Here is a 72,089-nt window from a genome sequence, read left to right on the forward strand (position 1 = left end):
CTTTCTTGATAAATTCCAAGAAACTGCGGGAGATGCCGCGACAGTAAATTTTAATGAAGTCATTAGCCAAATGTGCATTTCATTACAACAATTCCAGGGTTTTTAAAAAATCATTCAACTGGCTAAAGCACTTGACTGGACATTTCAGGGATCTGGGTTTGAATTGTACCTCAAGCCTATGTCCAATCAAATTCCTTCGTCTACTTTTAAAACTTCCATGCATAAGATTTTTCTTTTCACCCACACTTCTTCAAACACATCTATTTATTAATCTTGTCAAATCATTGCATTTCCATTTTTGTTCTTTAACGACAAATATCTTTCACTCCATTAGTTTTCATCTGCAGCCCATCCATGTCTTACTTAATTAATATCCATTGATGTGCATGCTTATAGGAATTGCTTCCTTAGAAAAAATGTCAGTATTTCTTGCCTTTAAAAAGTACTTCTTTTGATCCGCAGCCTTTATCACCATAAGGACAGATCTGAATGGGGTCTTGAAAGGAATGTGTGGTGGAAGTAACATGCATTGTCTTTAGACAAGAGTCCGAACTAAAATATAAGCCAGTATACATTCAATATCCTTCGTATTACATTCATAAAAAATGTATTTTAACACTTTGCCATACCATAGTGCATGTGTAGTGTTCTAAAAATTTTTCGTTATTATTTGAATTGTTTTAGCTCATTTATTGTTAGTTAAAATTTTTAGCAAAGCTTTTGTAATGGTTCATCCATCAATAAGTGAGTTAGTTACCAAATAAAGTGCTGACATCTATGAATCACACAAATACTACTACACTATATTCATTCATTCCACGGCAAGTAATTGATAATGCGATTTCAGATGCTTCCCAATATATTGTGTGCATTGTATCATCAATTCTGTAAAATGCCTTGCAAGTCATATGTCAATGTTGCCGTATCAGATTAAAATATTCAATTTTAAGTGTCATTTTTTCTAAATAAGTCAATAATTTATTAAGAAACGTACAAATTTCTTATGAAAATATCCTAGGCAATGCTATGATCAGCTAATTTAAATTTGCCGATGCAGTTTGTAAAATAATAGTTTTATAGTGATAGCTATTTTGATTTGTTATTTGGAGAACTGTGGATTTGTGATATCCTAAATGTCTTTAATTTCTAACTATTAAATTTCGCAGTTCATCCCAGTTAATTATGTCAACCTTGTATTGACTTGGTTTTTTACAGACATACTTACCTAGTTCCTGCATTTCATTGCCCATTCCTGCAGATAATTTTGAACATTGGTACTTAATTATTCCTAAAACTACTGTTTGTATTGTGGGTAAATCAATATATATATATATTTTATTTTATTTTTATTTTACACAATTACGTTGCAATTAGGCAAATTTCCTGGTGGCAAACATCATAACATCATTTAAGTCGCAAACATCTCTTACAAACTGCTATAAGCTGTCACAAGCATTTCATTCAGAACGCTTGAAATATCCACTGTTTTAAGTTCCGAATTAGCCCCCAGTGATTTTTAACCGTCCAGGCCCCAAAGAAAAATCAATTGGATGGCCAACATTTTGTAAATGATGGTGCAAAAGTCCGAGAGGTTACTCATAGCTGTGACAGTGCAACAGAATACTTCTTTGATGCCATCTATGAAGGTCTTGTAAAGAGATGGGATTAATGTTTGAATGTAGAGGCTCAATATACATTAAATTTAAATAAATTTCAGGAAGTTTTACTTTGATGTTTATTGCGTCTATCAAGTTTTGAGAGTTATTTATTGACCTACCCTCGTATAAATGTGAGGATGGAAGCATTGTGGTCATATTTAATATGATGATGAAACATTCCTCATAACAACTGTTTTCATAAATCTCTCTGCTCTACATTTCTAGACGAATTGAGGACCCAGAAAATATTTTACCACCTTGAATAGGATGGCTGGAAGTGTCACTTTGTGGAAACGATTCATATTGGAAAAGAAAACACTTGGTTCTTCCACATAAGTTTTATTTTGTAAGACCTAGGTTTATACTCATAGTTGCCTTCACCTGATGATGACTATGTTAGTCTAAACCTAGGTCGTACATAATAAAACATACATGGAAGGACAAAGTATATTCTTTTCCAGCATTTTACCACATTTACAAAAATGGATTCCAATGGTATTGTCTGGAGTTGAACATGGCTAATTAAACATCTCGCCTTCATACCCGAGATGCTGTGAGGAAGGCTGACAGAGAAATGTTTGGGTAAGTATTTTTGCTGGGAGCTGAAGTTATATAGATTTAAGCAAAAAGAGATCTGAGGCTAAAAAAATTTAAGAGCAATTTTTTAAAAATATTTCCTCTGCTGACATTCTTAAAACTTTTCTTTTAGGCACAAATACTCATGTTCATCAGTTTATATGATGCAGTCTTTCTTGTATGATATGTTATGTATATATGTTGATATGTTACAGTCTTTCTTGAATGCTGATGGAGGGTTGACGTGCTTGGAGGTCGCTTCGTCCCTCTTTTACTCCAAGACAATACTCACTGCTGCAATGCCTCCTAAGGTCAACCGTAGTGGGCAAAAGGACGATCATTTCCTATGACCATACAGAGTTGGTCAATGTTGGAAACAATAAATAAAACCGTGGCGAGTTTCCAAGAAGAGCTTGAAATGGCAAAGGAGGACAGCTCTGAAAAAAAGAAGTTGAAAATTACATCGCTCTAAGAAAGATTTGTCAAATTTCGAAATGGAATCAACGGAGACCTACAGAATCTCTCTGAATGATTGAAGGATATTGAAGAACGTGTCTCTAAGTTTGTTTATTGTCTCAATGACCTTGAACAGTGCTTGAGAAGAAATTATCTTCTCCTGCATGGGATCAAAGAAGAAAATAGTGAAAACTGCTTGCTTGTAGCTGCAGAGTTCTTAGTTACTGAATTAAAGGTAAGCATGAACCCCAAGTCCCTTGACCGAAGCCACAGAATAGGTCCATTTAAGGAATCCAACAAGCATCCTCGACCCATCAGTGTGAAGTTTATCTCATATCAAGATAGAGATCCAGTTTGGAGGGCAAAAAGAAACCTAAAGGTAAGTGGATTTCTCATTGCTGAGCCACTCACAGCTACTAGGAAGCGTCTGATACTTGCCGCCAAAGATCTTTCTGGGCCGAAGAATGTATGGACCCAAAGATGGGAAGATAACTATCTTAAAACCTGATGGCTCTAGAATATTTGTCTCACATGAGGGGGACATGCAGTTGGTGAGTGTTGATTGTAGCTCTCGCAATATTTCATCAAGGAGAGGACACCACTTACCCAGTGGCTGAATTGCCTTCCTTGCCTACCACGAGTATTTTTGACCAACTGCTTGCAGATAGCATTAAATAATTGGATATGTACAGTGATTTGTGACCTGCCAGTGCTCTCTTTACTTCCACAAAAACATTCCTCCCTCATAGTACCCAACCGCGCTGCACTTTTACTCATCTGTGCCTCTTGCTACTCGAAATTTCTCCCTTCCGTGCTTTGTGCAATTGCTCCTGATCTGCCTTCTTTGATTCTGTGCTCATGACTTCCCACCCTATCTTACTCCTGCATCTCTGACCATATATATCTACATCCTGCACTCCTGTTGCTCCTGGATCTAGCTCATCTGTTCCTGATCTACATTGTGAAGTCATCAAGTGAAAAGTGATTTATCGTCAGTGCCCAGTGCTTCTCCCGTGGTTGTCTTAAATAGTGCCTCCCCTGTAAATAGTGTTTACTGTTCTTTTCCCCATTTGTATGATCATCCCGTAGTGCTCTGTGTTTAAAAATGATTGAGTGAAAAGTGATTTAGTGTCAGTGCCCAGTGCTTTTCCCATATCTCACTATTAGTGTCTTCCTTTTCAATAGAGTTTACAAGATTATGTATTTGTTTCCTGCAATTGTCTAGTCTTATTGTAGTGCAGTGCTTAGCGTCTATCCCATCTATGCTAGTTAATAGTGCCTCTCAGTTCCTTAGTTTTTTATTGAAGGATCTTGTCGACTACCTTAACAATTATAGTGTATCACTATTAACTTACCAATGCTTTTAATCCTGTCAATATTTAGATCTGATGAAGTAATAATTTAAATTCTTTCCTGTTATGCTTCTGCTTATATTAACTTTGGAGCATAGCCATTTCCAGTATTATCTAAGAAGTATGATAAACTAATCTTTTGGTTCCCAGGCCCCTAAGAACACTACCTCCCAGTCATCACCCGTAAACAGTTATCCTTTCCCAAACTCATTATTGCATACCCATCTCACCCCCATGGTAGAACACCCAAAAAAATACTCCCCCCCCCCCAAGTAACACCCTTACCGCAGGACACCCTCCCACTCCTTCCCACTCAAAATACCTTGTCAATGCATAATTGTTACAGTGTATATATGTATCTTTCCTTTAATTAATAGGGTTTTCACAGGTTTTTCACACCCCCCTTCTCTTCGTGGGTGTTTTCCTGCGTGGGTTTTTACTAGGTGAGCAATACCACGCTCTCCCTAGCTTATCCCACAGACCTAATTCTTTGCTTAGACTTTCCTTATTTTATTGATCTCTTTAATCACTGTCATTTACATTGAATAAGTGTATGTGTATCCTTAATTTATATATGTATGTATATATGGATGAATATAAATATATTTTTTTATGTGCAAATCTGTGCTTAATGAATATATGGCTTGTGTATATGTATTTATGTGTATGCATTTAATTATAAATTTTATGAATAACATATATATATATATATATATATATATATATATATATATATATATATATATATATATATATATATATATATATATACATATATACGACCATGGATTCAATGAAAGAAGGTGCCATTTGGTCTCAATTACACCCAAATAAAGACCTCTTTCTATCTAAGATGATAGCAAGTCGAAAGTTCAAATGATAAAATTCATAACATTGGTAGAACAGTGTGTACGCAACTTTTTCTTTGAAATTAATTTAAGACTTTGGTCCATATGCATATTAGGTACAGAAACTACGCTTGATCTTGATAATCAGGAAATATATGAAACTTTAATTATTATGTAGGGTGAATATGAAATAAATAGATTTCAAAGAGTGCCCTAGCAATAGGTCCTGCAACAATCTATTCTCAAACTTCTTCATCCTAGATCATATGCTTCTAACTCGGGTTCACTCAACCATTTGCCACTTTCTCTTCCAGTGCTGCATTTCCCAAGTCATTCAATTCATTTCTCCTCAGGGCATTCCCATTCTCAAGTAATCCATTGTCTTGATTCTTCTCCCTCCTTATGCTTTTCTTCTCTTCTTAAGCGTGACCTCAGTAACAGTTCATTATCATACTGTTTCCTCATAGCACCAACCCTATCCATTCCACCTCACTCTTCCTCGTTGTGTCCTGGAATGTTCCCTTTTCCATTACTATTTTCCTTTCCTTACCCTAGCTCTGACTGATCTTCAGCATTCACCTCAGCATCCACTCATCAACAGCTTTGATCCTCCTCTCCTTGAGTGTTTCTAAGTCTTTCTCCCTGCACCCTGAGGGAATACAATTACCCAATGCGAAACACTTAACTGATCATATCATCAAATCCAGTTCTTCATTAAATAGTACCCTCGTGAGTGATAAAATGAACATCAGTTTCATTATCTCGAGGTTTTCTGTTCTTTATTTATATTTTTCAATTTTTAAATGACTTAAATCCAAGGCATGCCCTTGAAATTTCCTGCATGTTCAACTTCTAAATTTCACGCATACATTTCACAATTTCTTTCTTATGTCTATTGGCAGCCCTTGCCAAAATTCCTTGCTTCCTGCCAGTACATCGGTAAATTCAATCATTAACTGGGAAAGAATAGAACACCTTTTGAAATTGGATTCAAACCTTTATATTTAGCACAAATTCCATTTTTGTTACAAAAATTTCCTATTTGCTCCAATCATTTTAAACTTTGATGCAGCAAATGTGATTATTTCACCAATAATAATAATAACAACACATGTTTAAATGATTCACCCCAAATAATTGGAAAATTAACTTCCCAGTATTTATTGTAATTCTCTTACCGGGAGTATATTATGAATTAGTTCAAAAAACAGTTGAATGAAATTCGGACTGTAGTTAAGTAAAACATTTGATTGGCTACCAAGAAATATCAAGTTATCACCCTATCTTATATGAAAAGTAAAAGTTTGTAATCAGTTTCAACCAGGCCCTTCGTGTAAATATGTCTCCATTTAATTGATTGAAGCCGAATAGGACATCCATCGCAAGTCAAAAGACACTCCAATATTTTTCATTGAAGCAAAAGACAACTGAAATAACATCCATGGAAGTAGTTGAATATAAATGAAATGAGCTTAAAACTTGGGTACATAAATTACTCTATGCTTTTCTCCTACCTTGTGCAATGATAATTGCTACCCTCATCTCATTGTTTGTGCCAGTTATAATGATTGCCATTGTACTTCACCTACATACAGTTTCAAAAACTGGGAGGTTAACTTTAGTCTTGAAATATTTTTTTATTTCTTGCCTTTTTTTGTTCGACTTTTTTGTATCCTCTATGCGTATGGTTTGCTGAATAATCATATGCCTATGCGTTGTCTATGTAATTTTTCCAAATATTAAATAAATACATTTGTAAATGTAAGGTGTGCCTGTGAAGTTATGACACTTTTAAAAATTAAACCTTTATTATATCTGGAATTTTAATTTACATCAATTCTATAAATATAGTTTCATCAAAGAAATTATAACTCTAATCTCCACAGGCTTCACTTGGTGCATTGAATATGCTTTGAAAGAGGACTATGGTAATACTCTATACAAGATTTTTTAACGGTATGATGCATTTCACAGTTTCAAATCATTCTTGTGTGACATGATTCTGTAAAAATGTTGAAAGACATTTTGCATACAAATAAATGATATCTGTTGTCAAGGCATTCAAAATTAAATTACTTAAAACATAAGTCTTTGAGAAATTTTTGGTTGATGCTTAAAATTTGTTAGCTTTCATGGATATTGGAGGTATATGTATTATATGATTGTGTTTTACATCCAATGGCTGACTGCCTCACAAAAAGATGTATTTCCACTAACCCCCAGGACATATTAGTGGATTGGCCATTGAAGAAAGATGCTCGGAACATGCTTTGAGGATGCGGAGAAGGATGAATAAGGTAAATTGGATGGAAAGGGAAACAAATGAGGAAGTGCTAGGTATGATTAAGGAGTAGGAGAGGGGATTGTCGGGAGAAAAGACGAAAGGGAGCAGGGAAGATGAATAGAGAAGATTTTGATTGGTTGTGGAATATTTAAGATGAGGGGTTATGCTGGGTAGAACTTTGAATTTCCAAGTGCAGTAACCTTCTACCCCTAAGTTCCAAGTTTAATATGACATTAATAATGGTTCCATATACTGGCATCAAGTGAATGGAAAATTAATATAAAGACAAACCGAAAAGAAGTGTACATATTTCAATTTTATAAATTTTTTAGCAGGGTGGAAAAATGGTCATCAAAGCAGGATTATAAATTAGATTGGAGGATTTACAGAGATGTGGGTGTGGAGGAGGATTGGAGAAAGTGAAGTGGACAGAGTAAAACAAATGAGTGAGTGCTAGGTATGGTGGGCAAGGAGAGGGGATTGTTGGGAGAAATCAAAAAGAGGTGGGAATGATGTATTCAGGGCATTATGGATGAAGGGAATGTTGATCGGTAGTGGGATGTTGACGACTGTGATAGAGGTACAAGTTTCATCCTTGGGCTGATTCAGCCTTCTGAATAGTCTCAATATATTGAATTCCAATGAAACCTCTTCCTCAACAAGAATTTGCTGATTGGCACAGATTTCTGAAATTCATAGAAGTAATCTATAAATCTAATTCTTGTCATAAGTTCTTTTATATTACCAAAGTAAATAATAATGGAGAATGTGTTCTTTAAATATTTTGGAAATTTTGAGACTTCTTGGAGTTACTTTAAAGCAAGTACCAATGGCTTTTTTATTTATTATATTTTTCGGTCATTCAGGCAAGACAAAGAGTACAACCATAAAGATATTCAGAATAAGAAATCAGAACAATAAACTGAAATAAACACTTCAATGAAATGAATATTGAATTTTAGCAATATTATATTTTGAGTGATGGCATTGATCATGGACTTAGGAATTTTTAAGGTTGATGAAAACATTGATTGGTTAAATTGTAATAATTTCCCCATTTTTTAAAATAATTTTTCAAGTAATTTTAAACTAGTACCTTATCAAATTTTGACTATCTATATTTAGTTAGAATTATTTCTGTACCTCGCATAATCAACTTCATATCTTAATTTCAAATTGAGTTCGCTAATACTTTAGACTTTCTAATTTTTTTCAGGTATCATCATGTGACATCATTCAACAAGATACTATCATTGAGTTTTTTTGTACTCCCTTTTTTTATCTCCCAGAATTTGTTTTTGGCATGATTTAAGGATATAAGGATGCCTATTCAAGATATTTTCATAGAACAGCTAGGCCAATTGATTGATATACGAGTACTTATCAACCCTAGATATTTAAATGATAAAAATATTGGTACAATTATATCAGTGGAGCATGGTTCAGGTGCTCTCAATGCCAATCCAACCAAGTTAGTGCATTACCTAATCAAACATATACCTGAGGGGAGATACGAGGGAAAGAAGAGAAGAGGAAAGTTGTATTATTATTATTATTATTACTTTTTATTTGCCCAGAGATCACAATACAAAAATACCAGGTGGGTGAAGTATGTACATGATATAAGGCACGTCAATGAGGAGCAAAGACACAGGCTCAGTTAAGATACATAAAAGAATAGATGCTCATAGTTACATAAGTGTTTGGTACAAACCCATGAACATCGGCTGTAACATGCACATACAATATCAAATTCAGAAAAATCATTGATCACAAACATGAATCAGACCATTACCATTGCTAGAAACTAAAAGTATGAACTTACTGGTCGGGAATATTGTTGAGATATTCATCAACCGAGTAAAACATATTGCGTTGTAGATATCTTTTTAGTTTATGCCTGAATACGGCAGTTCCCTGTGTATCCTTGATACTTTTGGGTAGTTTGTTAAATAATCGTAATTAATAATTAATAGTAGCTTGCTCAAGTCAAATGTCATGTAAACTGAGTAAATCATTGGGTTGACCAAGTCAGAAGTTTAGAATATTGAGCATAATAGATTTTCTCCATCACCATGTGGCTTACCACATCCAGGGGACATATATAAAAATAAATTAAACCTTTAATATGTGGGGGTGCGGTAGTGTGTTGGAATACTGACCAGAAGCTACAGCAGGTAGAGCAATATCCAATATATGTCAGGATATGACACCCTCATTTCAGTAAGGGCACACAAGAATGTGTCAACAGTCCTCGTGAAAGCATGACCTCCCCCCCCCACCAATCAAGCTGGTTCTTTTTTGTTGCATACTGTTTTTTTATGATCAGTTGTGATAAAATTCATTACCCTGCGCATCTTTCAACATCGCAGAAGTTCATGTTCATGAAATACAATGTTCATTGCACAGAATAGCATTGAGCTCAATAATCAAAATCCCAGAAAATTATCAGAGTAGAAAGAAAAAGTATCAGGAAAAGTTTTGAAAAAATATATTTTAATTCAGATATTGCTACAGTGCCTGAAAATTTTTCATTGAACATTCCTTGACCATAGACAAACTTTTATCCTTGGCTTTTCCATGATTTGAAAGCTCCCTGGTAGGCATATTATGTAAGGTTGTTAAGGGTATGGGTGAAAGCTTCTTTTACATAACTTAGGGTCCCATGGTGGTGTCATTTAAGGGAGGATTTCAGTTTTTGGAATAGGATATAGTCTCTTCATGCCAAGTCGGGACTGTTAGGGGGTTGGGGAATGGTTGCAATGCCATTGTAGGTTATCTTAGCAAACATACAGTCGAAGCTGAAGTAGTCTGTCAAGTCCATCGGGATGAGTTGAACACAGATCTTTCATATTTTGCCTAATTTTTAGTGATATTGGTGTGCACTGTCACCTCACCAATGCCAATAAGATCTGCAATTATGTGCACATTTAACCAATAGTCTGAATTTAGTACTCCATGCACATTTAAGGAAAGAATTGTTAATGATATTTTTTATGCAAACCTTGTATATGTACTGTTGGACAGGATTTCTTTGTTTGCAGTTCATCATATCAAAATTTTACTGGTAAGAGTAGTAGCTGTACCTCTTATAAAATAAGCTATAAGCTGTTATTTTGTGTTTCTGAACTTTCGTGGAAGTAATATGTTACACAAAAGGAGCTGGTCCTGATTTCTGCATTTCGCATGGCCACAGTTTAGTTTCATTCCTACCAAGTAACCTACCACCACTTTAATGAGTTCTACTACTTTGGAGTCATGCCAGATTGGAGGATGTGGAGGAAAATGACAAACCAGTTTTCCTGTAGCAATTGATTGGAAGAAAGTCCAGGCACTTGACCATCTTGAAGACATTCTTTTGCCCATCGTTTACTATTGTATGCTTGTATCTGCATTTCTCTTAAGTGGAGACATTTTTATTTTCTCTACAATCTTTGTATTCAATTCTAAATAAATATTCTTTGAACTTAAAAATTTTATTTTCTGGTATTATTCAGTTTCCAGTTGTATTCATAGTCGACAGAGCGCAGATAAAACTATAAATTATGGAAAAATGACTTCATTCTGAGATTAGAAGCAGTAAAAACTCTAGATTAAGACAATTTAAAATTTCCAGCTAATGGAATTGCATATTTTAGTAGCATTAATTTGTCTTTTCTTCATTCAACTTTCATTCAGAAGGAATAAATACTTCACTTAGTATAATCACTTTGTGCAAAAGTATTCACTAAAATTAAAGTATATATGTACTGGAAGGGTCGTGGTAGTCCAGTGGGTAGAGCGTTGGACTGCTGACTGGAGGATCCTGGGTTCAATTCCCAGGCAAGGCACTCTGGGCACCTGCAGCTCCACCCAAGCTAAAGTGATTTTTCAGGTACCAGGTCTTCCTGGGGAACCATAACCGGCACAGGGAAAGGAACTGGCCCCCCTACCCTGATGTGTGAATTTTTATACGCAGTATAGGGCTTAGTACTGGGTGATCTCTATCATCACCTACTAAACCGACCTTCGGGTTGATTACTGTGTTTATGGTTTTATGTATTGGAAATTATAAAATATTCTAGTTCTGTGTAGTCTGGTGACTTCTGGAAAAATAATGTGTTAAGTATACAAAGAGAGAAGCACTGTCTGCAAAAGAAGCAAACTAACATTTGAATTGTAATAATAGTAAGGCAATAAATAATTACCAACAGTACACAAACCATTATTCAGATAATATACTGTTGCTCTACATTGTAATAATTCACTTGATGAACACAACTGACCTAATAGCACAATTGGAAAATTCTGTGCCTTAACTCAAATGTACAATAATAAAACAAAAGTCCCAAAGGAATGCTGAGTTAATATTCATGTATGTATACCTACCAATGAAGAGAAGAGAAGAATGGAGAAGGTGAAATGGACAGAGAAGAAAACAAACAAGGAAGTACTTGGTATGGTGGGCGAAGAGAGGGGTTTGTTGGGAGAAATCGTATGGAGGCAGGAAAAGTGGATGAAGGGGGTATTGACCGGCAGTGGGATGTTGAAGACTGTAATAGAGGGGAGGATGTTAGGCAAACGAGGAAAGGGAAGGAACAGGATCGGGATGTTGGACAGGATGAAGGGTGGACTGAAGTACTCAGAGATGAAGAGGGAACTGATGTAGAGTGGGACGTTGTGTTTTGCTGGGGGTCTCAAATTGTTGAATTAGTAATTTTGTCCATCCAAAAACCTACCTTAACCGGTAGATTACCTAAATAATATACCTACCAAAGAGAGAGAGGGGGAGAGGAAGCCAAAAATTATTCTAAGTCCACAAGGTCATTCGGTCATGTTACAAAGGGGTAACGCAAAACTCAACAATAACACCGATATGCCAGAATATTTTTAAAGTTCATTATTATGGATAGGAGGAAAATAATCATCCTTGTCCCTTAGCGATGTCTCATTGTCAGTATAATTGATCACTAACAATGAAACGAAGATTTACTGTGGTTAGTTATCATACTGAAGTAGTGAGCTTCCAGGAAATGAGACGGGGGAAGGCGCCAAGGGTGGAGGGTGGTGCTCGGTAACGCGATCCACGTGTTCTGATCTGAAGCAGAGACCTGGCGGCGGGGAAATTGCACGTGGGGCGAGGCCTGAAAGGCCGAGTCGTCAAGACTACTGTCTTAATTTAGGGGAGACTATGTCACTTCATTTTCCGATTTTCAAGGTCATATGTTCGGCTAATCCATTAACTTTGATTAATTGATGACGGTTGAATGACATATAAAGATTTCAGAATTGATCGCAAAACTTGATTGTATCACATATACTATTCCAAAAAACCGTGAGCAACCCACGTAGGACACAAATTTATACAGTTTACACACACGAAGGTGACAACTGTTGGTGACACATTTAACATCCACTATTTGCTATCGGGCTGAGCTGCAAAAATGTAATGAACCCAAAATGTAGAGCCTAATGGTTTACAGCGATGATTAAAACTATAAGATTTTTTATCTCTGTTATTTGTGAATAAGTTTGACATTTAACAAATACATTCGATTGGCACAATATTTAACCTTTAAACCAAATAAATAATAGTTATTTACATTAAATATATCTTCAGAAAAACTATTACTTTTTCGGAGACTGCGGTCGGCTTATGGGGGTGAATAGGCCGTCGCACTTATTGCGTGTATTTACGTCCAGCTGTACTCTTTTTGCGGGGTTGCCGCTGTCGCTCATTCACGAATTTCTGTTTTTTGAATCCAAATTAATTAAATCTCTATAATTTTCAAATGATGACAATAATAAAAACACGTGAGATGATCCTCGTATATATCCACGGTGCCATTCAAGCCATCACTAGGGTGTGCGGATAGGGGATTCCACACCAGGCATGCAGCATCAAAAATTTAGTTTTTATTAATTTTTGAAAATAATCAAGTAGAATACAGAGAACTAACTACATTTGCATGTGTGTAAAATGAAAGGATTTTTGCATGAATGTTGTGGGCCACTATGGGTTTATGTTTGCATGTGGTTTTGTTCCCTCTAAGAGTTGGTGATGTAAGGCCCCCTGCCAAACACCCTTGCAGGTTTATTATGAAGATATAGAAATAAAAACTCAAGTTTTTTTACTTTGCTTTTTTAATTGTTCCGAGTATCTAATAGGAAATGAAATAAGCTTCATTAAAGCAATTAATTCTTGATCGCAAATCAATGCATTCATTCTTATTCATAAATCAATTGTCTCCAGTTTAAATGAATGCCTTTTGAATTCTCCACTCCTCTGCCTTATGTTAGAGAGCTCTTTGCAGGCAGTGCCTTTTTTATTTGTTTTTCTAGTTCTTCTTGGACTCTTTTCAACATACTTGCAGAAAAAATGTAAGATACAATAGAAGGTGGTAAAAAAGAGTAGGAAAAAAGGCAGCTCAAAAACTAATTTTACCAACCTGTTTCAACTCTTTTCATTTCAAATTTTGTTGAGTTGACAAGGGGGCACCTTGAAAATAATATTTTTTTCCTAAATTCAGGTTTCTCTCACCTCCTCCTAGACACTTAAAAACCACTTAAGGACAACGAAATCAATTAGAATTTACATGCACGTATTAACTGAAAAAGTACACTAACATGTAATCCTTTTGAATTACATTTGAGAGGGATTAAAAGTGATTATATTGAGCGTGCGTTAGACAAAAATCGAAAGTGATTGATGAGAGTTATAAGATGTCCCAAACACATTGTACAACACTGAATCTCATAGTTTTTGATTCTTACAACCATGTTTTTGGCATAATCATCGATGAAACATAGATATGATGACTATGCATTGTCAAAACACACAGGCCATAAAGGGCAAAAGGTTTTGCACAGCACATTTACTAGGTAATTTTGAGACCCTTTTTTTTTGAATTCCACCTGTGCCCTAGTCGACAAATATTATGCTTTTTCTGGTAAATTGAACATATTAAATCTGCACCAGGTCATACAAGGGTGGTTTGATATTGAAAACAATTATTTTTGACATTATTTCCTTGAAGGTGTACTGAAATTTCCAGTTTCTCCAAAATTTTTCTGTGCCTTCGCAGGAGTGAGTTTCTTTGTGCCACACTCAGAATACGTCTGTGCTCTCCTCGATATTGGACCCAAATATTTAAAAAGCAAGGAAATTTTGTTCCCAGTTTTAAGAATGGCCGTTTAAGTCTGAGGGAGCAAAATCAAAAAGTGTAAGCAGAACAATACTGAATCTTTATTCAGTCATTTTGTCATGAAACAACTCTGTATGCACCGACACTTAGTCATGATGAAAGAGGAATTTTCTTCTGTTCATACAGGGACATTTTTCATTAATATCAAGAGTGATTCATATTACTCCCGAGGAATGGTTTTTATCTTTCTCAGTTTAATTAATAAGATGGTATCCTTTTATAACCCGCAACACACTAGCCTCTTCACTACTAAATGGGACAATGCAGCAATTTCAGTGGGTAAAAATCATTTGCATTGACCAGGATTCGAACCGGGATCCCTCAGATGTCCAGTTGAGTGCTTTAGCTATGTTAAGCTATCAAGACGTCCTATTAAACTCTGAAATTTTCTTTTCTTTCCTTCTTTGAAAACTCGGTCAAGGCGAATGATTCTTACACTCTGAAATTGCTGAATTGCAATGCGTATTAAAGGATGACTCCATTAAAATTTGCTCTTGCGACAATCTTTTTCAGAGCCAAGTTCACCTCATGCTGTAAATTATTTCTATTGCGTTCCCAGCACGCAATGATGAATGATGTTCACATTCATATCTACTCTCCCCCATGGTGTAAGGAAACGTGGTACTCTCAAAAGCTTTTTCATGTACAAGTAATTGCCCAAAATTAAATAACTTGCACGGCTGAAATGCCTGTGGCCTTGGTCAACTTCCAAAGATTAATTGATCTATTATCAGTCAAAACAATATCATGCACTTCATCGATGTTTACTTGTGCAAGACCTGACAGCCTATAGGATGCACAGAGAGTCTTGCCAATGCTCTACTTACCTACCTTTTGTCTTGTTGACCAGCATTTTTACAGCTTTGTATTACATGTAGGGGTTCACCCAATTTAGGGAAAATCTTTTCATAAATTTCTGTCTGAAAAGAAGAACTGAATCACACCTCCAAATCCAAATTGTCACAATGCGACAAATTCAGTTTCTTGGAAATTTTGTTTCCTATTTCGTCCATTTTTGACAGATGCTCAAAAAAACGTTTCAATGACTCTCAAAAAAACTACAGTCGTCTGACTAACATGCAAACAATATAATACTAAAAAATAAAGATTAAAATTTATGAATTTATACACAAGTGAAGCAAACACCATTTAATTAGTATGCTATCCAAGTTACTCATCAAACCACACTCGTGCCAGCTGTTTTGATGCGTAAAAAAATCCTTACCCACGGTAAACCAACAACATCTCATAATAAAATATTATTCAAGGGATTAATTTCACCATATAGTTTATGCCCATGAAAACTGAATCTATCTCTTAGGGCATGAGAAAGAAAGGAGTTAATAAAAGTTTTATTAAGTAGCTGCAAATACTTGTTTCTTGCCAAATAGTATTACTTATGATCACCAATATTACACAATTTTTGAGAAAAGGAATGATAAAATGCAAGGCTTCCCCCAAACTTCATTTTGCAGTCTTTCATGACCCTACTTGATAATTCTAAAAAAAAAAAAAAAATACACAGCAGAGAGGTAATTATTATAACTTAAGTTTCATTAAATAGAAAATATAAAATGTTTATATACATAAATGCTACAGAAAAACACAAATTGTTCATAGCAATCAACATCTGGATAAGAAATATACATCAGTGATATTCATCCTTCTATTCTTCACACTTTTTAAGAACCAGACATTTTTATTTACAGGTTAAGATGAATAAAACAAAGTGGAAACTTTAAAAAAAAGTCCATGATTCTCCACATAGGGGTTGAGTGGTTTTCACCCGGCAGGCTCTCTCTATTCCAAACTACCCATATGATATAACAGAGCTTATGACACAATTGCCATGTGTCATACGCTCTTATTCGACAAAATAGTACTGTCAATGACAACTGGCTGCATCATTAAATCAGTTTTCCATCGTGAGAAAAATTTTGGGTTTTAAAAATTGTCCAGGATTGCATTAAAAAAAGAAAAAGATGAATTTGACAGACGAAGAGGAGTTGGTCAAATCATCAGAATTAAAATAATTAGAGATCCATATTCAATGTCTTGGGTAAAGACAAGCAGTTGATTTTTCAATGCAATCTGAAGCGAATGGAAGTTATGTTTTCATCAAATGCTGACTTTCAAACAGGTGAAAAATTATATTATTACCCCCGCCCGTTATGTCTCAAAAGAGACTTGAAAACAGCTTGAGTTTTCATTGATTTTTCTTGTTCGCCAAACTCATTCACATGTTTAGCGGGCCGAAAGAAGTGCAACTTTCAAAACAAGCAAAGAGACAGAGAGAGCGAGATTCCCTCCAAATGGATATTAATTAATTTGTGACTGAATTCCCAATGGATTTCATCAATCGATAGCAATCGTCCAATCTCTTGCGATCTCCAATTCGTTCCAATGTCTTCGCTGCTTCCGCCAACATACCGGCCCTCTCGCCAGGGGAAGAGAGGAGCGGCGTGGGTAGATGCCGGCAAGCCATGTAGAGTGCCGTGGCATGTTCCCTATCCCCTCCACCAAGGTGATGCGACTTGTCTGCACAAAAACCAGGAAAGATTTCGGTTAATTTTTATTCTCCCTTGATAACAGTGGCAAAAGCAAACAATTGCGTAGATTTTGCAGGAGGCGACCGACAGCTCAGGTCATTTGTGCCATTATGGGATGGACAGGAAAGGATGAAGGGTGGAAAGAACCCCAGCCTACTCTTAAAAAAGGCACTGAAGGGTCTGCAACTTAACGACTGGCATCACTTAACATCTGACGACAAAACACCTCAAGTAGGGATCGAGATACCTCTGAAAAATATTCAACACTGCCGGGATTTGAACCTGGGCCCTCTGGGTGGGAAGCCAGTATGTTAGCCCCTACACCATCTCAATCCCCCATAGCCCATGTAATCAGGGCAATGTTTTACAGAGGAGGTAATGAAACTATATTTTATCATTCATCTGTTTTCCTCTCCAAAGCAAATGGTAATTTTCATCTTCAAATTTCTCTCTTTTAAATTTTAAATGTGCTCTTGTCAGTGCTTGTGCCTTGGTAGTCAAAACATCATGCTATAGAATAGCGTACGTAGATCAAAACATAATGAAAAAATAAAATCAACAAAAGTGTTTTTTTAAACATCAATTTTAAGAAATTTTCCCAGTAAAAAAAAAAGATTAAGAGGTAAACATAAATTATTAGACTTATTAAAAAATTATTTTTCATTTTCTTGACTTTGTGAAACAAAGTGTTGACGAATCACTTAGACAATGTAAGCGAGAAAATTGAAAATGAAAAAATATACTTTATGGGGATTCTAGACTGGAGAAGGTGAATGATGACAGCTAACAGTAACATTATCTTCTATGTAAAACATTGCCCTGATTACATGGGTTAGACCATTACGCTGAGGTCCAATGCTTTTGTCAATTCATACTCACACGCTTTCTTTTCTGTATTTTTTAATTAAATATTCATAACTTGAAGTGCTTCATCCATAAAAACAGCATGAAAGAAGTATATAACATATTTTTTTAACAATTTTCTGAATATCACACCACAGACAAATAAAAAATGATATTATATGATGTCCAAATATAGGGCGTTAAGAATTTCTTTATAAGAGTATAACATCAGAGTTCATGTCAATCCTAGCAACAACCAAACGTCTAATAAATTGCTGCAGATTTCTCTAAGATACAGAAGTATTTTCAAGCCGGTGGAATTGTGTGAGATATCAGGAAAACATTTTTAACGATAATAAAAATGGCACAAAGCAAATAATAAACACAGGTTCAATTCATTGGACATATTTTCTCATGCCAAAGAGAATTAATGTAACCCATTGCATCAATGAAAAACAATGATTACTGATGAAACATATGGTACATTATTCGATGGCAAAATTAAAAATAAATTAAGTCAACCGCATGGGACCAAAAAAAGAAAAAGATTAAAATATGATACTGACCACCTTTTCCACAAATGACTGAGGATCTGTTGTGCCTGTGCCGAAGACTTCGGTCCAACAGTTGCTGTGTGCGGGCTGGAGAGGCACCAGCCATTAGCCTTGCAGTCGCTTCAAACAAGAATACGCGGGGCAGAGCCGACTGTTGGGAAACAACAAGACAAGAGGTGTTGGTCAGCATTCACATGGAAAGTACTCACTGCACAAGTTAAACATCAGAATAATTCAAGAGACGAGCTGAGTTTGATTCTTATTCATATTTTGAATGGATCACTCTTTCTTGACTTGTGAATGGTGCACTCAACAAAGTGAAGAAGAAATTGGAGGAGACATTGGAGAACTTAGCTGAGGGCGAAGAAAGACATAAATCATAATACTATTATTTGGCAGTCAACAGTTTCCATTTATACTTTTGGATGGACACAATGTACATTCACAACATTTCTTAGCCTTGTCTAACAAGACAAAACCTGAGTTAACACACTAAAATAAACTCTTATTTAACTCTGCATACTTCACTTCCTCCTTTTATTCCATCCAACATTCCTATCCCATTTTTATCCCTTCTTCGTTTACCTAACATTCTCCCCTCTATCACAGTCTCCAACATCCCATTTCCAATCAGAATGCTTGGCATCTCTCTTTCCTGTCTCCTTTGTATTTCTCCCAACAATCCCCTCTCAACCCCTTTTACCACACCCAGCACTTCCTTGTTTGTTGTCCTTTCTGTCCCATTTCACCTTCTCCAAACTCACATTTCAAAAGCATCCAATCTACGCCTATCACCTTGCTTAAATGACTATGTTTCCGTGGTGTATGTAGAAAAACCATGGTTCATTTCAGAGTTTTCACTAATATTTTCTTATCCTTATGCAACATTCCTGTCATTAATTATCTCCTCCTTGTGTAAGCTTCTTTTCATTTAATGCATTTATTCAACTTATATCCATACTACTGTGTCTATTTGGGCCAAGACATTTCCTAGCTAGGTAAACTGTTCCACCTAATCTAGTTTCTGTCTTAGTCTACTCTTAAATAGAGGTAGCAAGGGGTCTGCAATATCAACATATCCCATCCAATGGTTGGTGTGCTCACTTTAAGGGCTCCCCCACAAAGCACCTCAAGAAGAAATTGGGATACCACTAAAAAAGATCTGCCGCCTCCAGGATTTGAACCCTGACCCTTTTGGGTGGGAGGCTGGCATATTGCAGTTATCTCCATTTAAGTAACTTGAGAGAATTGAAAGGGGGTAGAGAGAACTCAAATTTTCCAAAGGAGGGATTACTCTCAAACAAACAGGGTACATTTATAGTTGTTTATCAATTCAAGATACAACCATGACAAAGATGTGTGAGTGATTCCGTTGACAATGGGAGAAACTTAATTCGAGAGTCAATTTTGGATGAAAATAGCACATTCTCAAATTCATTATACCAACGAGAAAGGGGTTTATTTTACTGGATTCTTAGTCAAATTAGCAATTCCATATTTTAAGAAGCACAAAAAATAATTGGCAGGCATTTTTGTGTAGTATGCGCTTGAAAAATGAGCATTGTTTGACATATTCCTTTGGACGAATGAATTTTTATTCCAAAAAGAACTTTGAACTCACTGGAATGAACTGTGTGATTCTCCTAAGAGAGGACAAGTCCTGCTGGAACCCAGTGAGGACGAGGGCTGGCACAGGCGTCAAGGAGAGTACCGAACCAGACTCTGATTCCACACCCTCCTCCTCCCACAACTTGGTCCTTGTTTCCAGTAGCCAATCGCATATCAGCAGCTGGGCCAACTATAATCGGAAGAGAGGTGGGACATTATTAGCACGAACCTGGATTTCAAAAGCACAACCAAAACATTCTGAAAAAATTGCCACCAAGTTATAAAAAATAAGGAGAAAAATGGAAGGAAATTACAATTTTAACCGTGCAAATCATTTTGAAGTTTTAAAAATTCAAGTGAAATAAAACAAATTTACAAAATATCATTAAGCATCAGACCTTTACAAATAAACCACACACTTTAATAGCTACCAATTTTTGGTATACTCAAAATAAACTTCACAAAAAAACATGAGGCGGTATCAATTATTATTTCTCCAAAGACATAAAGCCTTAATGTGAAATATACTGCCTTAAGATTTAAATGAAAAAAGAGCATCCATTTTCTGAGGATAGGGTTCTAAACACAAATGTTTCAGTAAAAAATTGAAGGTACAATGCTCTCACAAGTGCTTTTTTATCGTTTCCCACATTGGTTTTTTTTGTTATGATTGTAGCATTAAACTAAATGATTATATTGGTATGAATAGAAAATCTCTAGTAATTTTATTCGAACTAGCTTTACGATTTCTTAATATCCTCCCAATTTCTTAGCTTTCTTACGACTGGTTTCCTTATGATCTGCGCACCAAGCAATGCTCATGATATAATTAATTATCATTTATATGGAGTTACGAGCATTCTCTGCTCATTAGAAAAATAACATTCTCTGTATCCAACAGGAATGAATTTAAACAAAACTAAAGGCTATGAGGCTATATTAGCTATTTGAGAAAGAAAAAGGTCATGTTAAAAAAAGGGTAAAAAACTGGGCGGGGTAAAAAAGGGAGTGGGTGGAACAGTTAACATATCTTGGGAATCTTAAGGACCGAGATAATCAAATTGGTAGGGTCATAAGAAGAAGAGCTGTGTTAAGTAAATAATCTTATTCACGAGAGAAGAAGAGATTTTGAGATGGAGATGCTGTGTTAGAATATTAAGAGATTAGTGAAAACTTCAACATTGTGTGTGATTTTGTATGGCATGGAAACTTGGGTCATTGAAGCAAGATGTTATGCATAAATTTTACGGGTGTGAAAGGAGTGTATATGGGAGGATGAAAAAGATGAAATGAACAGGAAAGAAAATAAATGAAGTGCTATACAGTGACAAGATAGGGGTGAGAATTTGTGGGAGAAATTCAAAGGATGCTGAGCACCTTGATGCGCAATAGAATGAGGAAAACAGTGATATAGAGGAGAGAACGTGAGTAAAGTGAATCAGGGGAGAAAAAAAGGGGCATGTTAGATGATGTGAAAGGTGTTAGAAAGTACGTGCAATTGAAGAAAGAGTTATTACAATGAGTGGAATGTTAGGTTGTGTTTTGTTAGGAGAGGCTTAGAAATTTATGGCTGCATAATGTGTCCATCCCAAACTTTCCTTCAATGGCGAAACACCAGTAATAATAATATTTAAGGCTAATTAAACATGATTAGCATTTCTAACATTAACCGTGATCTATTAAAAAAACACTTTTTAAATAGTTTTTCTAGAGCCTTTTCTTACCATTCGATCATTTGGCCTAAGATACAAGTCATCATGCTTCGACACAACAACATAGGCAGAGCCACTAACATTTGAACATCCATTTCAATCAAAATTGAAAAACCAATGAGGCATCATTTCTCAAATGCTATCAACTGGAATATGGGCCTTAATTGAAAAATCCAGGTGATTAAAAATAAGTCTGATCAGGAGATCAATGAAAAACGGAGAGCATGGACTCTAAGGTAAGAGATCCGTTAAAAACTTTTAGAAGAAAATTTGGATTCAGTCTACCCCAATACAATTTATACTTAATTTATTTCAAGGATTGATTTTAAAAATTGGAAAGTCTAGATAAACCATTCACCTTACAGATATAAAAAAAATCACAGCGCCAGACAACTTGTATTATGTACTTAATATATAATGTAGTTACTATATTACATACTTAATATTGCACTTTGCTCCCTGAATCTGTTTCAGATAAACTTACCCTACAAATATATTATACACTCTATATATACTTACTAATCCACCTCGCTCTCAGCAGAAATTCCCGATTACAGGGTTTTGCACTGAGGAAACATTGCAGCTTTCAAATTTACATGCAATGCAACTACAATGCACCCCTGGAATGGGTAGTGCCACATCGGCCAGAACAGCCACTGCATAGAAAGCACTTAACACTATCGACAAGCTCAAAAGAGAGAGAGAGTGAGACTGTCGGAATACTTAAAAACTATTGAAACATTGCTCTTATTATCCTCACTAAACACAATCAAGCACACACAACTTTCAGTCATACATAAGTCTGTGCAAGTTTCATAAAATAATAACAAGGTAGAGCTTGTTTAAAAATCTGGATAGACTTAAAGAGGTACATAAAACACAAACTGAATCCATTCTATTGGGACACAGTGCACAAAAACTGCCCATACAAAAGTAGTCAAAGATGAACATGTTGAAATATGCCTTATCCTCTACAGCAGGTGTGATTTGGTCAAGGCCACATTTTCAAGGAATGAATAGATGAGGGGAAACCTAAAGATGGCTGAAATAGTGCCTTTGTTAAGTGGTTCGTAATGCAACTTACACTTGTACTTCACGGTCTTTATGGGAGGCAAATCACAGCTGAGGTAATTTACACCACAAGGAATAGGTGGGTAATTTGGCACAGACATTCAAGTAAAGAAAGGTGTCAAGGGATCACAAAATTTAACGTCCCATCCAACGGACAGCACACCTCACTTAAAGTGCTACTCTCCACGTTCGACATCTCAAATAAGGATATGGATACCACAAATATTCCCACATCACCAGGATTCGTATTCAGAGCCTCAGGTTAAGGAACACATGAGCAAATACTCCATTCCCTGGGGTGAAGATTGTTGCATCAACTAGTTCTGCCAAGTTGCCAACCACCCCCTCCCCCCCCATTGTGACTGGTGACTAAGTAATGACGTGGGTTAAAAGGGTTAAATCGGGACTGCCGTTATACTCTCTTCAGTTCCTTTTTTTAAAAGGTCAAAGTGGAGACACATAAACAGGGATCACGAAAGTGGCAAAATTGGGATTATTCATACCAGTGCCATTCCACTGTTGGCCTGCCTGCAGCTGGCATATGTCACTGCATCGTCCAGTAGCTGACCAGCCGTGTTGCACAACTTCAGGACGGCACGGCTGGACGTTCCGCGACTGGGTCTTGAGAGGAGTGCCCTATGCGCTCGGAATGCCAAGAGTAGTGCCCTCGGAAGGGGGTCGTTCATCTTCTCGAGCATCTCCGGCAACACTTCTATGCGGGCATAGAGTCGTTCAGCCTGCTCACCTTCCTCCCCGAGGAGCCAATAAGCAGCCACCGACACAACGCACGCCCACCAGTGGGCTACTTCATCCGTACCTGAAGTGAGGCAAGCAGGAATGTCACCATATTATGATTCTAGGTGTTGAGCAATTAATGGGATTTTTAAAATATATATTAATTTAAACCATGACCAGTTTTGATGCACTATATCATCTTCAGGTGATGAAGATGATGTACTAAATCAAAATTGAACGTGATTTAAATGAATATCAAGCGGAAGTGTCATTACTTGTTCATTATTACCTTCAAATTTCACAAAATCACACCTGAAACTACACAATGATTCAAATTGTTAAGACTGTGATGATTAAATGAGCGGCATATCAAATTTGTAAATAATTTTTAGGAATCATTGAGGTAGTATCAATTTTAGCTACATCTGCAACTAGATTTCATTTCGCACCTTCCCTTAATTCTCTTTAGTAAAATGCATTATGATAACTTATATGCAACACCATGTTTGAGATCATCTTGTGAAAATTGTCTTAAATGGTCTTCTAGATCTAAGAAAAAATAATTAATACTAGAAAAAATTATGATGCAGAATTAAAGATTTGTTTTCAGGAGAAACAATTGAACACTTATTTATAAGAGGAGAATAAACTACAAGGGCCATTGCACTTTGGAAGCAGTATCCCAAATATTCAGCCTAGGGAATCATTTAAAGTCAATCAAAAGAAGAGCGAATTGGGAAAAATGTGACTTGTAGTGACTAAACAAATCACAAACTTTTTCATAATTCAAACCAGGCATCCTACACAGAGAATTTTTTAAACTTATTATTATCTGTTAAATCTGCATTTTTTTGACACTAACATACTGGCTTGATTTGGAATAGGTTGATGACTTGAAAGATTGCTTCAATGTGGAGATAGCTATTAAAGGCAGCCACCAAAAACAAACCAATTTAATATCAATTTTCAACAGGAATCACACAAAAATCATACGGGGAAAGGATTAAATATTGACTTGATTTGATGAAAATTTTTTATTAAAAATCAATGAGACATCAAAAGTTTTCATTAACTCCCTTATGGTGTTATCATAGTAATATGTAATAATATATTAATATAATTAAATGAATTATAATTAATATAGTAATATCTGATAATTCACATGAAAAATACCAACCTATTCATTCCATATCAAAAACGTGGGGCTTAGTCTTAAAGAAATAGCCATTTTGGAAATAAATGCCAAAAGAAAATTCTTCCAATCTATCGCACAGTGATAATATGAGCAATATTTAACACTTCACAGCAACTTCCATGCATACCTTAGTCTCTCTTTCATTTTAAGTGATCACAAATAGAGCAGGCTCTGGAAATATCGGCCGTATTGCTTCATCAAGAATCTACAAAGGTAATTAAATTAAAGCACTTCATGGAGTAATGGCAGGCATGCATATGAACTCTGTCTCTGTATGAGTTTTCAAATTAGTCCTGAATTAAACATATAAATTTATTAATCGTGGGAGTAAGATGTGTTGAACTCACAGCTGCCTTGTCCCAGTAAGAGCATGACATCAGTGGAAGATGACTCTGAAGCAAGTGCATTCTCCATTAACAGACGAGTGTATGTGAGGACGTCCGCTGTCTGAGTTCTCCTCATGGGTTCATCATCACAAGCATCAGTTATCCTACCACCAGGGGCCACTAGCGTCTGCAAAGCCCTCTCCTGTAAATGCTCCCTGTACATCTACAAGTGGGAAAAGAAACCCGACATGAAAATAAATTACACTAAAGCTCGGCAGAAAAACTTAAATTTGATTGTTTCTCAAATATTATACAGAGGGCGCAAATGAAAAAAAAACACCCCTCAATTACTCTCAAGAAAAATTTAAACGAAATTTTGGTATATTGATTGTACAGTACAAAAATACCAACCCTCGTTGCATAGGCCAGAGGATCAGATCTGTTTCCAAGACTACTGAAGAGGGAATTGGGTGTAACTGAGCCGTAGGACCACTTCTGGGTGACGAAGAAACGAAGGCCATAGCTGCTGAATAACCACTGCAATCGCATTGGCACTTGGCTGCAATTCTTCAGGCAAACATGCCGTGCTAGTCCAAGGTAATATCTGAAATAAGTGACAAAGTAATTGTTTTGAACTCCAATCTTTAATGAGGACATAAACACTGTTTCATTATATAATTATAATTGGCAATTTTAAGCATTGACAAAATACCCAAAAGTATAAAGGATACAAAGGGAACTGCTGCATTCAGGCATAAATTAAAAAGATAACTACAGGGTAATATGCTTTACTCAGTTGATAAGAATATCTCAACAATATTCCCGACCAGTAAGTTCACACTCTTATTTGTTTATAGCAATCTTCATGGTCCTATTCACATCGGTGATCAATGATTTTTCTGAATTGATGTTTCATGTGCACGTTACAGCCAATGTTCATGGGTTTCTACCAAATATGATGTAACTGTGAGCACCATTTCTTTTTTTTCAATGTATCTTAATTGAGCCTGTCTTTGCTCCTTTTTGACTTGCCTTTTATCATGTACATACGCCACCCAACTGGTATTTTTGAATTGTAATCTCTGGGCAAACAAATAATAATAATAAGAATTGGTTAATTTTGCATTTACAATTTTCAAAGTTAGCACACATTCTGAAGCAAAATTGAGGGAATCAGGAAAATTTTGAAACAAAATATCCAGAGTAATAACAAAACTGGTAGACTTCCATGGGCTACTTTGGCATTTTTTTTTGGAAGTTGAGAGGATGACAATATGTTTTTTTGCATACAATTTCTCATTTTGGTTACATTTATGGAAAACATTACTTTGCAACCTCTTTGACCACTTTCATTTTTCTATAAATAAGTTTGAGCAAGTAAAAATTATCACTGCAAACCAGATATTATAAAGTAGTCTTAAAGCCATTACTCAAAGTAAACCCTGTTTCGAGGCCAAATAATAATTTGGGGCTCAACTATTTATGAATTTAACAAAAACAATGTTATTCACCCATTGTTTCAACTGTGGTATGGAATTAATTTCACATATTGATGTAATGAATATTTCCAATACCATATCTATCAACTAATTTTGACAACATTAGGCATTTATTTCAATGCAATTAATTAGACGATAATATACCATCTGCAAATGAATTGAAACAAAACAAATTGCACAACATGTGAGTGACTTAAAAGTTGATGACCTAAGATTGAAAATACAAAAAAAATATTTTACCAGATTCAAGTACAAGGTTGTCATTATAATATAAAATAAGCATGAAAAAATAGTTTGGCATACTATTATCCTTTCAAGCTTAAACATTCTTTCGGCTGGTTTCCCTTCAATTGGTGCTAGCATACCTGCTGAATCTCTGCAAGAAAGATGGACAGCTCTCCTTGATGCGCAAGGCTGCGGCCACATATATATCTGCCAACTGCTCAGGAGGAAGTAGATCGGATGATGCCTCAGCCATATTGACAGCATTGAAAGCCAGCATGAGCCCTCCATAGTCATGAGTTCCACTCACCAAATGAAGTTGGTGAAGTTTGTGACAAACCAAGGAGAGCTCCTTGGCAGAATTCACGGCTTCTCTACGAGTGGAGCTGAAAAGAACACGAGACTATTATGAATACAAAACACCCTAAATTATAAAAAGCGTAGATCTATGTAAGGTTGGCCACCATTTACAAAATACTTATGAGTTAATCACTTTGCTGCGGCAAAGGATTTCTTTAGAATAACAATAAAAGAGAGGATAAAACCTTGTGCAAATCACTAACGTCTTCAATCAAATGGAATCTTTTTCTTTCCCTGAGGGTTTGGTGCCTGAATACCAGTTGCAATTCCAAATGGTTCATTCAATCATTCATCTTTCACGGTTCAAAACCATCTTCACCAATTTTCCACGGTTCAAAACCACTTCATCTTTAAATGTTCAATTAGGCTCCCAGGTCATTTTCAGGCTGGCTTACTCAATTCCTTGTTTTAATGTCGCAATGAATTTTTGTAGATTTAATTATTGTTGTATACATTTTAAACAAATGTGGAGGTTCTGGGCAATGTGTGGGGTGGGGGACTGTGCAAAGAAATCCTAAGGTGACTGCGATAAGAGGGGAGAATGTTAGGCAAATGAGGAAGGGGCAGGAATGGAATAGGGATGTTGGATGGAATGGCAGGAGGAAGTATGCAGGGCTTGTTATGGAGTAGAATGTTGGGTTGTATTTTGTTAGGAGTCACAAAATACTTATTTGGTAGTTGTGCCCATAAAAAAACCTACCTTAACCGGTAGATTACCTTATAATAATAATAATAACATAGATTTTATACCTCTGCTCACTATCCAAGAGTCAACACAAAAGAGCAATTGGATACCAATTAAGGTGTTGAACAGCTTTCATTTAATATATTTTTAGTGTTTTCTTCCAGATCCATTTCACACAAGCCCACCATTTTGTAATCAGTCCCACCAGAAAACTTGGACACAGCTTCTCCACTAATAAAACTCTTTTTTTCCATTATACTGATGCAAGTGGATTTTACACACCCTTCTGCAACTACATAACTATTAAAAATAGATACTTGAGCTTTTGAACAGACTAAAATTTACTGAATGGATACACTTTTTGGTCTACACACATTTTAATGCCCCTAAAAATAAATTCCCCTACGATTCTGCTAGAGTGACAGAGAATAGTGTCCCACTTACGCATCCAGGAAAAATCCTCCCGAATGTCTCGCAAGCCATCGGCCAATCCACAATTGATGAAGTGCCTGTCGGACCAGTTGCCATACAGTAGAGGTGAAGATCTCAAACTTAGAAGTGGGCAGAGGTCGCCCAAAAGCCTGTAGACACCTCTTTAACTCTTGATTGGCCCCTGACAAATCCCCCTGGCAGACACAGCAATTTAATAAATAACAGTGACCATACCCAGTGTTATAAATCAGCATTTAAACCAAGATATAAAATAGTAAAAATCATGGAGCCAATTTTAAAATTTATAATTCTCCATTTTTCAAATGTGCCTTACATGAATCAAGCAAATTTAAGCTTTTTTTTGCTGACACTGAAAAAGTACGACTCCTATATCATGGTAACTCTAGGATCAAACTCAAAGTGCACAGAAGTTTTCAAGATTATAAAAAGTCTAAGAGATGAAAAAATTCCCACTTGCTTACCTGTACCAAATTGAAGTCAGCCTGCTTCCTGTGCCTCCAGAACATGACTGAAGCCTTTGATTTACAGGGAAGGATTGGATCACCATACATAAATATTTTGACCAAACAACCCATGAAGATGATGCAGTTGAAGAGGAATATGAACAGAGATGAATTATACCACTGCCAAACATCCCCTGATGCCACTGCAATAGAAAAATACAACACATGTATTGATAGATTTGTACATTAAATAATTTTAGTAGTGTAACTGTTGCTATTTTTTATTTTATTACTCTTTTTCTGCTATTCTGCAAATAAACTTCTATCGACATCTTTATCACTATTTTTACTGCTTTTCCCTGGTTTGCCAAGAGCCATTCAGCTCACGAGTTTTGTCAAACACAATGCCCCTGCCGTCCCCCGTTAAAAAAAGTTGGTTGTATTGCCAGAGTCATGTATTTATATTTTTCATGTAGTAGTACATTCAAAAAGAAATCTATCAGAGTATGTGAAAAATTGCGATATCCATAAATATTCTACCAGGCAGAAGAAGCAGCTGCACATTTTATATGAATGCACAAAAGATGCAGGTTCTGGCCTATTTTTTATGGGCCTTCAACTATATAATAAACTCCCAGCTGAGAATAAAAGGGCAGGCCCAAAAAATGTGTGACTACATTTAAAAGTCAATGTACTTGAGTCATTAAAATTGATATGTGTCTTCTCTTATACTAACCTCGTGTGTTTTGTTATAATAACCCATTCTTTCCGAATGACCTCATTAGTTTTCTATTCATCTGTTTTTAAGTCTCCCCTTCTCCCCTTCAACTCCTCGTCCATCTCCGTAAGGGGGATCTGCCCATTACCTGCAACGTTGGGTCACATTCCCCGCCTTTTACAGTCTCTTTGCGGGGTGTGGGGGGGGGGGGGAGAGCGCTTTGTGCTACATGTTCATGTGGTGGTGGAGTTTCGCCTTGTTGCTTCTTGTGTCCCGGCTTGCGTGTTGTTTGATGGCTTTCCTGCTGCATCCTGGGGGGCAGTTGTCTGTTGGTTTATGGTATATGTGTTCGCATGAGAACTGGATGAAGGGAATTTTGTATGAGTGCGTGCGCTGCTCTGGACGTAGTTTTCTATGTGGTATTGTTTTCTTTTGCAGGTGGTGACCTAACACCCCCTGCCACACGCCCTTGTGGCGGCTTGCGGGCTTATATGTAGATGAATCGATACATGTATTTTGTTACTTACCCCTAATATGTCTTATATCAAGCATAACAGTTGTAACATCTTGATCGCTGGACAAATAAAATGTATTATTATATAGTTTTCTCCTTTCAAGCAACACACATGCTTCTGCAAAAGAACCTTTGCTTTGCGTACAAAGTATGGCTTTTGCACAAAATATTTCCTTTTAAATACAAAACATCTTGAGTCAACTATACTGTGACAAAGACCGCTTAAAGAGAAGAAAAATCACTCCTACATAAAACAGCTCCTTCAAAGAAACTTTGGCCCTGCAAGCATTCTTTGGTGGAAATCCATTATCGCTGGTGCATGTCAATAAGTTGTTCCTAAGGCCCATTGGGAATATTTTCTTAATTGATGCCAAAAGGTCTAGCTAATAATTATTACTAACATTTCTAATTTTGTACCATCATTCTAGCCTGTAACAAATACTATATTTCCAATATTCTTTTTCCATTTATTAATTTGGAATATTATTTAATATTGATATTTTGTCTACACTAACTATCCTAACTAGGGATGTTTGCATACCCGTATTACATCTGAAAATGCCTCATGCATTGAAGACCAAAATTCTTCTTTCATTTTAAATTATATTTTAATTCTCAATAAAAAGTATGAAACTTTTGTAAAATGTACCCATTTGTAAATGTTTTTTTAATATTTGTGGAACCAATTTTTATTTTTTGCCTTTCTTCGTGTAAAAGGGTTATTCCCCTAAATAAATAAATTAAGTATAAAAAACCTGGTACCTGAGAATGCCGCAGATGCATCGAAACTAGTCATACCCAATAAAAAATTGGGTAGAAAGATTTGGTGAAGTTTGTTTTTTTTTAACTTCAGTGAAACCTTGTAATGACTGAATAAAATTTGTGCATGGAATGAATAAATTTTGATCTCTCAATTTAGTATGAATGGATGGCAAAGTTATGCCCCAGAGCCAAGGATGTCCCGGAACTTAATACTCCATTGAATCTTTCACGGCTAATCATGATATAATGTAGCTTCTTTTTGGGTTTTAATCTGTCGGACATTACCTGTAAGAGTTAAAGAGAGTACTTACAATCATCGCTGTTTTCCAGGATGGTTCGACCCTCGTGCCTGGAGGAGTATTCCCTCCTTATGTCTGACACTGTATTGAGCAGCATTCCAAAAGGGTTGAAGGTCAAGATGGAGAACATGAACATGCAGAGTGCCATCCTTGAGTGGTCCAGCATTCCTCTCGTGATGTTAATGATTGAAGACTCATCGTCCTCCTCCTTAACCATCTGTAAAACCAAAAATGAATGAATCAACCAGTACAAAGCTTGACAGAGTGTAAAATGCACCCTTTGGGGAAGGGGGGGCCTGTGCCGGTTATGGTTTCCTATGAAGATCTGGTACCCAAGAAATAACAAAGCTTAGGTAAAACTGAGGGTGCCCAGAGAAGTTTGCCCGGGAATCGAACCAGGGCCCTCCGGTCAGCAGTCCAACGCTCTACCCCTTGGACTACCGCGAGCCCCAACTATATATATATGTATATATATACATATATACATGTATATAGGTATATATATATATATATATAAATAAATAAATATATATATATATAAATATAAATTTATATATATATATATATATATATATATATATATATATATATATATAAATTTATATATATATACACAGACACATTAAAAAAATCAGTTGTCTAATAGTTTCCAGTACATGTGCAATTGAATTTCTAATCCACCACAGAGGTAGTCCCAAAGGGAATACTTAAAAGGGGACTAAGGCCTCATTGCTCTATGTAGGTTATTTTCCTCAAAATATTTCATGGAATGACCTTTGGGACAGATCTCGTAGCAATATTTATAAATCACTCCATTCTCACTGCAGACCTTGAGTGAATGACATTGGAACGATGCAAATGACATTTTTGAAAGCATTTCACTTTCTTCACTCACCGCATTTGAGGAGAAGGAAGTGTCGGGAGATGGTGGGAGGGAGCTCGTGTCATCCGAGTGGGGCGGTGACAGCTCGGGTGATGATATATCGGAGTGCGGTGGTGTGATCTCCCCCATGCACTCCGTCAGCATTGGCTCGCTCAGGACGCTTGCATCAGGGACTAGGAGATCCTTCAACGAATGCTTCTGGGAGGCCATCTTCAAGGCCATATTCTCCTGCTTCAGTTTATTATTGGAGTTTTGCAGGAACCTTATGTAATCAATCGCCTTCCTCAAGATTGCAGACTTGTTTAGCTGAATAGAAAATAGTGAAAGTCAATTGTGTCAATTAGATTATACAAGCATCACATTTTACAGGAAGGTTTATACATTTGGAAATTATCATATTTCTACATTAAATCAATATAATGGGGGAGGGTTCCTCTGAAGTTACTCTACCAGATGTAAGCGTATAGTTTTTCCACAGAAATTTAAAAAAATAACTTCTATTATCACTTCTCTAATCAACAGAATTTTACATCACTGTAACTAACACCTGCTGTTTACTTCAACTGGCATTTTCAACATCAAATACACAACTTTCATGGGTTAAACACAGAGATGCCAAAATTTTTTTTAATACGTTTTACTTCTATTTTCGTTTGTGTGGAATACTTCTTCATTCACTAAATCTGTATCCTGTATTTCAAGTAGTAGTATTTAGGGGATGCGACCGACAGCTGAGGTCATTTGTGCCATTAGGGGATGGACAGGAAAGGATGAAGGGTGGAGAGAAACCTGGCGTCGGCATTAGCCTACTCTTTACGAAAGGCGCCAAGGGGTCCGCAGTTTAATGTCCCATCCAGCAGACGGCGTACTTACTTAAAGTGCCCTCCACAAAGCACCTCAAGTAGGGATTGAGATACCACTGAAAAATATTCAACACCACCGGGATTTGAACCCGAGCCCTCTGGGTGGGAAGCCAGTATGATAGCCACCGTATCAATCCCGATCCCCCTGCATTTTAATTCTATAAATCTTAGCGGTACTGGTGACTATGATGTAATGTAGAGTACATTTAAAAATTACAATACATAGTCCGTTGGATCGGACGTTGAACTGTCTCATCCTTGGTGCATATTGTTTTCAGTAGGCTAATGCCAATCCTGGGTTACTCTTTTCACCCTGATTAATCATTGGTCAAAATGGATATTATGGTTAGCCCGGCCCATTTATCACCCAGAAATTGGTGAAATAGTGATTAACTCAGTCATTTGCTACATTATTTATTCATATGGTCAATTATAGGCCATGTAAAATACACTGTACATCAGTATTTGCTGATTACACTACTTTGATCCCATCAGAGAAAAAGATCTTGTCAAGCACCAAGTTTCTATTGGACGACACTCTTAATTCAATCCCTAAAATGGTTCTCTGCCAAGAATATTTTACTATACAATGTTACCGGCTTTGTTCAAAAAATATTTGAAAATAACCAACTTGTTAAACTACTAGGCTTAGTCCGCTATGATAAATTAAGCTTAGATGATCAAGTACACAGTGCATGTTCTAAATTATCTTGAACTATTTTCCCATTAAGGAAATTCACAACTTCCTAACCGAGGGTATTCCTTATTTAGGCACACCATGCATTTCTCCATTGCCAGCTATTGTAGGGAATGCAATTATGGGGCGATTCCTCTGGTGCCAAATCTATACTACTTCCATAGAATATATCTGTCCGAAATCTGTAATGCAGGTTCTAGAGATCAATGCAAACTGCAGATATAGCTAATTGTATTATCACAATTTAGGGCATAAATTTTTGTTATCTTATGCGACGTAAATAATAATGAAATAATATCTCGACAATATCAAATGTTCATAATCATAAAACAAGACATTAGACAAGTTCTTTTTTGGCTAAGATACAACACTGTGTTAACTACTAACAACAACGTACAGCACCAAAATTGCAAAATTCAAAATCAAACTATTATAAACTATCAACCAAGCCATTTTATTCTCTCAATGAATGTCTCAAAAATGACACTGGTGACTTGGTATTCAAGTGAGATGTCAATAAATAAATATGTACATATGTCCTCTGTTGAGTGTATTTAATAATATTGATGATATTCATTGCAATATGTAACCATCTACTGATAAATAAGTTATGATCATTGGTCATACCTTAGCCTCCTCACCAACGACAATATTTTTGAGCTCAATAATCTTATCATTAATGCTCGTGCGATATCTCCTCTCGATGGCATTGTGAGCACTCCTCTTCACTTCCTTTTCCTTTGGTTCAGCAGGAGCAGATAAGGTCGCTATCCGATTAATGGGAAGCTTCTCTCCATCGAGAACAAGTGGAATGCCTTTATAAAAATGGAGTGAATAGTAACACATTAAAGTTGGACATTAAGAAGCATATTAAATACTTAGACTATACAATGATCACCTCGGATTCATCAACCAAATGGACCATTTTACCCATAATATAAGATTTCATCTAGTTTTCTCACTCATAACTCACCAGTAGCTAGAATGGTCCCGTTGGCTGTGTTCACAAGGGTGTGAATGGACTGGGCAGGAGCCAAAACACCACTGGTCGTAGGTGTTGCCGTGGTAAGAGGTGCAGTAGTATACATAACTGTCTGATTCATGTGTGGCTCTGATTTCACCAACTGTGTCTGGACCAGGAGCTACAGGCAAAGAGAATAGCACACTTAACGCCACTGGCAATACTGCACACTATATTTGAAAAATAGCGGAGGATAGCTGATACTTTGTGGAATTCCATTGTAATGCACAGTGAAGAATCAAAATACCTTAGTGTTTCCACCATATACCCCCTGGAAATGCAATGTTATTTTGATTCTTCCTTGTTCTATGCACAATTAATTATTACTAAAAGCTAGAATGAGTTCTTTCATCTGAAATTGGACTCACACAAGGTTCATCAGCTAGAATATGATGCTCCTCTATCAACACTCATTACAGCTAACCTAGAATTTTTTCTGCCAAAATACTTTTGAAATAAAAAACCTGCTCTTCACTACAGCGAATAAAACACAAGAGCTTGATTTCAAAGTCCATTGTATGAGCCAAAAGTAGACTGGAACTTAAGACAGTTTAAGTGTCTTATGAATCATGAAGTCAAAATTCTAACACTCCAATTAGGAGGCATGAAAATGTCAAGGTGAAATCCAAATATGACATACAGACAATGATTTTATGAGGCATTAACCAATAAAAAGAAGAAATTGAAATCAATGGTAATGTCTTGTCACATGCAAAACAGAACAATGCTTTATCTACTCGTGCTTTGTTTTGTTCATGCATTAAGCGTTCAAAATAGTTTATTATTCAAGAACAAAGTGTACTGGGATTTAACATGGCATGAAAATAAATTTGATCATCGCCAACCGAACAAGGTATTATATTATGATTAATACCAAAAGAAACCATAATCATGTTTAATGAAATAAAATGAAAACTCCTATGACCATAATAAGTTGGTACCACTCACATAATCATGATGGTAGCACAACATATCACAAGGAAACATTTCAATGCCAAAATAAATAGATTCAAGGATAAATAGAGATTGCAAAATTGTTAAATTTCAACAACAAAGACATCTTAATCAGTGTGATCACATCGAATCCAATACTATTATTACAATGCTGGATAATAAGAGAGAATTGTCCAGTGAGAAATTCTAGGTTAACTAATTTTGGAGTGACCACTCTAGTTAAGTTAATTGGTTAACTACTGAATAGAATGGTTTGCAGTGTCACTTTGTGGAAGCGATTCAAATCAGAAAAGAAACACTTAGTTATTCCACATATATATTTTTTTAAACACGACCCAGGTTTCGACTTACAAAGCCATCATCAGGTGAAGTTCTTTTTTTGTGTCCTCTGTACTTGACCTGACGATGATTTCTTAAGTCGAAACCTGGGTCGTGTTTAATAAAATATATGTGGAATAACTAAGTATTTCTTTTCCGATGGTAAACTACTGCTTAAGGTAGGTTTTGGATGGATACAGACTGATTATCATTACAATTCCCAGCTCCATTTGAAATAGATGCTACATGAGAAGATGATGAGTAATGGGTATGGAAAGATTAATGGAGAGATATTGGGGATGGAAAGCTTAAGACTTCGATCCAGAAGAGAGAAGAGCATTAAGGAGAATGAGTTAACAAAAGTGCTAATGAAAACAATACACTATCGAATAGGGTGCATTCTATCGAGTATTTCTTTGATGCCAAATTCGAAAGTATACAAGGTATGCAGTTATTTCTTTTCTTACGTCTCAGTCATCTCTAAGCACTGTGACATTGCCATCTCTTTAATGTTTTTGAATCTTGCTATCCCTTTCACTGTGCCATACTTCCTGTCATTTAGGTTTTCACTTAATTTTCACACTTATTCCTCTTGACGTATTTCAACCTACTCTCCCTTTGTCTTATTTGGCTTTCCTGAAGCACACTTATAGTACAGTTTTCCTTACATTTACTACCACACGTTGTTACATTTCCATCAATTATTTTCTATTTCCTCATTTATCTCTTTCATTCATGTGATGCTCCCTTTGCTATGACAGTAATTGACTTAAGTTCAACAGATTTAGGCTTGAGGTCGTGGAAGTTCATCATAATGAAATAAGGACAATTTGCACTTTTCCACAGTTTATTTAACGTACGACGTGTTTCAACTCACAGAGTCATCACCATAAGTCTTGTACCTGATGATGACTCGGTGAGTTGAAACACGTCGTACATTAAATAAACTGTGGAAAAGTGCAAATTGTCCTTATTTCATTAGTAATTGACTTCTCAGGATTATTTCATCTCTCTCTTAGCACTTATCCCTTTTGATTTCTTCTGTTTTTTTTATATCTCTAAGATTTATCCCATTATGTTTTACATGTTTCATCTTGATTCAAGTCTTTCACCTTCTCAAGTCCTTGAATTGTGGATGTCCCCTATGACCTCTAAGTTAAGGTTTGCCATTGTAATAGCACCAAAACAGCTATCGCATACTTCTTTGTTCGATTCTTAATGATACCAATTGGGATGATGTAATTTTTGTTGAAATTCAATTTTCCCCTCCTATTTTTAAAAGTTGGAACTTTAGTTCCTCCCCCTTTGCTATTCATGTCATTGTCCTCTCTGATAACTGCATTTTAGTTTTCAATTACAATATTTTAACTTTTCCTTCTAAATTGACCAAGGTCTTTTTCCAGTACTAAAAATTATATTTTTTGAAATTATGACTGGATATATCTTCCACTGATAAAGTAACTGATTATTTGGACACCCTTTTAAAACAACCAACACAAATCTTCCATGCCATGAACTTCTCTTATTATATTCTTAGTCCACAACATACTGTTAACTTATAAATTGTGTTCTATGATAAGGACATTAACTATGCCTATTATTTATTCACAAAGACAATTTATATTTTCTTCCAGAATTTTGATGGGTAATCAGCAGTACATGGTTTTGACATTCAATCAAAACAACTAATACTTCTTTAACTGAATGCTACATGGCCTTGTCACTGAAACCAAATGGTCATGTTTTCTACCGCTTCCTTATAGTTACAGCAAGCCATTAATTAGCCCCCAAAAAGTGCTCTACCCAAACATGGCACACTTCATCATCTTCCTTCCTACACCCAGACATTCAAAATAAATTTAATGTATAACTCCTTGACCCAAACATTTAATTTTCCTTTTTTTTTGCACCGCTCAAATAAGGTTCCTCTTTTTCATTCACTACCTTAAGAACTTCATTAGTTTTCCTCAAAACAACTACACATAATTTACATTGGAATGAAAAGCGACCAAGCTGCATACATAGACACAAATATACTCATACGAATTGCATCCAAAGTAAATCTATTTAGTTAATATATATATATTGTACAGGCCAATATTTCATAACTTAGGGATTGTGTGGCATAGGAATCAACACATCCGATACCACTGATCAAAAGAACTGTGAACTTAAAAGGGACCTTTTCTAAAGAGATCTTTTGAGACCTATGAAATGGCGCTGATGATGGAAGTTGCTATGGCAGACAACATAAATAATAGTTCGGCTTTATTCGGGCGAGTTTGAGATTATAGCAGTCCCTTCTTCCATCTAACCCATCGTCATAATACATTCAATGGAAATATAATCGCATTTTAGCGTTAAATAATACAAAAAAGAACTCGATAATGACAATCGATTTGCAATCCTCGACGAAAAAACCCAGGGCCGGAAAACACTCGCACACATGAAGGGGGAATGTGAAAAACCTACGAATGGTAAAAGAATAAACTTAAGCTCAACCCAGGAGAATCCAATTGAATTTTATCCATTGCCATTAACCAGTAAATACGTTTAATAACCTAACTCCACTAACGTTCTAATGCCACGAGACTTGTATAAAAAATTCAGGCATAATATTATAGCGGTTTTCATTTTCACACGACGTGAACGAAATCGAAAATGGCAGTATTGTTACCATTGTTTTTAAGAGTATAACTGAAATACATTTTTAATTGGGCATGAAGGAATTGGCGAGTGGTGTAAGGTACACTGAAGGGCGAATGAGTAAATTCTTACTAGTATGGCACAATATTGCTACTTGGTGAACACATTATAGGGCTAATACAAAATGCAGGGAATGAAAATGAATCACGACAAAACAAAACTAAATTTGCTAGATTGAGAACATTTAAAAGTCAAGAGGGAGAAGAAAATATGTAAAAACATGGCTCACCCCAAAAAAAAACGTGCCAAACAATTAGGAATCGTTTCCATTCGTCCAATTTTCACACAAAATAACACCAGCACATTATGTTTGAGATACTTATAGATTCCCCCACCCAACTATCGAAACGTAATAAAAGATTCACAATGCAAAAGACAGACACACTGAAACAATCACAAATGTCAGTATTTCTCAAGGATACCCATAATTTTCTCAATTTTCCTGTGTTGTACTGAATTCTCTAGGCCGCTTTTAGCTTACAGCGGCGGACTATCAGTCGATCGTAGGGCAACACGAAAAACACATACTCAAAACAGTGGCCGGCAAAGCATGAAAACTTGTTTAAATAGGGAACTAGCCGGGATTTCCTACACTGTTGGGTCCAAAGTTTGAAAAGTAGACTACGAAGTACATACCGGTAACCGTTTTCATGGTGGTATTACTGGCGACTGCGCAGATACAGGAACGGAACGTTCCAGACGATTGTCAACATGACATTGTAATGATAACAAAATAACCCATGCGACGGAGGATTTCAAACAAAAATATATCACTAGAAACTACACTACAAACACTCGCTTAACTACCTACACTGAACAAAGCCTTTTAATTAATAATTATTTAAGAGTAATGAGAAACAAACGTACCTGTGGCACATTATCACCCGGCATCTGATTCATTTTCTGCAGAAGGACCTGATTCTGCTGCTTTTGCAGCAACTGCTGCAGGCTCACAGTATTCGGCTTTATTGGTTGACTCTGCTGGGAATGTTTCGCACTCCTTTTTTGTTGAAACATCTGCTGCTGCTTGAGGGCATGCATTTGCAACTGCAGAGCAGGAGTCAGCTGGTGAAGGATTTGGGGCTGTGACATTCCTGTGGTAGCAACCTGCACTTTCTGGAAAACTTGCGGTTGCTGTTGGATATGCTGTTGCTGAATAACTTGTTGAAATGCGGGGGTCACTATTGACTGCGTATTTGTGAGAGTTATGGCATTTGGCTGGAGTACAACTGTCGTGGGTAGGGTCACGGTGTTATTGACTACCGTGGTCTTCGGCAGCGAACCCACAAGTTTGGATTGGGAAATTTTGGAGTCCACATTGGATGTCTTGTTGACGACCATATTATCCGGGGGAGGGTGCGACAGGTTATTCTGTTGTGGGTTGGAATTTACGGAGGTTAACACTGACCCCCTATCTGGGCCCATCTGATTTCCTTGTAAGGTAACAGGATTTGAAGGCTCGAAGAAAACATTAGGCTGACTCTGCTTCTGGAGAGGAACGTCAGAAGTTCCGGTTGTATGAAAAAAATCAAAGTTTTCATCTGCTTCCATAGCCCCTGTGATATCTTCCAACAGGGTTTCATCAACCCCCAATTTAGAAAATAGCTCATTATCCCAGCTGATAATATCTAGAAAGACAGGGAATATAAGGTAAACATGGGCAAATTAAGAGTCAATTAACACTTAAGAATTTCGTAAAATAAGCAATACAAAAAGAAATCAGAGGACAATGACCTTTCTTTGACCCTTAATGCTAAATCAAATTTATAAGATAATTTTCCCACATATAACCGTGAATTAACCTTGAATATCTGCAGATAAGAACACATCCAAAGGAAAAGAATTTTATTTACATTTGAATTGGTACCCTGAGACGAGGGAAAATTGATGATTAAATTATGGCGGAGGATATTTGAAAAAATAGAACTTATAATTATTGTACAAACCTTCTAATCCAACCATTTCAGAAGATCCCATTCCACCAACAGCTGTTAAGCTGTCAGGGTTACCTAAATACGACAGATCTTCTTGAAGGACGGTCGTACCGCCTGGGTCCGCCATGGTGAACTTCAGAATCATGCTATTTTTCGCTGTCCAATCAACGGCTAGCATCCCAATGGGGTGATTCTACGTCATCCACCACCTGAGGAAAGACGGTGATAAATTAATTTATGATCCGAATATAATTATCTTAGAGCTTGTATATGAGGAATAAATAATTATTTTTTAATCCTGAGAGTTATTCTTGTTCGAAAGACACCAAAAAGGAAAATAACCCAACAGTGACTCTATGGCGACAATCGAATTATTTCAGCGCTTCGCCTCAGCGGTTTCAGCGGCCTCAGCGAACTCGAAGCAGACGACGACCGCATGGGATGTGCGAGATTTTGACTATGAAGAATTAATGACCACGATGTGTAAACACTTCCGATTTTTGCACTTTATGATGTATTTGCAAGATAATAATTATGTTTCAATATATTTTCCGTGTCCATTGACGGAAAAATTCATTTCACTCGGAATCGGATTTCATGCGCAACAATAAGTAATCTTCCTCAATTGTTGCGTAAGAACACAAATGCTTGGGGATCAGAATTATTACTCGTAATTCGATCGTTTTTAACTTTGAAAATGATGCCCTATTATTATTATAATCACCGAACAGAAAGTCAAAGCGTGAAGTTAATAATTAATAAATTTAACATGGGATAAAATTTGCAATAACATCGCAAAAAAATGTCACAAAATTTTTATTGAAAAACCAATCAAACGTTTCTTTCAGAATATTTTCCAATTCATGAAAATAAGCTTCCCCTTAGAAGGAAGATCACTGAAATCAGGGTAACTTTTGTTTTACATCATCCGCGATAATGTCCAGTTCCTATTGAATTTTACCTGTTCAAGGAAAGTGGAAATCAATCAATTTAAACATATATATTTCGGGGCCTTCAATCTAACAAGAATGGATCAACGTATACGGTGGAATTATAAATTGGAAAACGCCATAGGGAAAATGAAAAAACGATGAACTAGACGATGGTTGTTCACATCGAAGTGCCACGAACCTGTGTCATAGTTAAAAAAACTTACAGCTTAATCTACGCAGTGATTCAAAGGGCGGGTCCGTTTAAAAAAAGAGGCGGTTTATCCTTCTTGGAGTACAACCTAAGACCGGTGCAAGCGCTGCAATCGCTTGGAAACGGGATTGGTTCGCACAACAAAACACGCCTCTTCAGTCTTCCGCCCAGAACTTCGTGTTCAGCGTTAATTTTTTATTGAGTTTTATTTGAGTTCAGAAGACGCCGTGTTTATTTACATTGGTAGAAATACGAAATCTCAAGTCCTGAGTTTCCTCCTGCCTTTCGCGTAAATCTTTGAAATCCGCAGAGGCATTCGTAAAGATTCTTTCAAGGAATATTTAGGGTATTTGTAAGGTATTTTTTTACATTCCATTGCACCCTGCCAGCCACCGCTAAATTGTGCGGCAGGGTAAACCAGACTAGTTTTAACCAGGTCAGGTCCGAGTCTGACCTGACCTGGCCAAATTCAACCTTCACAGCTGAGTCTGATCTGAAGAAAGCCACAGAGAAGGCTGAAAGCTCAAACAACCTCATGTGAGGGTCCTTTTAGGTGTTATCTATTTTATTTTGTGTTCTATCGTGCCGTCCAAATGTTGTATTGCTCTCGGGAGTGCTTCTACGAGGGTCATCCGGAAAGTAGTACCCGTTCGTGAAATAAAGACACAAAAGTAAATATTAACAAACATAAAAAATTTTATTTGAAAGAGGATACTTTAAACTACTTCTCAACATAATCTCCAAGCAAATTAAGGCATTTGTCATAACGTGTGACAAGTTTCTGTATTCCTGCTGCATAGTCCTTCGCCGCCAGCTCATTGAGATACGCGAGGGACCCATCTTGCACAAATTTTTGCATAATGCAGATGGTGTTTAACAATTTCATGAACAATTGTTCGAGAAACATTGGGAAAATGCTCACAGATGTCATCAATTGTGACGCGCCGATCGTTCCTCACGAATTCGTCAACTGAGCTCACCAGTTGGTCTGTAATGACAGACGGTCTCTCCGAACGCTCATCGTCGTGTGTGTTCCCCCTCCCCATGTTGAAGTTGCGACACCACCGCCGAACAGACGACTCGTCCATTACATTGTCTCCATACACCTCCTTTAATTGGCGATGAATATCACATGGGCGAACGTTTCTTGCATTGAGGAATTTAATCACTGCCCTCACTTCACAACTGGCGGCGTTCTCAATTTTTTTAAACATTGTAAACAATCACAGAAACAACACAGGCAATGCTAGCGTCACGCAACTTGGCTCAGAGAAGGCAGACAAGCCACTGAAGCTATCTGACCTCGTCCAGCGGCTACTCGCGTCGTCAGCACTTCATGCGGCACGAACGGGTACTACTTTCCGGATGACCCTCGTATATAATCTCTCTCTCTCTCTATAAAAACAAACATACATATGTGTATATATATATATATATATATATATATATATATATATATATATAAACACAGATGTAGATTTTTAGAATATAGAGACACAAAGAAAGGACACTCACAATTTGTTATTTTACGTTTCGACAGCACGGCTGTCGTCTTCAGAATGGCGTTCTCGGGGATGAGCGGAGAGGATGTGCGGGGGAGAGGTGGGGGAAGGAGAGGTAAAGGGACCAATAGGAAATGAACAAGGGGGTGGGGGGGATATGTAGGCAGCCAATTGATGCATTCAGTGGGCTTGGTTCAGTCCGGGCGGTTTGAATGATTGGGCCACCCAGATATGCGCCATCTCGCGGGTTCTCACCTCTATTATACTCGCAGATTTGGGAAGGATTTCAATCACCGAAACAGAGAAGCAGATGTCAAAAGATTAGTTGTGGGAAGCGGTGTGAGTAGGGAGTAGGGGTAGGGTCCCTATATCTGCGAGTATAATAGAGGTGAGAACCCGCGAGATGGCGCATATCTGGGTGGCCCAATCATTCAAACCGCCCGGGCTGAACCAAGCCCACTGAATGCATCAATTGGCTGCCTACATATCCCCCCCACCCCCTTGTTCATTTCCTATTGGTCCCTTTACCTCTCCTTCCCCCACCTCTCCCCAGCACATCCTCTCCGCTCTTCCCCGAGAACGCCATTCTGAAGACGACAGCCGTGCTGTCGAAACGTAAAATAACAAATTGTGAGTGTCCTTTCTTTGTGTCTCTATATTCTAAAAATCTACATCTGTGTTTTTATATATTTGTGTGTCGCCGATGAGCGTTCCATTTCGAAGATATTATATATATATATATATATATATATATATATATATATATATATATATATATATATATATATATATATATATATACATACATTCAAACACGAAATCCCGCCAAACGGCGAATAAATACTCATTTATATATATATATATATAAATAATATTATATATATTTATATATGGTTCGCGGTAGTCCAGGGGGTAGGGCATGGTACTACTGACCGGAGGGTCCCGGGTTCGACTCCCGGGCCAGGCACTCTGGGCACCTGCAGCTCCACACAAGCTATGTGATTTTTCGGGCAGTAGATCTTCTTGGGAGACCATAACCGGCACAGGGAAAGGAACTGGCCCCCCTACCCTGATGTGTGAATTTCAGGTTGCATGTACAGATTGCGGATTAGCCTCCTTTCCCTCCAATCTATTCCTATTTTCTGCAATATACTCATTAGTTTTTCCAAATTCACTCTATCAAACGCTTTTTCGAAATCTACGAAACAGGCAAATACCTCCTGGTTGTGTTCTATAGTCCTCTCGATTAATAATCTCATTACTGCAATGGCATCACGCGTACCTCTCCCCTTCCTAAACCCAAAATGATCATCCCCTAAGCAATCATTCGCCCTACTCTCTATCCTTTTGTTTATGATCCTGAGAACAACTTTAGATGCGTGGGATATCAAACTTATTGTCCTGTAGGCCTCATATTACGTTCATATGTAGCATTTACCTTTTTGTAATAGGAACTAGCATTGTTCTCAAACAATTGTTTCCGGCCAAATTCCCCTGTCATAAATGCTGTGAGTCGATAAAGACTCTACCTCCCACATTCTATCTTAATGATGGACATTATAGAAGAAAATTTCTTCCGGAAACTACGTGAATTTTACTAATCGGTTTTGTCTCGTGTGCCTCAGTGGAAAAGTACCTATTTTCTACGACCTATTTCATAGCAAGTAGAACCCAGAGCTCTAGTCTTTACTATTACGGAAGTAAACATGCAACCGCTGCTGACATTTTTAGAGAAGATAGTCTAATGACGTTAAGAGAACTCTCATAAATATGTAAATGTTAGTATTAAATTTCTATGGTTGCCACCTACACGTCAAGTGAAACACTGCACCTGAAAAGTGTTTCGTGCGCGGTGGGTTCTGCGCACACACCCAACCCCCCTAAATCACGATTATATCACGAAAATGAATGTTAGGTGTATTCTTTTATTCTACCTATGGTCCAAATCACAGCCCTACTTGGATATTTTCCCTGTTCCCCAATGCAAAGGTACACCATCTCAGCAAGCGTTTCTCCCAATCAGAATTAGTGGCGAAGGCGAAATGAACGTGTTTCAAATCTCAACGGCCGTTGCTGACGCATTATTGGATCCAATCCAATCAAAGTTTTATTTACACGAAAATAACTCAGTTAAGCCAACAATAGAGCGCAAAATTCAATTATTCCATGACGTATAATGAGTAGTGTAATTTTCACGATGGCCCTTTGTTGAACAACCTTAGTTCACAATCGTTTATTTATTTATTTTAGTACCCCGCTAGGGTGTATGGCAGGGGGTGATTACACGCCCTAACACGGTCGGGCAATGTTATTCTGATCCCTTATCGTTCGTGGAATAAATGATATCTTAAATGTATTCGTTGTACACTTAAATTCTCTAATTTTACTGACAACATCTCTCCTACCGTATTACGATGGGGGTAATAATACATTTTCAACATCCCTGCTAGAGAGACATCCTTCCGTATTTATCCAAGAGATATAATCTGTAATCTAGTCTTTGTTCCATTAGTGATTCCCAGCCTTGCTCGCTCGTTAGCTAGCTTTCCCGTCTGAGCTAGTGTCGCACCAACGTTATAAAGCAATAAGGTCTTCTGCTAAAACTCTTTGCCCTGAGAATTACCGATATGTCTATAAACCACTGCATCGTTGGTAAGTAAACGTATCTACGAGGGTAGACTGAACTGTACTGCACACATGCTTGTAGCGCAGGAGCAAAAACAAATAGCAATAATCGGGCACAAATTACATTTAATTACAATTCTTAAGTTTCAAAATCATACACATTTATTTTTTAATATAGTTACTGTGAAGATGAACACATTTCTCCCAAAATGTGACAAGTTTTTTCATTTCGTCACTGAAAAACTCTTCCGACTCTTCTCGAATCCATTACTTGACAACTGCCTTAACCTCATCGCCCGAGGTGTAATGATTACCATTGAGGAGTCTCTTTGAGTTGAGGAAGAAAATAAAAATCGCAAGGCACAAGATCGCTGGTATGAGGAGGGTGTGGAATCAGTTCAAATTTCAAGTTTCGCAGAGCCTTTCCAGTTGCCCGCGATGTGTGCGGACGAGCTTTGTCATGTTGCCAGATTGTTGGCGCCAGGCTGTCTTTAACGCGACAAACTCGACCAATATGGTTTTTGATACGCTTTTGAGAAATTCGCTGGACATTTTGAATGAATTCTTCGACTAGTTTGCGATGTTTATCGTCTGTGGCAGTGATCGGACGTCCGCTGCGTGTTTCATCAACAATTATGGCCCTTCCAGGCTCGCAACCACGAAATTTTACTACCCATCGATTTACAAAGACCTATCAACAGCATCGTTGCCATAAATAGCCTTTGAACGACGATGAATCTCAGTAGGAGTCACTTTTTAAGCAGTTAAAAATCCGATAACAGCACGCTGTTTAAGTCGCGTTGACATAGCACTAGAACACGTCTCCATACTTACGCTTATCGGAATACACTGGATGAATGAAAACTGCGTATGCGTGTTGAGGGGGAATGTTACTTCCACATGCCACCAGGAATGCTTCTGAAAAGGTCATTTTGTTTGTGGTATACCAGCATGTGTGCATTAGTTTTCAGCCTACCCTCGTAACTATAACCTCCGTAATAGATGTCCTCCTCGAATGAACATCCGGTAAATCAATGAGGAACTTGAGTCTACAGTTAAACAACAATGCTTACCGAAACACCACCATAGAAACGAGACGAAAGTACACATGGAAACAGTAAATGTTTAACAATGCACCGGCAAAGAAAGAAATTACATACGTTTTCTGAATAAGTTCCTAATTGTTTTTGTTCAAAATTTTGGCATATGATTTCTGCCTTCGTTTGTTTGCGGTCGAAAATTTTCGTACGGCTTTATATTAGGCGATCAATGCAAATCCGATACATTTTTTCGATTCCCGATCTGAAGATGTATCCTGAGAAACGGATACGTATATGTCATAATGCGAACAGTTGAACATCTGATGAACTGCAGGGCACAGGAAATCAGAACCTATAGCTCTGTGGAATTTTATTCCATCGGTACACTAAAAATAGGTTTTCCCATTTCTCGTCTCGCATCACCTATCGCAACCTCACGTTATCCCAATTGCAAAATAAACTATGCCTATTGCCTGACCTTTTCCGTGGTGATCTTGTTCACTAATGAGGATAGGGGGTTGTTTAGAAGAGGCGAGCAACAGGTCATCTTAGGGGTTGGGGAGGGGGGGTGGGGGTGGGAAGAAAAGGTGGGGTTCTAAAATACCACTCGAAACCACTAGAAAAAAAAATCGAAGTTTCATCTACAACTGGACGGAAGGCCGAGGACCACTTGCCGTCCTTCGTTAATGAGTAATTAGATTCTTGTACACGATGCTTATTTCAGTACTTTAAGCGATACCGAAATCCCGAATACTTAAAATAGTATCATTAAAAAAAAACCGGGAAATCATGTTCGGTAAATTATTTGAATTCCATTTTCAATATCGGAAAAAATAAAAATGATAATAGAATTTGTAATAATTATTATAAAAATATATGTAATTATTTAACAAACGATTCTTTACGGGGATTGGGATTGGTGCGTTGGCTAACGTACTGGCTTCCCACCCAGAGGGCCCGGGTTCAAATCCTGGCGGTGCTGAATATTTTTCAGTGGTACCTCGATCCCTAACTCAGGCGCTTTGTGGAGGGCACTTTGAGTGAGTTCGCCGTCCGTCGGATGGGATGTTAAGCTGCTTACCCCTTGGCGCCTTTCGTAAAGAGTAGCCTAATGCCGACGCCGGGTTTCTCTCCACCCTTAATCCTTTCCTATCCATCCCTAATGGCGCAAATGACCTCAGATGTCGGTCGCCTCCCCCTAAATACTACTACTACGATTCTTAATCCAACTACCAATCACAGACGAGCAGAGACGTTTTATTTATTTCATACCTTGCCAGCTACCGCTGGGATGTGTGGCAGGGGGTGAATACACACCAGACTAATTTTGACCCATATATGACCCTACCCAGGTCGAACAATGTTATTATAGTCCCTTATCGTTCGTGGAAAACATTGCATCTTAAATCTGTCTGTTGTACACTCGATCTCTCTAATTTTATTGGCATGATCTCTCCTACCGTTGTACGATAGGGGTAATAATACATTTTCAACATCACTTCTAAAGAGACCTCCCTCCAATTTATGCAAGAGCTTCAATCTGTAATTTAACCTTCTCTCCATTAAGTGATTGCCAGCCTAGCTGCTCTAATATATTGGATACGCTACTAAGTTTATCATCATAGCGTTTTACAAATCTAGCACCTCTACGCTGCACGCGATCCAATTCGACAATCAATCCAACTTCGTGAGGATCCCATATTGTACTAGCAGAATATTCTAAATGAGGCCTAACCAGCGACAGATGACATTTCTCTTTGACCTTTTCATTACATTAACCAAATATTTTTCTAATAAATGTTAATTTTTTGTTGGCTTGTCAACACACACAACCTTTCAAGAATACTGCCGATTGTTGCGGTGGAATCAACAATATTTTTTCGATCAACAATGACGTCGACGTAAACGTAATCAATAGCGCATGCGCAGAAGTTGAATGTCGAAAAGGAGAGTTGTATCGTTTATCCAAAGGGTTTATCAGAGACTTTGAACAACAGGTTCGTTTTCAATAATGAGCATTCTGATTTCAGTTGACTAAGTTAATGCCGTGTGAAGTGGTCTTGTAGTAATATCGCTTTTATAAAAAAACCAGGAAAAGGTATCCCTATCTATTTAATAGTATGGTGGATTATACTTTTTTCATCGATTTATGGGAAAATAATAGATGGTCATCGTTCATTTAACGAAGATATTTTTATTTCAAAATCGTTAAGTTGTATTTCTATCAACACTACGGCGGAATGACAACATCTTCAAGTTTATAATGTTTTAATTCAATATTAAAACAAACAAGTCCATCTCAACATACAATACAGTGTCTATAAGGCATTTAAGAATATGTTTATTTTTTTTCAACGCCTTTAATCGTGGAAATAAGGTGGATATTCAAGAGAGAACATCAACATTAATGGAACTCAATGCTCCGTAGACGCCATCTTTCCCATTAATTTGGCAACACTGTTGTGACCCGGTGTAACTAATAGATTTCACAAATCAGACTGCACGTAAAATATACAATCTATGAGCTTCAGAATTTAACAACATAATTTCATTTAGGAAATATATCTAAGAATTGCGCAAGAAGCAGAACACGTGATCCGTTTGTTTACACGGAAGTCATGGAAACATAAGCCGAAGTAACACTGTTGTCAAATGCTTCCAGGGTGAATTATCAGGTGTAATAAATATAAAGAAAATATCTACAAGAATTTTTGGAGAACGACATTGCTAGAATTATTATCCTTTGGTTAAATATCACCATATTGCAAATGTAATTTTAACATAACGATAATCACGTGAAAGCTCTTCTACAAGAAAAGTCGAAATATAATTGGACTTTCGAAAGTTAAATAAGTTTAGCTAAGAGAAAATAGAGAAATAATGCTAGAAAATAGAACAGTATAAAAAAGTTAAAAAATATTACCTTTTTTTAAATTTTATCATCCGATCATTGTTCCAATATTATTCTCATAAATGGAATACTTTTTAACAAGGCTTATATGCGAAGGGTGGACTGAAAAATAATGCACACATGCTTGTAGACCACAAACAAAATGACCTTCAGTAGCACTCTTCATGGCATGTGGAAGTAACATTCCCCCTAAACATACATGGGCAGGTTTGAGGTCGTTAAATTCATCCAGTGTTTTGATAAGCGAAGGTATGGGGACGTGTTCTAGTTAAACAGGGTCCGCTCAATAAGTATCGTGATTGGTTCGCCGTAGCCTCAACTGAGCGGTGGGTGGTGTTCCAACCGGTCGGCTCAGTAGAGGGGTCCCCCAACACTCAGGCGCACTTTAGTTCAGTCGCCTCCGGACATGCGTTGACACAGGACGTGGATGATTTTTGTGACGTGTGATTGTTTGTGGTGTCGTCGCGCCAGTATGGAGCGCACCGTCGAGCAACGCTACGCTGTGAAGTTTTGCGTTTAACTCGGGAAATCCGCGTCGGAGTCCCTTGAACTCAGTAAACAGGCTTATGGGAATGAAGCCTTAAGCCGCACTAGAGTTTTTGAGTGGCAAAAAATGTTTAAGGAACACCGGGTGGTGCTCGTCGAAGACGAGCACCGCGGCGGACGCCCGACGACTTCTCGAACCGAAGCTCAGGTGGCAAAAGTGAGAAACATTTTGGACTCTGAAAGGTGTTTAACCATCGCCCTTATCAGTGAGCAGACCGGCATTTCAGTCGGAACAGTCCACATCATTGTAACAGAGGATCTTGCGAGGAGGAATGTGTGCGCGAAGCTGGTGCCGAAAGTCTTGAGCGAGGAACGAAAACTGTCGTGGCCGGAAATTTCGCAAGAAATTTTGGACGACGTCCAGGGAGAGAAAGATTTTCTCGACGACGTCATTACCGGCGATGAAACGTAGGTTTTCCAGTACGACCCGGAAACAAAACGTCAAAGTTCAGAATGGCACACCCAGGGGTCCCCGCGTCCAAAAAAAGCTCAGATGTCAAATTCCAAAATCTAAACCATGCTGTTTGTTTTATTCGACCGACGTGGCATTATTCGCAAGGAGTTTATGTCCACTGGAATGCTAGAATGACCGTAAATGCTGCATTTTACGTTCAAGTACTGACACGCATGTGTGTGTGCGTGTATGTATATACATACATATATATATATATTATATATATTATATATTATATATATATATATATATATATATATATATATATATATATATATATAATATATATATATATATATGGGTCGCGGTAGTCCAGTGGGTAGAGCGTCGGACTGCTGACCGGAGGGTCCCGGGTTCGATTCCCGGGCAAGGCACTCTGGGCACCTGCAGCTCCACCCAAGCTAAAGTGATTTTTCGGGTATCAGGTCTTCCTGGGAAACCATAACCGGCACAGGGAAAGGAACTGGCCCCCCTACCCTGATGTGTGAATTTTCACACGCCGTATAGGGCTTAGTACTGGGCGATCTCTACCATCACCTACTAAACCGACCTTCGGGTTGATTACTATGTTTATGGTAATTATACTATATATATATATATATATATATATATATATATATATATATATATATATATATATATATATATATACGTTGGGTGGGATTTCGTGTTTGAATGTGTATTTGGCCTATGTGGCTCATCTCTTTCTTCTGGCTATGCGTGCCACGAAAATCCTGTATGATGTTGTATGAATTCTAACCCACACTCTTTTCCTCTTGTGTGTGGTGTATTTCTCCTTTGGTGGATGAAACAGCCCTCTGACGCCATCTCTTGGCTAAAGAATCGGGGCGCTTGGCGACATATTAGACCCACGGATCTCTGGGTAAATTACGTTTCCTCGATAGCTGCCTCGATAGCAGGACGTGCCTGTGTTCACCGAGTGTCTAAAATCGCCGGCGTCCGAGGCATCGTCCGCCGGGGTTTGGAGAGCGGCACTGCCGGACTCTCTCGGAAATCGAGGCTCCGATCGTGTTTTGTTTCAAGCGGCGGTTGACCGCCTAGTTCATCAAGAAGCGTGCAGTTTGACTCTTGACTTCTTCCGCCGGGAAGGCCATACTTTTGTTTTGTTTAGTGGATCAAGACTGACCTTGACTCCTGGTGTAGAGCTTAGGCTCCTTTTGTTTGCTACCGCCGGGTGCGTGTGGCGGGGAGGGAGCGTTCGTGAGTGTTTTATTTCCCTTTAAAGTGCACGTTTTTTTTGCGCTTTCCTTCTTCATGCTAGTGTGCTGAATTTGATTTCTTTAAATGGCTGTGCGCCGCTTAAACACGCTCGCCTTGCAAGTTGACGAGAAGGCGAAGCCCCCTACCCCGTTGGAGGTCCACCTCTTCACGTTAGAGTCGCTGGGCCTCACACCCGAAGAGATAGTGGCTATCCAATTTGGATACAATCGCCATTTGATATTCCTGAAGTTGGCAACCGAAGCTACAATGACTAGGATTTTAGACAATACTCCGCGGAAACTACCGTTTCCGTCTTTAAGTGACCAGAGGACGACAATAACAATTGACGAGACTTCCGGCAGCCCGTGTAATGTCAGGGTTCTTTGTCTCCCCGTGGAGACCCCATTGGAAGACATAACAGGCGAGCTCGAACGCTTTGGTAAAATCCATCGCTCGTGGGAAAACAGGTGGGAGGGAGACAAGATGGCGCGGGTGCTTACTGGCACCAGGGTTGTGCGGATGACGGTCGAGAGGAATATCCCCTCGTACCTCCACATCGGCGGCAACCGGGCCATCATCATCTATGAGGGTCAGCGCCGCACTTGCGCCCGCTGTAACCAAGAAGGCCACGAGCGCAAGACCTGCCCTCGGAACCAGGGAGGTAAGAGCTATGTGGAGGCAATGACGATGCCCTCCAACCCTAACGCCGCCGTGGAGATGGACGAGCCCGAAGTGGCTGTGGAGGAGAGAGCGCGGTCGCTTCTACTCATCGAGGGTGCGGCCCCGGCTGCTCCCGTCGGTCCCCCGCATCTCCCTTCAATTGGAGGGAAATGTCAGCGGGAGCGAAAATCGTCAACGGAGGAAAGGGAACCGAAAAAGAAGAGGGCTGACAAACCCAAGCTCCTGGACTCGAATACGGATCTAAAAATGGCTCTCGTACCTACCACCTCGCCTAATATCACACGACCTCCAGCCCCCGTCTCCGTAAACTCGTCAAATGAGGAGGGATGGTCTTTCGCCCCCCCTCCCCCCGCTCACGCCATCGACGCCCTCGCTACGCAATCCTTGCATCACGGGTTTCAAACACCCCGAGAACCTCTGGTGACAGGTGAGGAGGATGCATCTGATTGCGATGTTTTCCCGTCCCCAACAGCTCATCCCTCGACCCCTTTATCATTGACTATAAAGGAAGCGTCACCGACCCCGGAAGTCGACCCGCATACAAGTTTCCCAAAGTCAAAAATCCCACATACCCCATCTTCTTTCCCCATTAAGGACAGCCAAGGTGTCGACGATCTTCCCAGCGCTTCTCAAGATACGGACCACAAGCAACTATCTCCCCTGATTTTTCCCGACCACAACCCTTCCGCAGATGAGCCACAGTCCGCCACTCCGACCCTCCCCGAGGGTACCTCCTGTCCCTTGGCGGCCCCCAGCGGTGCTCCTTCGAAGAAGGCCCCCTGTGGAACGCTGCCGAATTACCCGCTCTTCGTCGAGACCACGGCTGGCTCTTCCTCTTCGGACGAGGCCGGGGGGGAGGGTGAAATGCCGCGTCCTCGCTCGTCGACCCGTTGGACGAGGCGTCCCGGGAAGCGGCGAAGCACTCGTCGCCCGGGGTCGAGTCGCGACCGGAGCGACGCTAGCCACGATCAGAACTCTGGGAAGTGATGTCCGGTAGATACCCGGTGCCGGACACACTTCGTCCATCGTTGAAGAGTTTTTTTTTTGCTGAATGACTGATTGAATCGATAATTTCAACCCTGCCATTGATAATTTCTTACAATACATAATTTTCCATTGCTAGCTAAAATCTCCCTCCTAATATCTGTGGACCTTGTCTTCCTTTCTTTTTTTTTTCTTTCTAAATGTTAATGGTCAAATGTACGAGTATGCGTCTGTATGCACATGCTTATGCATGTGCGTGTGGATGTGCATGTGTGCATATGTATGTGCAAGTGGATATGTATGTGGTATACTACCTTGATCAAAAAGTTCCCGGAATAACCACCGTGTGGCGCTCCCATCGTTCCGATTTGAGTTCTGTTTTTTTTGTTAAATTGGTACATCTGTTGTTGATATTCCCTTTAAATCTTAGTATCATAACTTGACATTTGCAAAAGTTACGGTCGGTTTTCGGTATGTCCATCAGTGCTTCCTGCGATTTTTCCATTACTTCCTCTCGGCTGCTAAAACGCGTTCCCCGTAATGGTTTTTTAACTCGATTGAACAGAAAGAAGTCACAGGGAGCCAAATCAGGTGAATTCGGTGGCTGTTGGATGGTATTTGTTGCATTTTTCGTCAAAAAATTACGAATAATGATAGCACTGTGCGACGGTGCGTTATCATGGTGCAAAATCCACGAGTTTTCTGCCCACATTTCTGGTCTCTTTCGGCGAATTACTTCACGCAAACGTCTCATAACGCCCAAATAATACTCTTTGTTTACTGTCTGGCCTTCTGGCAAAAATTCATGATGCACTACACCGTTGTAATCCATGAAAACCGTCAGCATTGCCTTCTTTTTTGACTGAAAACGACGTGGTTTTTTTGGTCTCGGCTCATTTGGTGAACGCCATTCACTTGCCTGATGTCTGGATTGCGTGTCGTACTCATAAACCCACGTCTCGTCTCCAGTAATGATCCTTTTGATGAATGTGGGATCGGATTCAGCCTCGCAAATCATGTCTTTTGCGACGTCAACACGGTCTCTTTTTTGCATGAAATTGAGGTCTTTTGGCATGCTACACGACGGAAACCCAAATCATTAACCACAATGTCTTGGGCGGATCCATAGGCAATGTTCAAGTCCTCCGCTATTTCTCTGATGGTTAATTTGCGGTTATTGACCAACATTTCTTTTACTTTATCAATTTTTTCACCGACTTTCGATGTCGATGGTCTGCCACTGCGTTCATCATCTTCGATTGACTCACGACCACTTCTGAACCGCTCGTGCCACTGGTAAACGACCGTTTTTTTTTAGAGAATCGTTGCCGAAACACTTTTCCAACATTTCCAACGTCCGTGCGCCACTAAATCCGTTTTTTACGCAAAATTTAATACAAGTTCGTTGTTGCAAATTTAAATCCATTTCTGCAATTGTAAAAAATCGCCAACACACACAGAGATAGATGTACTCTTGGCTATGTAACTTTTGCAAATGTCAAGTTATGACACTAAGATTTAAAGGGAATATCAACAACAGATGTACCAATTTTACAAAAAAAACAGAACTCAAATCGGAACGATGGGAGCGCCACACGGTGGTTATTCCGGGAACTTTTTGTTCAAGGTAGTATGTATCATGTATGTATCCATGTATACACTTAAACTAAAGAGAAGCATGATGTACCCATAATCTGTGACCTGATAATATGCATAATGCAAACAAACTGTAATATGCTGAACCGAATAAAATAATTTATATCATAGCTCAAGTGGTTAAGAGCATCCACCCGGCAAGTGGAAAGATCCGAGGTTCGAGTCCCGGTCAAGGAAATATTTTTACTCTTGTGATCCGTTCGTTTCCGCCTTCCCCACCTCTATTGTGTTCGTCCTTTATGTGTGTTCCTATCCCTTTTCCTTATATCTGTTTCTGAATATATGAGTATATATATATATATATATACTACCTTGATCAAAAGGTTCCCGGAATAACCACCGTGTGGCGCTCCCATCGTTCCGATTTGAGTTCTGTTTTTTTTGTTAAATTGGTACATCTGTTGTTGATATTCCCTTTAAATCTTAGTGTCATAACTTGACATTTGCAAAAGTTACGTAGCCAAGAGTACATCTATCTCTGTGTGTGTTGGCGATTTTTTACAATTGCAGAAATGGATTTAAATTTGCAACAACGAACTTGTATTAAATTTTGCGTAAAAAACGGATTTAGTGGCGCACGGACGTTGGAAATGTTGGAAAAGTGTTTCGGCAACGATTCTCTAAAAAAAACGGTCGTTTACCAGTGGCACGAGCGGTTCAGAAGTGGTCGTGAGTCAATCGAAGATGATGAACGCAGTGGCAGACCATCGACATCGAAAGTCGGTGAAAAAATTGATAAAGTAAAAGAAATGTTGGTCAATAACCGCAAATTAACCATCAGAGAAATAGCGGAGGACTTGAACATTGCCTATGGATCCGCCCAAGACATTGTGGTTAATGATTTGGGTTTCCGTCGTGTAGCATGCCAAAAGACCTCAATTTCATGCAAAAAAGAGACCGTGTTGACGTCGCAAAAGACATGATTTGCGAGGCTGAATCCGATCCCACATTCATCAAAAGGATCATTACTGGAGACGAGACGTGGGTTTATGAGTACGACACGCAATCCAGACATCAGGCAAGTGAATGGCGTTCACCAAATGAGCCGAGACCAAAAAAACCACGTCGTTTTCAGTCAAAAAAGAAGGCAATGCTGACGGTTTTCATGGATTACAACGGTGTAGTGCATCATGAATTTTTGCCAGAAGGCCAGACAGTAAACAAAGAGTATTATTTGGGCGTTATGAGACGTTTGCGTGAAGCAATTCGCCGAAAGAGACCAGAAATGTGGGCAGAAAACTCGTGGATTTTGCACCATGATAACGCACCGTCGCACAGTGCTATCATTATTCGTAATTTTTTGACGAAAAATGCAACAAACACCATCCAACAGCCACCGAATTCACCTGATTTGGCTCCCTGTGACTTCTTTCTGTTCAATCGAGTTAAAAAACCATTACGGGGAACGCGTTTTAGCAGCCGAGAGGAAGTAATGGAAAAATCGCAGGAAGCACTGATGGACATACCGAAAACCGAATATAAAAAATGTTTCGAGGATTGGATCAAGCGTTGGCATAAGTGTGTTGCAGTCGATGGGGATTACTTTGAAGGGGACAATATAGATTTAGATGAATAAACTTGTATTTTTAATTTTCTGAATAAATTCCGGGAAATTTTTGATCAAGGTAGTATATAATATATATATATATATATATATATATATATATATATATATATATATATATATATATATATATATATATATATATATATAATTGTTGATGATGTAGAAGCACTCATAAGAGCGACATAACATTTGGACGGCACAATAGTACACAAAATAAAATAGATGACACGTAAAAGGACACTCACATTTTAGATACTTTTAGCTTTCGGCCTTCTCTGGGGCCTTCTTCAGGTCAAACTGGAACGTCTCCGATGGGAACTATGGAGTCGGGGGGGGTGGTGAGGTGCAGGGTATGTTGGGAAGGGAATTAAAGATGGCGGTTAAGGGTGGGACTTTCGAAAGATCGCAAAGCTAGTATATGTGCGGATTCGCGAGTACCCAAGTTACAAAGTCGAAACGCATACTTCACGTGGAGGCACATCTTTCCGCTCATATTACTCGGAGTAAACCGACGACCGGCTGTATTGGAAGGGCAGACCCTCCCACCAAATTATCTGACCGATTTTACCGCTTTGTCAAAGATAGCCGCGTCACAATAAAGCATGCGCTTTTTTTTTGAAAACGGATCATGTATATAAAAAATATTATTTAACTTATTTAAACTGAGCTAGGGAAATACTACGTCTAGAAATTTCCTACATATGCGAGCGATATTAGCAGTCTCTCCAACATTATCCATAAAAACTGTAATGACCATATGTACTTTTATTAATAATTATACCCTGGATAAACACAAGAACAGCGTCGACAAGGGCACAATCAAAATTAAAATAATTACTAAGATACTTGGAGTAATTGTTTGTTTGGATGAAGCAAATAAAAGAATTTCTGGCTCAACTTCAAAGAGAAGGTGGGCAGAATGGATCAATCAATACTGCCAAAGTTGTCCGTCGCGTGTAAAACCAAAGGGGACCAAGAGATTGATCCGGAAGAAATCCAGGAGGGGTGAAACGTGAAAATGACACGGATGGGGTGTCAACTGTATCCAAAAATGAAATGCGTCAAGCTCTACCTCAGCAAGGGAAGGACGTTGAGCTGTTGACCATAGAGCGCATGATTCAAATTCCACCGAAAAAAAACCCTTGCAAAAATCCAGCGATGAATGCACAAGGAGAGCTTAAGAAATACTTAAAATGCTTTAAAAATGGTGCATATCTGGTCACTCCCTGCCACACACCATAGCTGTAGCCTTGCAGGCAAGCAGAATTGCTTTAAAACGTAATATAGAAGCAGAATTTACTCAAGTCAAATCAATGAAACTTGTACCACATACACATCCACATGGGATGGGGATAGATGAAAGAAAAAAGCAAAAGTTATGCTATGTCTGAGAAAGAGAAAGGGTGAGGTAAATTTTAAAAATAGGAGGGCAAAAAATAGAGCAATCTTACGTACGCAGAAGAGTGTACTGGAAGGACAAACCGCTTTGCATAGAAATAGTAAATGTGTCAAACTGCTCGGTTGTGAGTGGAGGATGGAGAGTCAGGATGGGCAGTGTTAGGAAGAGGTGTAAGGCCCATTATCACCGTTGCTGTTCAACCTGTATGCAAAGGAAATGATCAAAGAGGCATGGGAAGAACTCGAGGTAGGAATGAAAGTGGGCGGGGGATTCGTAAAATCAGTTAGGTTTGCTGATGACCAAGCTTTAGTTTGTCAGTCAGCCAAGGGGCTGCAAGCATTGCTTAGTGAATTGGAAATTCAGTTCGACAGGTATGGGATGAGAATCAATATTAATAAAACAAAGGTTATGCGATTTTCTAGTAAGAAAAAGGCCAAGCTTAACATTAAAATAGGTGGGCATAAACTAGAGCAGGTGGAACAGTTTACGTATCTCGGTAGTGTTTTGGATCAACACGGTCAAAGTAGTAAGGACGTAAGGAGAAGAATTGCGCTAGGCAAAGCGGCTTTCACAAGGAGGAGGGAGTTGATGACGGGGACGTCGAGTAGGGATATTAAGAAAAGACTCGTAAAAACTTCGATATGGAGCGTAGCTATGTACGGTGCGGAAACGTGGTCATTGAAGCAGGAGGATAGACGTAGATTGGAGGCTTTTGAAATATGGGTGTGGAGAAGAATGGAGAAGGTGAAATGGACAGAGAAGAAAACAAATGAGGAAGTACTTGGTATGGTGGGAGAAGAGAGGGGTTTGTTGGGAGCAATCCTATGGAGGCAGGAAAAGTGGATGAAGGGGGTGTTGACCGGCAGTGGCATATTGAAGACTGTGATAGAGGGTAGACTGTTGGGCAAACGAGTAAAGGGAAGAAACAGGATAGGGATGTTAGACGGGATGAAGGGAGGAAGAAAGTACACAGAGATAAAGATGGACTTTTTGGTAAAATAGGATGTTGGCCTGTGCTTTATTAGACTAGGAAGAAAAATGTAGTGAAATGATGAGTTTGTGTCCATTCGAAACCTGCCTTTAAACGGCATTATACCAATAATAATAATGACTAGGGTGACTATGTACGACATAAAAGTAAATTTGAGCACAATACATTTTTATGATAAATGTACGGGAAAATGTATCCTTATATAACAACCCCTCATAGATCTTGAACGGAAAATTCCTTTCAGGGTGTTAATGCCTGCATTCCATTGGTGCCAGGTGTACACCATAGGTGTCTTTCGTGTCTCCACGTCCGTCATCCCCCGACCGATTCCTTCCCTCCCCCAAACCCTTTCGTTTGACGAAACACTGCGGTCCTTGTTACTGGGGCGACGTATTGTCGTCATGACGAAATGTTTTTTCTCCCCTCAATCTATCCGAACCCTTTCCCCTCCCCATTCCCACCCTCCGCCCCTTGTATTTTTCGGCACGTCGATGGCCGATATTGGAAATGGAACACTGGGACTGCTGCCATGGCGATGCATTGTTGGTTTGGGTGGGGGCGGAAGTGGGGGTTATGACGCTGAATTGTTGGCGTGGGAAGGAGAGGGTGGATATACATAGTATGAATATATGCGTGGGAGAATGACAAAAAATCTCTCTCTCTCTCTCTCTGTCATTCTACCCACTAGAACGAGAAGATGCTCTGCCTATTCGCCCCATCTCTACCTACATCTTCCTCTCTCCTCCTCCCACTCACGCTCTGGACCACGCTTTGGTAGTGGAGGGGGAGGAGAGGGGGGGGGAAGGAAAGGTGCGAGATTCTGTGTTACCGCTGCCCTGGGAGAGACGTAAGGATACAATTTCAGAGGCGTTCCCTCTCACCAATCTTTTTTATATCATCCACCCCTTTTCCAACACACACACCGCCCCCCTCCTTTCATCCCTTCTCTTTCCAAATCACCCCCCTACCCCTTCCCGCAAAGGTCCACGCGCACATCTTTGCATCCCTTCCCAACCGACACACATACACACACGCATCAACCCCACGGGAAGAGAATGAGAGGGGTAGGGGTGGGTGTGTGGGTGGAGAAGGGGAGGCAGGAGTAGGACGAGAGAGGGCGGGTGGGGTTGGGCTTTGAGGGACTTGAAGGGGGTGGATGAGGAGAAGAAGGAGGGCTTTAAGCATTTATTGATCAGTTGCCATGGCACGGGGGTGTGAAGGGGAGGGGGGTGGGTTTGGGAGAGAGGGAGGGGGAGGAGGAGGAGTAGGGGGGGGTTTCAAATGGCGGGCAGGTGGAAGAGAGAGGGGTGGGTGAGAGGGGGGGGGGGGTTGGGGTTGGATCTGAAATTCCCACTCCGACCATCCGCCAACCAAACCTGCCGTTCCCGGAATGCCTCTACATTTTTGCATGCAGCCATAACCTTCGAAGTGAGGAGAGAGAGGGAGTTGCAGGTGACGTGGGATGACGTCATTCCCACACACACACACCCACACCTCTCTCCCTTCTCCTCCTCCTCCCCCCCCGCCCCTTCTTTCCGATGACGGGGTGCACACGGATGGTGTAGTGTAGGGAGTGGGAGGGGGTGGAGAAGGGAGGAGGGAGGAGCCAGGGATCAACTACGCACGCCCGAACGAGAGGGGAAATATCGGAATGGAGAGATCACCAGCACACCCACCCACCCAGCAGCACTCTCCCCTCTTCCCATCACACTTCTCCTGCCACACTCGCGGCCCCAGCCAGCCGCGGATATACGTCGAAGGGGGCAGCCCTTGGGGCAGATGGTCCGACCGATTCAAAAATGCGCTCGACTTAGCACGTGGTCGGCCTTAAAGTCGCTGTCATTAAATCAGTCGTATCTCTACCAAGGCACTACCCCCACCCTCTCATAAAAAAGCACAAAATTTAACCCATGGTGGCTATCTAAAAAAATTTAGTAAAAATATATAATACTGGTAAAAAATGTTCGCACCTGGCGGACATTTGTATAATGTATAATATATATTTATATATGTCTATAATATATATATATATATATATATATATATATATATATATATATATATATATATATATAAAGGTAAAAACATATAATACTGATAAAAAATGTTCGCACCTGGCGGACGTATAAATAAATAAATAAATAAATAAATAAATATATATATATATATATATATATATATATATATATATATATATATATATATATATATATATATGTTTTTACACATCGTGTATGTATACACTCGTATGTTTGACCAATACGTCATATAGATATATCTTACGTATCGCGGAACTTTCGACTTGTCGGACCGATGCTCTAACCACTTGAGCTATCGAGGGAACGTAATTTACGCTAGGAGATGTTGTTAGGGAACATCGGGCCGGCAAGTTGAAAGATCCGTGGTTCAATTGCCATATATACATTCAGGATTCCTTTATACGTGTATGCGTACCTGTATATATATATATATTTATATTTGCTGCTCGTGTGAGTGCTTCCGTATAATCGTTATATACATATATATATATATATATATATATATATATATATATATATATATATATATATATATATATCCATTTAACTGAATATTTGTTCACCATGGTGAACAAATATTCATTTATGTAGAATAAAGGATGGATAGGAACACGCATAAAAGAGAGTTCAAGGAAGGTCTCGGTTAAGAAAATATTTTTGCACTTGTGATCTGCTCGATTCCGCCTTCCCCACCTCCCTGTGATTGTCTTCTGCATGTATTCCTATCCATTTACCTTATATCTATATCCATATTACTATATATACATCCCGCCAGGTGTAAATATATTTTTTTTTTAACCAGTTAAATTTTCCATTTACATCTAGGCCCACTTTGGCCTTGCGCAAAATATTTAGGCCATGTTTAATTCATTTTACTTTCTTCGACGATCTGAACTTCCCTCCCTCCATAATAATTAGTCTGGCATGCTACAAAGTGGTTCAGAAGAACTCTCCATTGTGCCTCAGGTGAGCAGGGGGCTCGTTTTCAAGGTACGGTCGATTTAGCACGTGGTCGGCCTTACGTCACAATTTTTACGTCAGTGGGATATATCTTCCTTCTTTCCCTCCCGGAAACTGGCTAAGAAATGTTCCCATAACACTTGAGAGTTTGGTGATTGAGAGGAATTCATGTACGAACAGATGCAATGATGTTTCCGGTTTTAAAATGAACTTAAAACGATATCTCTCAGGCCTTTATTGGCTCGCGCGCATGACTTGGCCATACCTTAGTCCCATTTCTTTTGTGAGCGATATTCTCACTCTAAGATTATGCGCTTGGATTGTGATAGAGTGGTTAAGAAGTACTCCAGGTTGAACTTATGGCGGATATAAGGGCTGGTTAGTAGGATATCGGTCGATTTACTACAAGGTCGGCTTACGTCACAATTAAGTCGTCAGCGGTGAATATCATTTAAATTGTTATGACTTGACTCAGAAGGTTCCATATTCTCCCGGTTGCAATAATTTTCCCGCCTTAATTTTTGATTAACATTCATTTCATTTAAGTCGAATACATGTGCCGATGTGTTACTGTTTAATCAATTACTATTTTTATAAAAAAGTTATCTGAACAAATGATGTTAAAAAATAAATGAAATGAGCCAAAGAGATCATGAAGTGTAAGACGGTTTCTTTGATTAAACCGGCATTACATGTTAATAATCAGGTCTTCCACATGTATAAAATTTCCGAAATCCTCCTCCCAACTCTTCCCCTCGCAAATCTTTACCCACTTTCCCCTTCCATCCAGCGTTTCCAGCACCTTCTGTAATAACCTTTCCCGCGGTTCCTTCCTACTCATCCTTGAGAAAGGTGGCTTGTATCACCGAACATTCGAAACCTAGTGAGTTTCTTTTCTTTTTTGTGTGTTTCTGCGCTTTTGTCTTTTTTCGCTAGTGCTAACTTCATACGCATTATATATATATATATATATATATATATATATATATTATATATATATATATATATATATGTGTGTATATATACACACACAAATATATACATAAAAAGTGTTCCTATCCCCTTTTCTAGGGGAGGACGTTAGGCTAGCGAGGATAGGTAGGAAAGTTCATCAGCTACTTACAAGCTCATGCTTAAATCTACTCTACTCTGAGAGACTCTGCCAGATTTTTTGATAGGAGTTAACTTATCTCTAGCCATTCAACATAAAACATTAAGTTTATGCATACGAGATGTAGATACATATACGTGTATATATATACTATATATATATATATATATATATATATATATATATATATATTTATAATTATACACACACTACTTGTTATAATTGCCTATATTCAGTTTTGCGAGTTATTTATTGACTTACCCTGGTAGAAAAACTACTTAGTTTATCAAAATAATGTTTTTTTCAAATCTAGCTCCTCTACGCTTTACGCGATCTGATTCGACAATCAATCCAACTCCCCTGGATACCATATACTATCTAGTTAGCTAGTATATAATAATCTCGATATGTACCACATGCAATAAGCTAGAGCACTAGGCCCACTAGGGCGTTCGGAGTAGATATAAATTTGTGATTTTTCAGCCTTACCGGGGGCGGATGACGGGAATGCGACTGATTCTACGCTCATGACTCGGGACTGGAGGCGGCGTGGCGCCAGTAAGTGAGGATCCAAGGCCATCCCGCCATCCCCACTCCTCCGTTTTGACCCCTCGAGGTAGAGAGAGAAATGGCCCCGCTTTCGCGTAATCTGTGCCTTCCGTACGCTAGAGATATATCCCTTAAAACACTCTAGTGCCAAAGATGACCCTGCTCCTGCTCGGGGTCACTTTGTGGTTGTGGAAAGACTAGGAAATCCGGCGGTTTGGGCATTGCTTCCGCTGTTTGAGATACTTTAAATGTATTTTCGTTGCTCGGCGAGCAATCGGTTGAGAGAAAGAATCGCGTGAATAAGGAAGAGGATAAATCTACGCGACGAGACCGTTACTTTAAGCCGGGATACAGTTTCTTTACAATTCTGTTTTCTTTTAAAATAATTACTATGTCAATGAATTTGGAAAATGTGCAAAAATTGACCAATTTTTTCATTAAATTCATTTTCAGTTGTTAAATTCTTGAGTGGGTAATCAGAGAACCCAAAAAATGATATTGTGCGAATTGATTACGCTCTTCTTAAATCTGTGCCTAACCATAATATAATCTACCTGATATATGCCTGAGTCATCTGTAATTTTCCATGTGTACCTATGCCTTTCCTGATGACTAAATCATGCGTTGGTGCTGAATAAAACGAAACTTTTTTGAAGACACAAATTGCCAATTTCATCATCAGGTCGAGGATCTTTAAGATCTTGAAAGAACGGCATACGAGGGTGCGTGGAATTATATGTGCTGTGCAGATATGAAAATAACGAATCATTTACAGTTTTAGCGAGGAATTGAAAATTAATAAGTTGCAAACTAAAATTTTTTTGTTAAAATGTAAATCGTAAAATTCGCCATGAGGCCGACAACTTTTCAGATCACAGTCGTAACAACGAGGGTAGGCTGAAAACTAATGTACGCATGCTTGTGTACCACAAAAGAATGACCTTTAGAAGCTATCCTGGTGGCATGTGGGAGTAAGATTCCTCCTCAACACGTATGTGCAGGTTTCAGGTCGTATTATTCATCCAGTGGGTTTCAAGAAGCTGAAGTATGGAGACGTGTTCTAGTGCTATGTCAACGTGAGTTTAACACCGTGCTATTATCGAATTGTTAACTGCTGAAAAAGTGACTCCTACAGAGATTAATCGTCGTTTGAAGGCTCTTTATGGTAACTATGCTGTTGATAGGTCTACTGTAAATCGATGGGTAGTAACATTTCGTGGTTGAGAGCCTCAAAAAGCCATAATTGTTAATGAAACACGCAGCGGACGTCCGATCACTGCCACAGACGATAAACATCGCAAACCCGTCGAAGATTTTATTCAAAATGGCCGGCGAATCACTCAAAAGCGTATCGCAAACCATATTGGAATATCCAAGGAATGTGTTGGCTTCATTATTGAACAATTGGGATACCGTAAAATCTTAACACGATGGGTACCACGCCGTCTCACAGACGAGAACAAACAAAACCCTCCTTAATACCCAAATCTTGCGCCTTCCGATTTTCATTGTTTTCCTCAACTCAAAAGACACCTTAAGGATAATCATTACACCTCGGACGATGAGGTGAAGGCAAAAATTCGATATCAGCACGGTGTTTAACTGGCGTTGAAATAGCACTAGAACACGTCTCCATGCCTACGCTTCTTCAAATACACCGGATGAATATAACGACCTTAAGCCTGAGCATGCGTGGTGAGGGGAATGTTACTTGCACATGTCATCAGGATTGCTTCTGAAGGTCATTATGTTTATGGTCTACAAGCATGTGTGCATTGGTTTTCAGCCTACCCTCGTGCTACTATTGGTACATACTGTGTTATTCTTGGCAAAGACATTGATAGCCGGAATCGAAAGCTCAATATCCTAATGAATGAGAGGTGAAGTAAGGTCAGTGAACCAGTATTATATGATGAGGGGGCAAGGTCATAATGATCTTAAAAGTGAGCCATTGTGAGTCAAAACTTTACACTTCATCCCAAAATGGAAATGTAAATATTAATTTCATTTTTCCTCTTTCAACTCATTGGTTTATAACTGACTATAATGGTCCAAAATCTCTAACAAAGTAGTGGTAGTCAGTAAAGGTGTTTTAGATCTCCTTTTAAATTTTCCTTGCGTGCCTCTTCCACCTTGGAGAAAATGAAATCTCTTTAAAGGGTTTTTATTTTCTGCACTTCCTATCCGTTAATGTTACCGATTGAAGGAAGAAACTGTAAAGAATGAAACGCCAATAAAAGTAAATAAAAAATAAATAAAAACAGGAAAAAGTAGAAGAAATGCAAAAAAATGAAAAATAAAATGAAAAAAAGAAAAAAATACGTTCGAGTGGTCCCATATTCCGTCGTCGTTTGACGTGAGCTCTGGGGCTTGCAATCGATTGTGACAGAAAGAAAACACTCTTGGCATCTTCCTCTTCAATGTTCCCTCGCCTTAAACAACGCTCAAATATAACACTTCTTCCCATCCTTTTTCCGCCACAATTCTACCTTGAACTTTGAGTTCCTTAAATGACCTGCCAACAACTTGTTCCGGAGACAGCTCTCAGAAACCTTCATCCAAGCCTCGCATTGTTGTTGAGGCGTTGTGAAGGTGTTTTTTTCTTTTTTTTTGGCATAGTGAATCTCTCATGGTGCTCGCAACGGTTTCCGAGACGACCATATTCGGACCTAATTCCCAGTCCGACTCCTTAGAAACGTGTTCTTCCTTGCACTCAATTTCTATCCTATCGTTCAGTTTTTATGAGTTCGAGTTATTGAATGGCGTGGAGGATGTAAGAAATGTCTCTCCTGACTCAGCCCCTCTCCGTGTAATAAAAAAATGGGGCGAGGCACCATCAGTTTTAGGTTTTTATTTTTTAAATGTACGGTTGTTGGAGAATTTGTGGGTGCGAAGGGATGTTCAATGTTTTTCCGCTAGGTTCCGCTATGGTGAAAAATTTCGCCATATTTGACTCTGTTCTTTCCGTTAAAGAACTAAGAATCAAAAAATTACTTTCTGGCGGTTTTCGGAAAAAAATGAAAATATGTCACGATATATCGACTTATTTAGCGATTAAAATACGATATGGTTAATTCAAAACTAGAAAAAATGCGAAAATTGACGGCGCAAAATTCATTTCGAAAATTAATTGCCAAAATTTCCATACGAACAACGTTTTTTTTGTGAATAGATAAACATTCAGCAGTAAATAATCAAAACGGTAACCATGGTTGCACATTAAATTATGCAACCATGGTTACCCAAAACAGTTGCAAAAGCCAGAGTGGGCGTTCAATTCCGGTCTAGAGAGGAAGCGACAAAATCAAAGTCACGTGACATCGATATGCTGCTTTGTACGCGGAGGCTGGAAAATTACGATAATAATTCAACTTAATCACCTCATGAATTTTAATCCATTGAATTAAACATAAAACGGATTCTCAAAGAATAAAATGGATGATAGACGTGTTCATTATTACCTTTAATATTCAACGTAAACAAGTAATCAGAGGAATTGGTTAAAGAGACATGGGAAAGAACTGAAGATAGGTATGAAAATGGGCGGGGAATTCGTAAAATCAGTTAGGTTTGCTGGTGACCAAGCTATAGTTTATTAGTCAGCCGAATGGGTTGCAAAAATTGCTGAGTTCATTGGAAATTCAGTCCTATATGTATTAGATGAGAATAAATGAAAATGAAACGAAGGTCATGTGGTTTTCTAGGAAGAGAAAGGTCAAGTTAACTGTTAAAATAGGAGAACAAAAACTAGGGCAGGTGGGAAAGTTCATTAACTATTTCTCCGCCCCTCTAATACATAGACATCCAACTGCTATTTGAAACCGGAAAAAACATCAATTAAATAATCTCAGAGGTCCCATTTTATCCAGCCTCAACTCCAATCCATTGAACAGATCTCCACATTAACAATTTTATTGCCAGGGCTAAAAAAACAAAAATTCCAGGGCTACTCAAATGAATTTGTAGGTTTGCCCTCAGAAATTTACGTATACGTCGTGATTGGAGTTGCTAGGTAGCCGAGATTACTTTTCTCGTCCTGATGACCCTTTTAACGAGTAACAATGCAAAACACAACAGTAGACGACAAGTTCATATCTTTGGCAACCATCTTTATACTCAATCGAAGGTCAGAGTATAATAATTGTCGAACACGAGCCGAATTATTGTTGGTTTTGCTGGTTGACAGAACGTTGTTCGTCGAGAACCTCTTCCCGGCCCTCCTTATAGATTCGATTCCATATATTTTCGTGACTCGGTCGGCCCGCATAGATTTACAATAACTGGCGTCCTGCCGGCTTCCACAGCTTAAGAGAGCACTGAGATTGGTTTTGCGGCAAAGCTTATTGTCCCCCCGACCTTTTTCAAGTAGTTAGATGGCACTGCAATGAATAGGAGCGGCGCGGGAAATTTAAATTGCATTAATTTTCAAATGCACAGCTTTTTTTGTAGAAACTTAAAATAGTTACGGATACGATAAAAAAATCAATGATGTTTGTTATCTCGTCCACACATTTAATATTTCCTCCCTCTATAACACCATTCCTCCAAAAAGAAGGCTTAAAATCCCTAAGATAATACCTCCCCCTACCACACAACCCGTCAACGGAATTCCTTATAGACCTTTTTTTCAAGTCTTCCTAACAAAAATATTAATTCAACTCTAACAATAAATTTCATTATTTTTAAAAAAAGGCACTGCTATGGATACGCTTATGTCGCCTGCATAATCTAATCTCATCATGCACACCTTTACTCAACATCTAACCCCCAAAACCACTCTAAGAAGGCCAGCTACATTGACGACATCGAACTTTTTGGTCCCACAGACGTGAAACTTCATCCTCATTTGCTTTCTCAACCAACTCCTCCATCTCATTATCTTTTGATTCATCTAGATCTGACTCAAACATTACTATATCCTCCATATCGACATTCACCTCCAGAATAATAAATTTATCCAAAGATCTAACCACCACTCTCTTCTCCGTAATCCACAAAATCAAACACGAAATACGCGAACTTTATCCCAATATTCAAAACAAACAGTCCAGATCTCTTTTATTCCCCATTTGCCCCTCCATCTCATTTAATAATCCGTCGAATTTACGGGTCATGTTCAACTCCACAAGGCAGCCTACACCACCCCCTACTCTTCTCCGCACCATGTACCCACTCGCGATACATCCGCCGCATCCATGACTACCAAATCTAATACCAAAAATCATTTCTTTAACACCTGAACTAAAAAAAAGTTGTCTGCCGCCTCTCCTGTAACTTCTTACCTGCTTATTTGAGCAGATGATTGCACTAAAATCCTTTCCCTCCGCAAGAATACTTCACTAAATCTCCCGCCTTCCTTAATGATCCCAACTCTACTCGAGCTGTTTTCCACGACCAACCCTTTGACAACTGCTTATACTTGTGTTTCGTCGATTGAAAACCTTCCTTAAGGCTTTAAATCTTTAATTAGCAGTATAAAGGTGAGAATACGCGAGATGGTGTATATCTGGGTGCTTCAGTCATTTAAAAATCCCGGACTTAACTCAGCCCACTGAAACTATTCAATAGCCGCCCACAATAGTCCTCTCCCCCCCCTTTTCCAATTCCTATTCGCCCCGTACCTCCCCTCACACCCCCTACGCATATCCTCTCCGCTCTTTCCCCGAGAACGGAGTTCTGATGATGCGGGTCGTGACGGACTGTTGGGAGAAATCATAAAGAGGCAGGAAAGATGTCTGGTAGTGGGATGTTGAAGATTGTAATAGAGGGGTAGATTGTGATAGAGGGAAACGAGGTAGGGTAGGGATGTAGAATGGTATCCAACTCTTCCACGTTTGTTCTCCCTTGTGTCCACCTTATCTTCTCCATCCTTCTCCACGCCCGCATTTCAAAAGCCACCACAATCAACGCCTATCGTTCTGCTTCAATGACCATGTTTCTGCGCCGTACATAACTAATCTCCATATCAAAGTTTGGTAAACCTTTTCTTAACTTCTTCACTCAATGTCTCTGCCATTAATTCTTTCCTTCATGCGAGAGCTTCTCGGCCCAAGGAAATTCTTTGTCTGACGTCCCTACTGCTTTGAACATTTTGGTCCAAAACACTTACGAGATACGTTAACTCCTCCACCTTCTCTGGATTTCGCTCTCCTGTATTTGTAAGTTTAGCTTAGTCTTTCTCTTTCTGGAAAATCACACTAACATTTGTTTTATTCGCATTCAAGTTTGGATTTTGTATCATTTATATAATTATTGAAAATTTTAAAGAAAAAGGCTAAGCTAAACGTTAAAATAGGAGGGCAAAAACTAGAGCAGGTAGAACAGTTTACGTATCTCGGTAGTGTTTTGGACCAACACGGTCAAAGTAGTAGGGACGTAAGGAGAAGAATTGCGCTAGGCAAAGAAGCTTTCACAAGGAGGAGGGAGTTGATGACGGGGACTTGAGTAAGGATATTAAGAAAAGACTCGTAAAAACTTTGATATGGAGCGTAGCTATGTACGGCGCGGAAACGTGATCATTGAAGCAGGAGGATAGACGTAGACTGGAGGCTTTTGAAATGTAGGTGTGGAGAAGAATGGAGAAGGTAAAATGGACAGAGAAGAAAACAAATGAGGAAGTACTTGGTATGGTGGGCGAAGAGAGGGGTTTGTTGGGAGCAATCCTATGGAGGCAGGAAAAGTGGATGAAGGGGGTATTGACCGGCAGCGGGATGTTGAAGACTGTAATAGAGGGGAGAATGTTAGGCAAACGAGGAAAGGGAAGGAACAGGATAGAGATGTTGGATGGGATGGAGGGAGGAAGAGAGTACTCAGAGCTAAAGAGGGACCTGATGCTGGATTGTGTGTTTGTTAGGAGTCACAAAACGTTTATTGGTAGTTTCGGCCACCCAAAGCCTACCTTAACCAATCCCTTTTTATGTGTGCTGCTTCATTTTGTACATACGAAAAAATCATTGCGTATAGATACCATCATAATCACAACGTTTAAGTCACAGCAAAAATACAAAAGTCACGTTCTTAATCTTACAAATACGATGCATACATCTCAAAATTAGTATTTGTTTTTTGATGCGCCATTCACGCCAAGACGGTATGTAGTAATGTGGTTCTAATTTTTTTCCTTAAATCGAATAGAGATAAAAAATCATAAACACAGTAATCAACCCGAAGGTCGGTTTGGTAGGTGATGGTAGAGTTCACCCAGTACTAAGCCCGACGGCGTGTGAAAATTCACATATCAGGGTAGGGGGGCCAGTTACTTCCCCTTTGCCGGTTATGGTTTCCCAGGAAGATCTGGTACCCGAAAAATCACATAGCTGGGGTGGAACTGCAAGTGCCCAGAGTGCCTTGTCCGGGAATCGAGCCCGGGCCCCTCCGGTCAGCAGTCCAACGCTCTACCCCCTGGACTACCGCGACCCACGAGTCGAAATAAAATAAGACCGATTTAGATATGCTTTTCTGTAAAATGTAAAAAAAATTAAAAAAATGTCGATTGAAAATTTATCACACAAAAGATAGCAGCACATGCTTGACCCAAAATTTAAGATATAAATTTATTCATTTTAATGAGGCTTGAGATTTGCACTGTTGGATTCTTTGAAAATCTATTATATTTAAAAAAATTGCATATTATTATTTAAGCCGACAGCTTAGCAAACATCTTGTACACTGTAAATAGGTACTACAAAATTCAATAGTCTCACATTAACGTTTACAAAGTTAATGCTTAAAAAAGTGCAATTTATTAGAGAATACCAATATAAAAAAGAAATTATTAAAAGAATAAATAAGAAAGAAATTAGTATAATTAAGATATAAAATTACATTAAGAGGGCATAATTTATTCGAGTAATTACGAATTTGCCGCTGTCTGGCCGTGGGACCATCTTAAAGCGCTTTTGCTTGGACACAGCAGAAGCCCTACCCGCGAAGAAGAGGCCAAGGCTACTCTAAGGGGGGAGGAAATAGATCGTCTTGACAACGCAGTCAATATTTTGGACCGTGTACGTCGGGGGACAATATCATGGTTTTAAAGACGCCATCTGTTCATCAGTTTGATTGCTATCCAGAGATAAACAAACACACAGAAATGGAAACAACGTTCCTTTTGGGAAAATTGTTCGAACAAAAACTAAATTAATTTCGACCCTAATTATAGATTATGCACCGTAACATGATATAAAATAATTAAAATATCGAGTGTGTTGTGTTCATTCTATTTAATTACGCGTCGCTTGATTGATTATCAAAGTAATACAGGATGCCTTTGTGTAATGTTTATATTTATTTGAGAACCATGGTTTCGGCGTCATTTATTCTGCTCCCCTCACGTGTATCCACGTGTATGTTTACGACGATGTTGTTTCAAGAAATTGACGAGTTGTCGTCTTTTCATGTTAAAATAAGTAACCAAATTCAATGATTGACG

At 38.6% G+C, this 72,089-nt stretch overlaps 1 protein-coding gene across 1 annotated transcript; it reads right to left on the reverse strand.

Moving 5' to 3' along the window:
* Positions 1-15,894: 15,894 nt before the first annotated feature.
* Positions 15,895-40,444, reverse strand: SREBP (Sterol regulatory element binding protein). The gene is made up of 15 exons (XM_071589497.1): positions 40,295-40,444; positions 39,216-39,976; positions 34,323-34,491; positions 33,977-34,164; positions 31,802-32,095; positions 30,919-31,123; positions 28,632-28,816; positions 28,162-28,343; positions 26,816-27,058; positions 25,363-25,555; positions 24,973-25,174; positions 23,199-23,512; positions 19,926-20,102; positions 18,317-18,455; positions 15,895-16,896 (listed from the first exon to the last, which is right to left on the reverse strand). Exons 1-15 carry the CDS (start codon positions 40,425-40,427, stop codon positions 16,682-16,684), a joined length of 3,600 nt encoding a protein of 1,199 aa, XP_071445598.1. The 5' UTR covers positions 40,428-40,444; the 3' UTR covers positions 15,895-16,681.
* Positions 40,445-72,089: the final 31,645 nt, after the last annotated feature.

This window comes from Hetaerina americana, unplaced genomic scaffold (genome assembly GCF_022747635.1).
Source record: "Hetaerina americana unplaced genomic scaffold, ioHetAmer1.1.p SCAF_38, whole genome shotgun sequence".
NCBI classification, from domain to species: domain Eukaryota; kingdom Metazoa; phylum Arthropoda; class Insecta; order Odonata; family Calopterygidae; genus Hetaerina; species Hetaerina americana.

What these genes read in the sequence shown, in the direction of transcription:
- SREBP (XM_071589497.1), bottom strand. Translation starts at nt 40,427, where the DNA reads ATGATTCTGAAGTTCACCATGGCGGACCCAGGCGGTACGACCGTCCTT. An exon ending in TGAAATGGTTGGATTAGAAG is followed by an intron (nt 39,977 to 40,294) that starts GTTTGTACAATA and finishes CTGTCTTTCTAG; the next exon opens with ATATTATCAGCTGGGATAAT. An exon ending in CTTCCTTCTCCTCAAATGCG is followed by an intron (nt 31,124 to 31,801) that starts GTGAGTGAAGAA and finishes TTGGTTTTACAG; the next exon opens with ATGGTTAAGGAGGAGGACGA.